This window comes from Thunnus maccoyii, chromosome 14, assembly GCF_910596095.1.
Source record: "Thunnus maccoyii chromosome 14, fThuMac1.1, whole genome shotgun sequence".
Taxonomy (NCBI): Eukaryota; Metazoa; Chordata; class Actinopteri; order Scombriformes; family Scombridae; genus Thunnus; species Thunnus maccoyii.
Genome location: NC_056546.1, coordinates 16,774,777 through 16,831,005, shown reverse-complemented (window position 1 = coordinate 16,831,005; position 56,229 = coordinate 16,774,777). Strand labels below are relative to the sequence as shown.

The following is a 56,229-nucleotide window of genomic DNA, read 5'->3' as shown; positions in this document are numbered from 1 at the left end:
ACAGCTGCCTCATGCAGTGACAAGACAGCACTCTTCCCACTACAAAGACTCGCTCCAGCTGCTTTCACATCTGGGGCCACTGTAAGAGTGAGTGAGTGAGCACCAACAATGCTAACTTTAATACTGCGGTTCTTTTTTTTTTAAGACGGTGCTAGAATTCGACAGTTTTTATTTATGGTTTCTTTCTTTAAGAGGGTATTTCTGCCTTCTCTGTGCTCCCGTGCAGGTATAAATCATATCATCTCATCTCTTTTTCTTTCTTCTCCTCACTACCATATGCCTCTGCAGATTTGCCCCATCATATCCCAAGAACTGCTGTGGAGTCTGGTTGCACCGGTCAGTTTTAATTCACATGATGGGACATACCTGTATATAGAGAAGTAGTACTTGCTTCCAAATCCTCTCTTGTACACAGCATATTTATAAAGTTTAATGTAGTTTGACCTGTTGACAAACTAAAAACCGAGTAGATGTCCATTCCTTGCTTTAGTGCAGCTTGTGGCATCAGGAATTTACTACTTAGTACTGAAGAATATACAGAACAAGTGGTATTTGAAGTGTTTATTATCAATGTAAACTTTTTTTTTTTTTTACAAAAAATAATACTATCCAATAACACACTTTACATAATAAAATAATGCTCTCCAAAAGAAATATGAACACCTCTACATTACACATTCAGAGGACAAATATTATTTATATTTAACACATTCAGGAACTGAACCTGCTCCTGCTTATCGTTACCATGTATGAGTTTAGCAATGTTATCGCTGTCTTTGTTTTTGACAGTTCAGAGCACATAATAAGCAAAGTGACCAAATATTTTCAGACAATGTTTTGCACTCACTCTGTGGTTTTTTGTTTGGAAAAGACCAAGCCCATTATAAAATAAGGTGGTCAGAATATTTTGAAATAAAACAGAAGTAAATGCAGATGTCAAACGTGGGCAGCATCTTAAAGTGATTCCTTTTTCTTGCAAACACATTTTCTGTACCTACGACATTTGCACCTTAACACAGTGACTCGGTCACACTGTCATTCAAAGAACAGAAAATTATTAAATTTTTTGCTCTACAGTTGGGGCATTTGTACCTCTAAAATAACCAAGTTTTTTATGATAGAAAATTATGACAAAGTATTTAATCATATAAATTAGCTGTATACTGTATGTAAGTAAACATATCAAGCTTGTGTCACTTATATTCATCACTCCTTTTATGTACATTACATTATCTAATAATATATGACAGTAAATCTGTACAAAATATGTAAAATATATATAATGTGTATTTAGTTTTAAAAAACTAGCAGCATAAGAAGATTATAAAAATGTGAGATCACGCTGAAGATATAGTGAGAAAGGTTAAAAAAAGATTTTAGAATTTCTGAGTGGAAAGCTAAACCCAGATTTTGTATGGATGCAGGCTATATGAAGACACATGTTATGGATGAGTTCACATTGTTCCTCAGCTCGCTGCAAACAGACCCAGCGACACATCCTGGCTGTCATATTCTGCAGTCAAACTGATTGAAACCTGCTGCAAAAAAGCAGAACATACACAGAACATACAAAAAAACAGCCTTTAAAAGAAACAGATTTTCCTTTTAAGCCACTTGTAAAGAAAATAAAAATACGTCAAACAGACTTGACAGACACATCAGTAGCTTTATCAATAAAACACATGCGCACGCACACACACACACACACACACACACACACACACACACGTACACAGCCCCCAGTCCAGACATGACCTTACACACTCCATGCTATTTTCTCTTTGCGTAGAGGATCGAGTCAAACTGAAGTTGAACTTGTGAATGCTTCAGCAACACTGCCTGTTCTGAGTTTTCTCCCATTCTTTTTTGTCTGTCGGTCAGTAAAAAATTAGAAAAAGAGATTGAAAAAAAATATTCTCTTGGTAGACACAGAAAGAACCCTTGGTTTGACGATCCATGAGGAGAAAATATAGCTTAATCAAGTCCCAGAATGTGGTTGTGAATTTGATACTGCATTTCTGTAACTACAAAACACAAATTTCACACAAAGGCACAAAACAATTACTGTCCATACAAGTCTTGGAGCATATGAGGAAAAGCTGGTGGAAGAAATTGAAAAGTGTTCAGTGCAGCCCTTGTTATGTGTGTGGGGCAAAGTCTTTCTTTGATGGACTAGAGATGAGAACAGGGGAAGAGCCGAGCTCATCTGTAATTTACTAGATCGGTGGGGATTTTGGTCAGTGTGTGTGGAGAAACAGCTTTTCGAGGTTTAAAACCCCAGAAACAGCTGAAATAATGGTTAAAGAGGCTGTTTTTAAACCAGAGGATTGTACTGTTTCAAGCCAAGTGTCCACTCTACTGAAGCACCCTTGAGCAAGACATTAAAACCCTGCTAGCATGGTACTCTGACCTCCCCCTGATAAACCCTCTTACTGGACAACGAGTCAAGCTGGCAGAGGGTTGACGGTTTGGTAGAGTTCTGAGCTTTTATTTCAGGGACGGAAGATCTGTGTTATCTTCGGCAGGCATATGCGTTAATATTTTTAATGACATAAAAGCCTATGGTCATGGGAGGCATGGCTATTGTCCGTCCAGCCCTCAACGTTTTAGGCTTCAACTCTGGGAAGGTCTCATTGTCCACCATGAGCAACTTCTCCCCGTTCAGCTGGACATGTCTGCGGAGAGAAGGAAACAGGAAATGCAGTTTGTATAAACTCAATGAGATGTGCTTCAGCAGATAAACTGAGCTGGCATGAACTTGTGCTTTTCCTTAACAATCTGTCTCTTCACCAAGAGGTATTAGTGCTACTATTTTCTTAATCTGCGATCTGACAAACTGGTAGTTGTAGAATAGAAAAGAAAGAAAGGTGAGGCTGTTTAAATTTATTTCAAGTCATCAACAGCAACAGCAAATCTGGATACTTTCATGCTACAAGGTTTATAAGTCTGTCAGTTGTACACTTGGGGGTGCCACTGCTACAAAATTGCAATTCAGAACTGCATAAAATTTGGATGTTTGAAATTGAACAACTTTGAATGGAATTTGCATAGAGAGAAACCTAAACTATCAATTTACCTTCATTTTGGAGTCATCTGCACTAAACAGATAAAATCTATGAAAAATATTTTTCTTCAGCAACCACAATCATGACTACTGGCAGTCCTGGTAACAGAACTTCAACAGCTTTTACGAATAAAAATGTTTGAAATATGTTTTCCTATGAGGAAGTTTATCCACAGTATTATTTAGAAACAATTAATACTCCATGCTATTTAATATGAGTTTTGTTCCACAGTTTGCTGCTATATCTTCTTAAGTTCTTAAGTTACGGACATAGGCTCACTAGAAATGGCACAAAACGCTTTTCTTTCATTTTCATTTTTAACTCTAGGATATATTGATATATATTGAAAACATATTGAAAAATGCTGCTGACCTAAACCTGTTAGTCAGTAAATGCTGACATGCCCTGTTACAGGAAACTCTTAACCTTTCTCTATCTCTTTGCCTGGAGAAGAGTGCTGCCTCATGTCTCACTTTCTATTTTTTTTCCGTTTTATTTCTCTCCTAGAATCAATGATTTATATTACAAGTATTATAGAAATAGAAATTTACTTGGATTATGGTTTATTGAAAGGATAATTGTCACAAAAAAGGTGGCACAATAAATAATAGAATATTAGAAACACTGCAAATATGTTTTGAAACTTCCTGCTTAAGAGTTGGCTTTAGTACTTTCATGCTTTTCTTTATTCAAAAGAGCATTGTTTCTTTTTATCTATATAGGTTATTGTTTTAACATAACTCCCTGTCATTTTTATAGTTAACATAATAAATCAAATACTCTCCTTTTACTGTGTTTATAATGTAATGTCACCTTTAATGTACATCTTTTTAAATTTAAAGTGTTGCTGTTATTGTAGAGATTAAGGCCAGCCAGGCTGGATATTTTTACGTGAACCTAAAATTCAATAAAATATCAAATAAAATTATGTTCAATAATGACATGTTATGAATCAAACTGAATTTTTCAAAGCTTTCCTCCAACATGTATGGACCTAAATACTTGGCCAGCGTTAAAAAGTCCCACTACTCAACACAAATTTATAGACATCTGGTGTTGCTAAATTCTTCATAAAAGTCTCCCGGCACTGCCTGTGGTAAAGGAAAGCACTTAAGGCCTGAAAATGGCCCATCGTTAGTTTGCTCTCCTATTAATTTCCTTGCAATCCTGTTCTAACACCTAAAACATCCTCCATCATTACACTGTTATTTAAGGATCATGCCTGAGCCTCTGTTAAGGCCTCATGTAGGTATCATATAACACACACACATACACACACACTTGAGTCTTGAGTCATTAGGCTGTTATTTCAGGATTTGAGGCTTAAATCTAAGTCAGAATAACAGACCAGGGGCTGAAAGGGGAGAGGAGAGGGAGAGGATGAAAGCATAAACTTTTTATTTTAAGGGATATGTAAGGCAGTAGGAATTATATTACCTTGTTACATAAAGTGTAATATATCATAGCTAATAAAAAATAGTGAACAGTTAAAATGGTATGAACCTAAAAGGACATAAAAATCCATTGATAAAACATTGAAACAAGGAGACACAAATACACTGGACCTCTGTGAAGCGCTCTGGGCTCACTGAATGTTTCCTTTCATAACGTTGGCAAGTTACAGTAACGCAGTACAACATATGTCTGAATTAATATCAGAACCTTAAAGGTTCTTCACTGACAAAACAAAAATTATGTTAAGAGTTTGCTGTAAGTGTTATATATATCTGGAATTTCAATCAAGACAGGGAGAAGTTAATACATGCAAGTGTATATTTTTTGTGGTGTATATAGACGCAACATGCCAACCTCAGTGAAAATTATACAGCTCAAGTCCATCATCCGGTGTTCTCTTAAAATTCTACCAAATTGATTGAGTGCAGCATTTGAAGGGACAGTGATTAACAAAATATTAAGGCTGTCAAAAAAAAATTAAGACCTAAAAAGCAGTTTATGAAACTTTTTTTTAAGCCTTGAATAAAATCATCACTATCACTATTCCTTATCTCAACACCTTTAAGACCATTTTTAATTGATTACTTTTTGAACTTCAACTATTTATTATCCACTTTTTTATTTGTTTGTTTGTTTTTTTCATATAAGCAACAACAGGACTGGAAGACTCGTGCAGCTGCGTTATGGGTCTCTCACCAGTGCATATCAAATATAGAAAAGGATACTCTATCGATGCATTTCTGTGTCTATGCATGCGTGTGTGTTTGTGTGCACTAACTTGGCTTTGAGTCCGTCAGTGCCGTAGGGTTGCAGCAGGTACTGATGGACAGTCTTGTTCCGTAACGTCCCCGCCAACTTGATTTTCTTCCGCGACCGATGCAGGTTGATGATGTAGATCGTTATGGAGCCTCTCACATAGTTATGACTGGTACAGTAAAGAAAATGATGAACAACACCACATTAATTTTCCTTTACCTTCAGAGAAGACAAAAAAAACCTTTTCTTCACATCTGCTTATGGGGATTTATTATACATTACATTGCCATGTGGAATAAAATTCTCTATAATTAAAGATGACTACAAAGAGAAGAAAGTCTTTGATATTTTTATCACATATAGTAACAGGATCAAACCACAACTCCTTGATCTAATCTGGATCAAAAGGCTCATATAAAAATAATAAAGGAAGAAATAGCATGTTCAAGAAGAGAATTCCATTAGCAGCAAGTTGTCCCTTACCACAGAGTAAAACCTATCATCTATATTTAGAAGGTAACATTTTAAACCACATTTCATCTTCCAGGCCCTTATTACCCTAATAAAGGCTATCTGAAGCACATATCTGCTTCTCTTGTACAGTATCCAATATTAAAACCTGTCGCTGTATAGTCAAGGGTCACATGAAGGGTGTGAACACAACAGGCAACACTTCTTGAGTTACACAGACAACAGTGTTTGAGTCCCTCTCCTGAGAGCAAAACACTGGGGACACAACCTGATAGCAATACTGGTCAAAGGTAAATAACTAAGCGAGACGGATAAGACAAACATGATAAAATCTAATAAGAGCCCAGAAATGAGGACAAAGACAACACAGCTGTAGTGAATACCACATGTCGGCCTTGGTGTTCAGGGTCAGGGCTCAGGGCTGGTTAAACGCTCTAGCAGACATCTCTCCCAACTCTTACCACCTCCAAAATCTCACATCTATAAAGCAATCTTGACTTTCGATTTGATGTTAATCTTTGCTCTTTTGGGCACAGGCTGAGCCACGTATTCCATCAACCCAGCAAGACTACTAATATTCCATATATTGACAAGAAAAGTATGAGTAATGTACTGCTGATAAAAACTCTGCGTGTCTGGCTCTGTGTTAAACACTTGGAGGCTTGTTTCTGGGAAACATGGACCGTGGCTCTGAGTGATAGATCACATGGTTAGATGGAGGGAGAGATAATGACCTCTCGGGCCTTTCAAATGATGAGGTTCTTAGAGATCCAAACCAGGAACATAAACATGTGTTGATGCCGTTTGATGTTGGTGCATCGCTGGAAAGTGAAAAAAATGCCATGCAAACCACTAAAAGGGGTAAAAGGGCAGTGAAAGTCAAATATCTAATCTGCAAAGACTTTTCAAACCACTGACTGCCTGAGCATATATTCTTTGCTGTCTATGCAGCACAGTCAAACCACTATAACTGCAATGGTTCGTCCACTTACGGGCTGACTGTGTAAAACCACAAAGTGGCAGAAATAATGGCAGCTGAAGTGGCTTTGGATTCAAGAGGGACTGCCTCAGTGCCTCGCTGTCTGATCATATGAGTCCAAGGCCGATTGGTATGTTGAGTGGAGCTGAGCGACACCACATGCCATGAGTATCTCTGCACAATTTCACCATACATACCAGGTGGTTGAGTGAGTACACTTGTTGAAAACTATTTCAAATATCTGTGGACATGTCATCCGGCCTTTTACAGCAGAGTGTTGGTTATGCAACTCCTCAAACCCCATTTACCATCTATCGCCTATCTACCTGTGTAACGCTTGAACATTTTTCTAAGCGATGCTCCACCTGTAAGTCTAGAGTAAGGCCGTAAGTCTAGCCTGGTGCTGACAGCCACTGGCCTGGGTTAAATGATAACCTTGAACAGGCCATGGTGGCACTCTTTATCTCCTCCCGGCACAGACCACCTTATTGTCCCTCCCCCTCCCCCTCAAATAACCCCCTCCAGCCAATCCGAGATGGGATAAAGGCCTAGCACACCTTTCAGCGGCTCTTTGACGGCAGGGAGACAGAACCCACACACCTGATAAGTGATACCCGTTAAGTTTTATAGGCTCTGAGCTGTGAATGAGCGGGTGTCTGCAGTCTGCTTATTTATGGGAAGCTGAATGGGCTGGCTGGGGATTTTGTTCTTCCCCGGCAGACACTGAGCCTCAGGTGTTTGCAGGAGGACACAAAGAGTAGAAAAAAGTAAAATCTGCAGTAGTCTGTTTTCAATCTAAATTTTCAAGGACATTCCTAAAGTATCGCTACACATCACTGAAAGGCTAAGATGATATAATATACATGCTTGCTGTGTTTAAAGGCAGGTTATAAACTAATGCTTGGTGGTTGAGCACGTACTTGTAGTAGCTGGTACAGTGCGCATAAATACGTAGCTTATCTCGTATGACTCGTCCTGGTTGTGGCTTCCTCTGCAGTCCAGCAACCCGCACAGATAAAACCCTCGGACCAACCAGACGCTTGAAGACCAGAGAGAACCAGTAATCCTGTAAGCACACAAAGACACACAAATGACTTTCATTCATTCAGCCAGTCTCACTGCAGAGAGACAGTTTCAAATTGTCTACTCTTTAAATACCAAAACAAATCCAAAGTGAGGATTTTTATTGAAAGTGACCACTAATAAGGTTAATGTTGGAATCCACTGAAAGGAAATATTCCTAAAATCTCCATTTTGTTTACTCAGCCATGAAATGGGCTAGTAATTGTAGAAACAGATTAAGTTTCACAAACTGTGAGAATTAAGAATGTGCCAGCAAAGCAATTAGTATTCAACGTAGTGAAAAGAGAGTTACATTCCACAAAAATGTCAAGTCCAAATATGTCAGCGCTTTGACACCCGACATTTTGTTGGAGCTGATTGTCCCGTGTAACATGTCACATTGTATCCAACAACCGCTGACCCGTTTAGAATTGACAGGTCTTAAATATGACATTTTTAACAAAATATTTTGCTCCATCATGAATTGCTGTTTTCTGTTATCATTGCTGAGTGGTCCACTATACTGCGTCTCACTCTATAGACTACACAGACTCAACACCTCTCCAAGAGACCCAGAGCAACATGTGTTCCTCAGGAAGTTCCCATGCAATCCTGCATATGGCAACATTTAAGGGCTTCTTTTTTCCATGCAGGCTTTAACTTAATTTGCTGCCAAGGCATCGAAGAAGCAGAGCACAGTATGGAACTGTATAGTGTTCGCCACAAGCAGAGGGATGGATGGATAAATGTACTGTATGGCCAAAGCTGTGATCTATAATTATTACATAGTGTATAAAACAAAGAACTGTTATGAGTTTGGAGTTTTATTTGTGCAAGATGGTCTGTGTGATGCTATATTCTTGCTTTGTATTTAAATTTTAAAACTCCAGTAAAAGAAACCATCAATATATTTTAAGGTACATTCAGCATCACTCTGAAATTTTTGTAGCATTAGGAAACATCAGCTGAGATCCAAAATCCGCAGTAGTTTGACTGTCTGCCTGTTTTCCTGTCTGATTGCCTGCCTGTCTCCCTGTCTCCTGTCTTTTTTGCCCTCAATTTCCCCTTTAGATGGATGGATAAACAGACAGACAACTGTCAAAATACGATCAATAAAGGTAGAGAAACAGACAGAAAGACAGCCAAGCATACATAAAAAACAGTAACATCTCAAGGACTCCAGAAAAGCAAAACCATACACCAGAGACCAATCAAACCTCAGCTGCACAGTTAAGGGAACAGAGGACGAAAACAAGGAGAATAACAATTAACCTTAAACGTTTAGCTAAATAGGGCAAATGAGAGTCAGACTGCCTGGTTGAGACCCTGTTAATGTCTGCAAACCACAAGATCAAAGTTCGAGGTTACAGTATTTCACTGCATCCAGCGGGAAGTTCAACATTAGTTTCAGTGTTTTTAATTTAACTAGACAATTATCAGCATGCTGTAATTGGGTTTCCCATGAGAAAATTAAGAAATAATAGCCATTATAAACAAAGACAGAAAAACATATTCAGGAAAAGGTAAAAATATATACAAGTGAACCCTAAATATGTTTGCAGTTATGAAAGTTTGCAAGGTGGAGGGTTCAAAATGGACAATAGACAAGCTGTAGTTTGTAAGTGCATCCTAATGCCTTATCTCCCTGCTTTGTGTCTGAGCAATAAATAATTTCTCAAATTATGAAGCAGATCAGAAGGTTAGTCTTTTCAGACATAAGAAATACTTCTCTATCAACTTCCAGGTACAGATTACTGACATTTCTGTATCTCAAAAAAGTAATCTCTGATATGAATAACTGGCACTGGGAGTTTACAACCCATCTCTGCAAATAGAAAACTATAAAAAAAAAATAGAAAAGGGTGGATGACTGGGACATAAAAGAAAAAGCAATAGGATAAGAGTGGAAAAAGGTGAAGTGGTTGAGTCATTCAGTGTGCTGGGACTGGATTCAACATCTACCAATGGAGGAGTCATCCAATAGGGGAAGGGGCCAGGTCATAAATATCTCATGCAGAGGACAGGTTGGCCCTGCAGTGAATTCTCTCAGCAGGTAGGCTGGTGCAGCCTTCAGACATCCAGCCATGTTAAAAGCATTGTGATCCTAGCGGGAGACCGTCAGCCCCAGAAAAATAATGGAGACAAAGAGGGAAGAAAAATGAAGCCATCTCGATTGTTTAATATCTTATAGTTGAAGTGAGGCTCAAAAAGGCATATCCACGCTGGAGACTACTAATGAGGGATTTAGTGAAATAATTATTGTCAGATTTGCACAAGTGATTAGTTCATGAATCTAATAACACTAGCTGTTCAATGGTATTTTGGATTGCCAAAGCAGCTATTTCTGACCAAAGCAAGAATAAAAGAATCTTGAATAGTAACAAATGTGTGATAAATGTCTTGATTCCATCATCTTTCTCCTTTGGTGTAGGAACAATGATTTACTGATTTAATGTCCTTAATGTAAGCCTCTCACCCCTGCTCTGCCACAACTTAATATACACCCTTTTTTTTATGAACTTAATAAATCTTTTTTATGAACTTGGCTCATGGTTGCATTTTATCACACTTCACACGTCTAATTTATTCTTTTCCAAGCAAAATGGAATCAGTTTAACTCTAGGATAAAATAGTTTCTCCCTTTAGAAGAAATAAATTACGACTGAACATTAAATGAACATTACGACCTCAGAAGTCTGCCTCCTACAAATCTGTGTATTTAAATTCTTTTATCTTCAGATGGACTGATGATGCACAACCAGGAAAATGAACTGAGCATTTCAGGTTGTTAATTCAGTGTTGTGGATGAAGCTTGTTGCATCTCTGTACCAGCATTATTCAGACCCAAACACAGAGCAACCTGGGACTGAGCAGTTCCATTTCACACAGTGTTGCAGGGTATTTTACTAACATGCCTGTGTATCAGCATCTCAGGTTGCAGATCTCTCACCGACCGACTGTCCCGCACAGAGAAGCACACAGTTATGATGGGGGATGAGGGGAGCAGTGACACTGTCCTGAGCTACTGACAAAGGGCTAAGGTTACATGGCATTTCGCCCCCGCGTCTAACCACTCATCACCACTAAACGCCTTTCATCTCAGCTAATAGCTCCCACGGGAAAGAGCGAGAGGTGCCATCAGGCAAGGCAAACTGGACTGGGTTTGGTATGGAGAAGGTCCAGAACCTTAACCTCAACGTTGTTGGCCTCGGAGAGCGAGGGGTGAACTTGATTCAATAGTTACGCTAAACCTTGTTGAAATACTTTTGAGACGCCAAAACTTACAGGTAAAGGGTTAAAGTGCTGGTCAACAAGGTGCGTGTATCCATAGTCAAAGAATGAGTGACGCAAGACAACATCAATTCCCTGAACAGCAGCCATTCCCAGTGTGTTAGCCCACCTGCAATATAAAACAATACACATGAGTAGTACATGTGAACACATAAACACAGATAATTACATTAGCAAAGAATCAATGGATGTATTTGATTGTGTTTGACATTCATGTTAACAATATATCTGTAATTTTGTCATCCTGATTTTCTGTATTGTAATTTTGCTATTTTGGACTATTCTGCATGCACAACATCTTTTGCATGTCCGTTTGTCCTGGAAGAGGAATCCCTCCTCCGTTGATCTTCCTGTGGTTTCTTCCATTTTTTCCCACAGTTATTCTCTGGTAGTTTTTCGTTATCTGAATCAAGGGTCTTAGTCTAGGAGGGTATCATATGCTGTACATATTGTAAAGCCCCTTGGCAAATTTGTGATTTGTGACATTGGGCTATATAAATAAAATTGAAAAACTGACATGACTTGATACAAATTTAGATAATAGAATACATAATGCTTTGGAAATGAATTCTTTTTTGACAAATACAAGAGTTAGTTTATTATTATGAAATCATTATCCACAGAGCACACCACAATGGTTTCCTAAGGAGTTGCAGTATGACAACAGTACTTACAAAAATCCGGCAGCGTATGTGTCCGAGAGATTATTAATGCCTCCTGCCCATGCTGGACCCAGTCCACCCAGCCACACCTTCTTACCAGGAGTGTGTGTGTTCACAACCTGCAATAAATGATGGAAACACAGGCATATTTACAAAATTCATGTAGGATTCAACTTTGTGAAAGCTGTTTTGGATCCATGCACAATTTCCAGTCCAATTTATTTTAAGAACCGCAACATTTATTTTGATTATAATTCTTTTTAGGAGTAATTTAGTGCTGTATATTTATTTTTGTTTTAAATGCTTTTATGATACTGACTGAATCTCAATGACTCTGCAAGCTTGTGGAAATTCATTTCAGCTACCAACAAAACATAGAATGTATGTAAACAGACACAGAAATATACAGATGCACAATGACGCAAACTTATTAAGTGCATGTACACAAACACACATGCACACACAAAACCTTGAGCTCATTGACTTTGGCTGTAGTGGTAAAGAATCCCATTCCTGTTCGATTTCATTTAATGTTTTGTTCTTGGGAACGATTGCTTCTTTTTCCCTCAGGCACGCTGGCGCTGCTCATATCACAAAACTCAGCGAGCCTGCCACAGCAGCTTGTGTTGATAGTATTACCTCATCATGGACACAGCACTCTTACCCGGAGGGCTCGCTCTTGTGGTTTGCACATGTGGCTGTATCATCACAAAACTAGCTGAAGGCTGAAACGATCCATAACTTGGCAAAGTCAAAAGAAATGCAAATTTATCCTAAGATAAAAATTAGTTATTTCTTCATATTCTCCCTCGAGGAGGTTTGCTTCACTGAAAGAAAGTCTAGATTGATAGAAATGGAAGTTGTTTAACAGGGAAAAGACCAACATATGACCTCTGAAATATATAGCAAATATTACCCCAATCGTGTATCTACAGACCTAAATATGACTTGAAACAAATCATGAAGCAGCCCCTTCAGAAACAGTTCAAGGAGATATGCAATATACAGTATCCTGTACATGCAGGTATATATAAACTGAGATTATTTAAAGTTTGAAAAAATGTAAGGATTTACCAATACCTTGGTGACTTTAGTGATCTGCTCTGTCAGTGTGTCCAACAGACGAGTTTTTAGGAAGTCCTCCACTTTGTTAACTCTGCCATCCATGTAATAACTGTATGGAAAATACAAGGGAAATACTGTGAGAGAAACACTCTATGCACTCTTTATAATGTGAGCAACATACATGGTGATGGTGTTTATTATACACGTGGTGAATAATAAACTGAAATTTACAAGCCTCAGTTGGATTCTCCATTCATACATCTATTCTCGAATATCCTGTTCAGAGTTTGATCTTATATAATCTGAATTCAAATTGGCAGAATTTGAAGTTAAAAGTGTAATTACATGTTATATATGGCTATTATATACATTTCCATGTTGGACAGTGGTGACATACTGAAAGGTGGACATTTACTGTGGTGTCTCCCCATTCTTAAGATGCTCTTCATACTGCATGCTAATGAAAAATGTTCAGTTCCTTCAGGTCAAACTTGTGCAGTTGTCAATCTCAGTGTCATCTAACTTCATCACTTTGTTAAATAATATACAATTATATACTATGATAGCATATTTCATTCCCTGGTAGGTCAGTGACATTTTCATTGCACTGTATAACAACAATGCAACGCTAGCTTAAACGCTCCGTCAGCTTGTAGTTTGAATGTAAGGCTCCTTATGGACTGCAGGTTTAAAATCCAAAACCATGAAGTATATTTTTTATATTTTTTTGGTCTCACACAATATATCATTTCACTACGACAATTATGATGAAGAGGGACTGACATATTCAACTATACTTTAGCGTACTGACAATCCAATTCTGTGTCAAAATGTGGGATTGCATAAGGGAGGAATTGGAAGCATGGGGATTTCTGCCTCAGACGGAACAATGCAGACATCCATCTGCAGTGATTCTGTCTGTGTGTGCGATAGAGACACAAAGAGAATGATGATGAAAAATGATGTTAAGAGAGCATGATGAGAGAACAATTTATTGGTACTTTGCGCCAAAGTCCTTTACGAACATCATCCTGTGGGCAGACAGAGAGCCTTTCCAAGATCCTCTGCAAGCATCCAAGAGAGGAAAACAAGGGAGCAACACAAACCTGCCCTAAAACAAACATCATGACTATACAGCTGGAGACTCAGCTGTTTCCAAAGTGCCTTGGAGAACTAGCCAACACCACACTCTTTTGTTCATGTTTCAGGTACCATAAAACACATTTACATCTTATTTGCGCTGCAGAAGAAAAAAAAAACATTTTTTGCGTGAGTCTCAAAATGACAGTCAATCAATCAGTCAGTTCAGTATGCAGCTGACTCCCCAAGCTGAAGTTACTTATGATAACTATAAAGAGAAGAATGTGTGAACACTGGAAAATGCTAGCAACGACATTTCTAAGAATACGCAACATTGTTAAAATTGTTATAGTTTATAGTTATTATATTGTCAAATAGAGTCTCAAAACCTTGAATTTCCTGTGTTGAATTTCAAAACTTCAACAGTGAGCTGGAAGGACATTTGGGAATTACAGTGTTCATTAGCCAACTCATCTTCATGGTCAGGTCATTTCAGGTCCTACAGGCTCTAACAGAGCTGCTCAAACATCTTTCAACCTTCCATTCACAGACAGAGTAATGTGCTAAACTAAAACGGATTCTGGAAATTTTAAAATCCAAACTATGGTTTTAAGTTGAAACGAAAACATACTGTCTTTTTTATCTTCTCTCAGTGGTCTGACTGCACTAAATCTATCTTGGCATAGAATAAAATGACTCAAGTTGAGGCATTATTTGGCAAAATAAATATTATACATAAATATACACTTACATCCATCAGCAATGTTGTTTTACGATATAATTAACTGTGTTGGCGTAGAATAAAATGACTCAGGTAGAGGCATTATTTGGCATTATAAGAGAAACTAATGAAACACCTGTTTATTAGAGATTTAAAAAAATCTGCGACTCATTACAGAGTCCATAAAGCAACAAATGTTACTAAGACACCAGATTAGTTCAGTTCCATTAAAGCTGCAAATGTTTTCTGCAAATTTACCTTTTTTCTTTCTTTAAACCAGAGAACACTCCAGGAAAGCTATGATATGAATTTTTTAATTGAGTCTATCAAGTTCCTTAGAGTATATTCCTCAATCAGAGGTTCAACGAATTAAATGGACATTGCCAATGATGTATTGCATTATATTGTGAATAATGAAGCCAGAAGACAAGAAGATCATACCAACTGCAGCATCAAAAGATTTCAAAACAAAAGTCAAACCACTTTTGAACCTGTTTTGGGAAAGTCTGTCGAAATGACAGATTTGTCAACAAAACTGCTGAGAACCAAGTTGAATTTTGTTCATGCAGGGTGAGGCCGTGTTGCAATCTGAGCTTAACTTCGTTGAAATTTTCGTCACAATGTTGGAGAAGTCCCAAGCTCCTGGCCTCAAACTGTAAACAACGCATGGATTAAGTCATGGCTTTAAACAAATTATTTGGTTATCATGTCATCTTTCCAGACAGCTCACAATAATTCTTCAGTCCAGATCCCAGGGTAAGAAATTCCAGTTCATATATGGAAACAGAATAAAACACAGTACAAGTTATAGCTATATAGTTATATCTTGCACAAATCAGTACTCCTGGGAATTTTAGCAACAGCCTATAAATGCACCAGGTAACAAGGCAACTTTCTTTACTAAACATCCAAGTTTTGTGGTTCATTTGAGTTGAAACCCCATAAAGATTTTGTTGTCAGCCAAAATGCTCCAATCTAAGCTCCTAAAACAGAACCAAGACCTTTTCCTTAGTTTAACAAAACTTTTACATGAAACCTTAGCTGCCAGACTGACCAGAGTTCAATAAAATGAAAAAATGCAACACTGAACGGCAATGTTCTCAGACAAAGATCCACTTGGTCATCTTGTTTTACACAGCTCTCACTGAGAGCCAGCACCACATCAAAGACTTCCCACTAACAAAACTATCTAGCACTCTATTAACAAAGAAATATAGTACAGACTAAAGTAAGAGATTTGATGAAATCTGACAGGGATTAGAGTTGGAAAAGAATGAATATCAGAATGGAAAAATACTCAACTTAAACTAAAAGTCCTGCATTTCTCCTTCAAAACTCGTACCTTGCGTTTTGGACATGGTTTAGCTTATGGTTGCTTCCCTGTAGTGTTGAACATGTCTCAGTTTTCGTCATGCTGCATACTATGTCAGTGTAAAGGGGAAAAAAAGCTGCGTCCATTGGGACGACCGATTTGTTTTCCTGGTGAGTATTATTAACATTTTCTGCATCTTATTTGCACTGCAGAAGAGAACAAAGTAAGAAAGTGTTGAATCTTGATTCTTTCTGAAACAGTCAATCACTTCATGGTTATTTAACTGGAGTGCTATATTTTTTTATTACTTTTGTTTTAAATGTTTTAAAATGTTAAAATTTATTTTTAATTCTGAGTTGTATCTGATGTGTATGTTTAAAGTACAGTTGCTGAAACTCTTAGCCAGTTAATTATGTTTAATATGAAGAATGAGAACAAAATGCTTGTAATGACACCAACATTCAATATTATGTTAATAGAATAGAAATAAATGGACAAAGAAAAAGCCATTATAATATTCTTTTTTTTGTATTACTTTACAGTCTCCTCATCCTTTAAAACCTGATTTTGTTAAATAACTAGAGCCATTGTGGAGTAAAAAAAATCTAATTAAAACTTAAGAAAAGTACAAGCTTAGTACTTAAATTAACTTATAATAATTGCACTTGAAGTGTCAAGGAATGACCATCTGCTGCAGTGAGAGATTTGGGGTGAGCGGAGGGGTAGTGAAGCAAGAAGAGGATGTGTTCCTTGATGTGGACCAGCAGGTTATCATCAGATCAATCATTTTAGAACAGCTGAAGGATATGTAGCTTCCCCCAGGAATGCCATCTGTAAATTTACAGTCCCTCTGCGATTTTAAGGCTAGAAAGGAGGCGATCACAAATCTTTAATATCTCTTTTTTCTACCCTCCGCTGTAAATAACCGACACACCACGCTCTCTGGCATGCAGTACCACTGTCGTTCTGACAAGAAACAAGAGAAATGGGTATAATGTGTCATCCTGCACGGTTTTAAATAGGACTGCATGGCTGCAAATAGCAAAACCAAAGAATGAGAATGTATCTAAAGGAAGTAAAATTCTTCCTGACTTTCTGTCTGCTGAGTAAAGGTACGCCAAATTTTCAAAAGATAAAAGTGCATCTTTTATCATTACATGATTAAAAAAAAATGTGTAGTTTTTTTGTTGTTTTTTTTTTGCTGAGCATGTGTTCTCCAGTCTCACTCTCACATGTTCACACCACTAATACCCCACTGCTAGCAATTAGGGCTCACATTAAGTGTGTTGCTCAGGGGCATCTAAACAGCAAAAAGGGGTACATTTGTCTCATTCACTTTATTACATATTTTCACAGGTACAACTGGCAGCTGTCTGGTCACTCAGCTGTGACAGGATTAATTCTCACCATGAAACAAGTCCTGTCCACTATAGTTAGGGTTAGAGGTTGTGGGTGTTAAAGTTAGGTCTGGGTCAGTTAACCCAAATCACCATACATATGTTCACTCTAGTGGCATCTCGGCATGCCAATTGGTTTGGTTTTATTTGCTTAGGTTTCAGATATCGGTCTTGCAACCACCTCAACACAATAGAGGTGAAAAGAGTTTTGTTTGTGGAGATCACAGCATTGAAAACAATTACATTAAAAAATGAAACAAATGCAGCAGCAAGTTTTCACTGGAACTACTGAAGAAATAGTCCCTATTAAAATTTTGGTGTGTTCACACTGTGGGTTCTGTGGATTATCCAGAATAATGGGGACACTGTTTCTGGAAAGACGTACTGCTGTTGAATTAAAAAAAAAAATTTTAAATGTCATGTGAGCACCACAAAAGAAAGTCCATTTACCTCCTATATATTGTGGTGGAAGCAGAAATCTCAGAGACAGACATCCTAAAACCTGAACAAATAAAAACAACTATCATGGCTTGGCTATAAAAGGTGAAAAGTGAGAAAATAGGCGTTTTTTTCTATAAAGAAATAGAAAGATGGAAAGATGGAGAAAGAAAGAGACGGAAAGACTGACCAAACATTCTGATCACGTTTTCTTGGTGAATCCAAAAATGGAGAGGCAGTAACTGAGACAAGATGCTCCAAATATGAAACTACAATATTGTGGAAAAACGTCATAACATAATGCAAACCACATATCAAAGTTTCCTGATCTGGAGGTTCACAAATATTTCACTTCATAACCAACGTGTTTCATCACTCCAAAAGAACACATCTAAGCCACAGTTGGAGATCATCTCTAACGAATAATTCACTAAACCAGTTTATAATGAACATCGCTCTGAATTGAAACAACTTGAGCCAACTGCAGTGGAATGAAACCTGTGTTGTAGACGTGTTAATGGTTGGTCTCCACTTTTATTAGTTTGGCTTCTTTTGTAGAGGTCAGAGTTTCTGTCACGCAGCCTGGTTAGACTGGAATCTGGACCTCTAGTGTAAAACGGGCTAATTGACAGAGAGAATGAACCAGCGCATATGGTTTGATTTTAACAGTGTGGGTGGTGTTTTTCTAAGCCTTACTGACAGCGCTTCCGCCTTCCGTTTCTTCTAATCAGACCTGACCTTCACCTTAATGACCACTCACTCAGGTTTGTCTGAGCTTACAGCGGGTGTGTCTTTGTACATACTTAAATGCGTGTGTAAAGACACAGATAAAACATGGGAGACAAAGATCAAACCAATGATATATTTGTATGCATTCCTACAGTATGTGCAATAGACAAATGGCAGGTGTTCCCAATTTAACGCACACACACTGTCCGGTTCTTTTTCCTGTTGTTCCATTTGCAGAATAAACACCGTTCTCCACATTATGCGTCTATCTCTCTCAGTAACAGTGTTAATAATGGTTATTTTTGGCTACTGCCTACTGCATGCACACAGTGTGGTGATAATGGTACAAAAACCCAACATGACCTTTTGGATTAATGGTTCCTTGAGTAAATAGTCAGCTATTTCAGGAGACTGCTGGTTTATTCTGGCTATTTCCAAGCACAAAGTAATAAAATAGAAAAAAGGGTAAAATACCTACTGTTGCCACGTAACTGCGTCTACAACTGAGCCAGCATTCTTCATGAACCTGAAATAGAAAAACAGAGTTATCGTGACCTTAATGGCACATTTTTTGAAAGTGAAAACTTAAAGACAAATTCAGTTTGTTTTTTTACCACCTGGATCCTATTTCCATAGTTAAGGAAATTAAAGGATATGTTCACATTTTTTCAAGTCTGTTTTGAAACTATAGTCATGTGCCCATATGAACATTGAAACAGTTTTGCTTGCTGGTATAATTCCCTCTGTTCATACTGTTCATTAATCCCCTTCCTGAAATACTTCTAATGGAAGACATGACAAAATGCGCAGACCTTATTCTGTGCAAAAGTGCATCCAGAGTTCAGCTGAAGTTAATGAGGCTTCAGCCATCTGAGTTGTTGAAATCAAGTAGGTATCTTTCATTATTACAGTCCTTTTAGAACAAGATTCCTTCTTTGTGTTTTCCCGGTTTCTATGTTCAGACAGTGTTGAACTGTGGTGGATGGATAGTAACACAAAGAGGGAATTTTGTACAAAAAAATAGAAGTGCTGTTTTATAATAGACTTGAAAAAATATGAACCTATCCTTTACTCTTATTAGTTATGATGACTTTTTACCCAACCAACATTGGCTACAATCTGAGAAGGTGGACGCTGATGGCCAGATGATAAAACAGGTTATTTACACACCCCTAGTCTAACCCCATTTATTTAAACCACATCATTTGGTGAAAAAAAAAACAAAATGTCCATCACAACAGCCCTTTTCGCTAAAATGCTGTTTATCTAAACGAGGAAGAAGCCATTTACGACCAACAGTTTGGGTGTTTACTTAATTTTCAATTCCAAATAAGTGTTTCAAATAATATGGTAAAACTAGAGATGTGTTTACATTCTGTTTAAAAGTTTATAATGTTGCATCCCCACATCTCAGCAACTAAATTCTTAAGAAGAAAGTTATCATAACTGTGAGGAACGACAATCAAAGCTACACAAAAATAACACCCAAGTTGTCAAGGAACAGCGATTTTCCCTTAAAAGCATCACAGATTTAGAAAACTCTAAACTGCACTTGAAGTGTTTTCTGGAGCTCTTGCTGCAGCCTGCAGAGTTTACTTTCAGTTGGTTAAGTACAAACTCCAAACAGCCCTTGAGGTCAAAAAGAAAAAGAAAAAAAAAATGGTGGGAACCCAGTCTACCTTTTTAATGGACTCATCCTGTACACAAACACAAACTCAACCCATACACAGTCCCTCCTGCTGTCTGCCCTCCTCCTCCTGAGCCTTTGCATCTGTGTGTGTGTGTATGTGTGTGTGTGTTTGCTTCTGCGTAGTACCTGACCCAAATCACTCCATATTTGGGGGTAACAGTGTGTCTCTAAACATCATGTCACAGAAACACAACTTTCTCCGCTCTGGTGTGTTTAGTCTGTACAGCTCTGATATTTGGACGGTGAGCAGCTCAGTGTCTAATTCATCTTATTTCCTGAGAGCAGCAGAGTAGTTGGGCTGTCAAACACAAGAGCCACCCCCTCGTAACAGTGTCAAACACACAAGAATCACCCCGTCGTTAAATGTGACACCCGTGACCCACGGATAGTCCAGCTCTCTCCTTCTTCATCCTCTCACTCCTCCTCTTCTCACCACTCATCATCTACATCCTCCCTTTCCTCTGAGTCCACTGCTCATCAATCTGAATTGCACCATACACACACACGTACGGGTGTACACAAACACACCTTTTATTTATGGGTAAATTTGGACTGTCAGTACTCGGTGAGATAAACAGCAGTTCCTAATGGTTTCATTGATGTAAGTAGCTCAAGTACATAGTGGATGGACACCCATGTCAAATTTTTTTTTCTCCTCTGTCTTCAAACTGCCGACCGAAATGTGTGTGGCTGCTGCAAAGAGGAGCTGGAGACAGATTCAGGCTGAGATATGAGATACATTAAACTGTTCCTGTGCATGTCTCTACACAGACATTTGCATAAGTGTGTGAGTAAAAGCACTGTAATTTTAGTGCGGAAGAGTTTAACTTTATGGATTCTATTTTGGTTAAAAGCAGTGCTGTTCCCTGTTTATTTATCCCCCTTCCGTCACTTCTAATTGTTTTCTTATCTGCTTATAAAAAGCCTCCTAAATCTCTGGCGACAGATTAGTAGAGAATTGATTACAGCAGCTTCCTCCAAGCCACCCAGAACAGAAAGTAAATGTTTATTGTTGATGGTTATGGTGCAGGACTGTTTGTCTACTCAAAAAAACATCAAGAGTTTTATGGAAATGTTTTTTTCTTTATTCATTCAGCTATGGCTCACAACAAAATCTGTTAGACACCAGCAGTGGCCACAAAGTGAAACTCTCTTTAGATATATCACAGACTGAACATGTGAATAAGTTATTTAATCTTGCGCTTAGTCTTGTACTGCTACATGCAGTGAGGGCATTTCATTTTTTACCAATGCAAATTAACTTGTCACATTTCTGTTATTATTGGGTGATATCTTTTATGCAGAGAAAAAGCTCCAAGCGTTTTTTACACTGTGAAACACTGACAAAGTTGTGCACATCTATCTATGTTTGATTTTCAGTCAGTGTTTATTGTACAGGGCCACTGGTGCCTCCATTTTAGCCAGATTTGTTTCCATTTCAACAGGCAGAAAAACTCAGAGAGGCTTAACTTTTTTGGAGGGGATGAATATGTTTCAAATATGTCGTCATCTGTTTGGTCAACACAGCTGAGAAAGCCTTTCTTTGTTGGAAGAAATTTCAACAAACTAAGACAGGCAGTGACACTAAAAAGCAGCCTGGGGACCCATACTGGGAGGTTAGTGTTAATATGGCCAGGGTAGGATTAGGGTTTGTGTTACCTGAGTACACAGAAATGCTGCCAATACTCTTGTATGAATGTAGCAGTGTCACTTCATATTTAATTCATCAATGTCAGACAGTCTGCATTAAACATTTGCAAAATCTCATCCCATTTTGTACAATTTGTTGATTAATTTCATATGTTTGTTTTCAATGCATGTCATCCACATTTTAGAGTAGGAGTCTGATTTCCATTAGTATGATATTTGCATTTAAAGTCCAGTATGTGATTCTGATATCTGATCAACTAAAAACTTTAAACTTTAAAGCAGAGGACAGCCAACTTTCAGACAGCCACTTGTCTATCAGGTTTCTATTGTTTGAAATTATATTTACACAGACTTTAAATATTCTTAAGATTGGTAAAGCCATTACAAAGAACAAAGAGTAATATTTTTTTGTCAAAGTTACAGATTTTCGATGTGATGCTGCACTTGTGTGAAGGAACAGTTTTTTCTTGTTAGTGCATTCATGTGCTTGTAAGAAACCATTGGCTCTGGCTGCTAAACTAAAAAGCCACAAAATTCATATTATCGTTTAATATTGCCAGTATTTGTGCTTTGTTTGTCTTCTTTGTTTCATTTTCCAAAAACGTAGCTTGTGAATGTAATTCATGTTGGGAGAAGACTTACATCTCAAATGCTTTAAAAGCATGAACAAGAAACACCCTCCTTGCAACTACATATAACTTTGTCAAAAATAAAGCTAAGTAAACGTTTACTGTGACAGTATCAGTACAGCAGGTACGTTTAATATCTCTTCAAGCTGGTTTTCATATTGACCAGAATGACTGTAACGTCTACAGACTACATATAAAACTTAAATTGTTTGCTGTGACCTTTTTGGTTGTTTGTATTTTTTGGCAGTAAAGGTATGACTTCAAAGTATGCAAGTACTATCTGATGAGAAAACAGGCTGCAGTGATGAGACGCCTGTTAGATAATCCAGCAGAGTCAAACCAAAGCTTGTGGAGCTTCTGGGTAAAGTCAGCAGGTGGGACGTTGTGCCGTCACGTTATCAATCAGGTGACACTTTATTTAGGCTGACATGGTATAACTGGAGCTGAGATCCTGAAACTTGCACAGTGGAAATCCATAAACACTGAATAAGGGTGTGTGTGTGTGTGTGTGTATTAGTGTGTGTGCGTGTGTGTGTGTGTGCGCGCGTATGCGCGTGTGCATGTGTGCGGGTGCATTAAACACAGTAAAGCTCAGTAAAAGTCCCAAACTGCTGCAGCATACTTTCCACTACCTTCCCCCCTTTTTTTCCAGCAGGATAACCTAACAAGGAGTGGAATCTTGCCCAATCAATGTTTTACTTGCTGACTCACCCATCCAGCAGCAGGATGGCGTTCTTCCTGGGTCGCCCTGCATTGGGGCCGTAGAGGTGAGCTCGATGGTAGTAGCGCACAGACTGCAGCAGGGTCCGCAGCTTGATGTAGTCCTGAGCCAATTGGGTGCTGTTCACCGCACGACCCACCATGCTGCGGTAGGCGTTAGGCTCTGGGAAGAGGAGATGCAGTACACTGAGCCAGAGAGATAAAGTTTATACAAGCAACAGTGGGGAGGTGGCAGAGAATATTGTTGTTGTTGTAGTCTGATCTTGCTCTCCTAGAGAGTATCCAACAGTCAGTAGAAAACGGGATAATTGAGCAATTCGCAGTAATACAGACAGATGGACTCAATGTCAGGGGAATGGTTGAAGCACACAGGGTGGCCTTGCAGAATCACTAAAACAAAGAGCTTGAGGGAGCTGGATTCCCCTAAAGGAGGAAAACTAAGCTTTTGCAGGCCCAATGCTGTTTAACCACTGTACTGAAGAGCATTGTGATTATATCTGTACCAGGTTGAGTTTTAAAATAAAAGTTTCAGTATGTCAGTTTTGTGTGTGTGTGTGTGTGTGTGTGTGAGTGTGTGTGTGTGTGTGTGTGTGTGTGTGTGTGTGTGTATGTGTGTGTGTGTGTGTGTGTGTGTGTGTGTGTATGTGTGTGTGTGTGTGTGTGTGTGTGTGTGTGTGTCTGTAACTGTGCTGTGTTCCTGAAAACTATAATGACAGTATTCCAAAGGACAGCCTTTTCAATCAACTTCTACAACTTTGCTCTTTACACTGTCTTTACTATGGCTCACTTTCCTCATTAAAATTTTTACTTGGTTCAATCAATAGATTTTGCATGGTACATATAGGTATAGGCTAAAATAAATGAGCTTTATTGCAGATGAATTTTGAAAATATGAAGTGATGTGCAGCATGGAAACAGGACTGTGTGTACAATGCAGTTCCACAGGAACACAGATGGTTAGGATGACATGAGGACTAGCAGTTCCTTTCATCCTTGAATGAACCTGCGCCTTGACATAATAATCTTGAAGATTTTCATTTAAATAAATGTCTGTTAAGTCACTATCTACCGCCGAATGAAGTAATACAATGGTGAATGAGTCTATGATGCACTGATGACAGCCCTTGTATTTGCAGTATTATGAACTGGGAAAAATCACAAGCGGTGCACAGTTAGTGACGCTTTTTTTCATCACCCAGCAGTGGTTGGTCCACCAGAGAGGATAGGCGGAGATAATGCAACAGACTCAATCTTCAACCCACTTGTGTATGAAGCGGTGTATCGTTTTTTACGGGTCACTGTCGTCACACAGGCGACACTGTTTGGACCTCTGGGAAGTGAGATCCAAAAACACACCTGCAATTCCCCCTAATCACCATAGGTGCCGCCAAAGAGAACGAAACGGAGATCTTCGAGATTGTTACTTTAACCCTTAAACTGCTGGACACACACTGTTTTCTATTAAAGCTGTTGTTTAACATTGAATGTTAAACAAAATATGTAACTGCATTCTTAAAGAACTGGTTTCAGTGGTGCAAAAGTATTTCTAAGGTGAGAGTACTTCTAAAATGGCAGCCAATAATTCCAGTTCTCTATCTATTCTGAATTACCGCTCAATGTTTTTGAGTGTAAATATTTCCAGTAAGCTGCAGGAATTGAGATACACCAACTCACCCCCCAAGAAAAGAAGTTTATAAGTAAAGTTGGAAATGGTTTCAGGATCAGGTTAGAGTTATTTGAGTTTAGACATTTAGTTAAAACGTTTGATGTTTGGGTAACAATTTAAGTTTGTTTAGTCTGAATCTGATGGTCTAAGACTGCAGTCGCCCTGTGTGTAGCTAGATAAGTCTCTGTTTTTCTTTGGATGAACTTATGTCTGTGTGAAAGTAGTTGTAATGTACTTGAGACAAACTGACTCATTTTCTCCCAGTTTTGTGTTTCAAACTTTGATAGCTTACATTTATAAACCCATGATTATGATTTATACGCAAAATTATACTCTGCAAATTTTCGACATTTAAGAAAGTCGCATTATGTAAAGCAAAGGTATATCAAAACTGTACATCAACAGCACTTAAGTACAGTAGCTGGGTAAAGGCATTGAAATGTACTTTCCATCTACTGCAAACTGCACCATATCATCTATTTAGTAGGCAGTGTGTGGCATGTTGGTGTACTGACCGTTGCCCAGCTCCCAGGAGATGTTGTACTTCTTGCCAGCGCTGTACTTCAGGAGGCTCAGGGTGGAGGAGGTGTTCCACGAGTTGTCTGGGTTTCTGTGCAGTGAGTTGAGCCCCAGGATCAGGTGCAGACCAGCACAGTCGGCAAAGTTGTACAGTTTGTCTAAAGACCTGGCTGGGAGAAACCCACAAAGCAGTTGTAACTTTGATTCTTCTTATGCACCTGGCATCATCACATGAACATGGCGGAGACCATTGATCTACTGATTCTCATGTCCACATATGAAGCCCCTTCAGCAGCTCAAAAACCAAACATACTTCATCTAGAATTCAGATTTTGATGCTCTCAGTACAAAATCACCTAGATTTGCAACTATCTCATTTAATCAAAAACGGGAAACTGCCGCCTTTACTTTTAGTTGTGTTGCTATCGACATTACTATTTGACTTTCTTTGAATGTATCTTCTTTCATCAAGCCGTCATACTAAAAAAAGCTGAATAATAACAAAACACGTTAAGCACTTAGTGCCATGTGGTACATCAACATCTCATCTGATCATCTGCTTACGAAAAATGACGTATTATGCATTCATTCAAATATGTGTTTAGCTTTTACATTTCTTTATCTCATTTACTTTAAGTAGGTGGTTTTTGTGTAAATCAACTGGGAATCATGAGTTAGCCTTGAGAAATGTTGTGATGGTTGACTGTATGTAATTTTATCACTTTATTTTATTCTATTTTGAACAGGTGGGGTTACAGTCACACAAATAATTTAGACGTCAAGTTCTGAGCAGCCCATTTAGAGCTAATGTACATAATGAGGTATACTTGGTTATAAAATATAAAGCACAGGTTTGTTGAATGCTGAAAAATAGTTTTAAAAAAGTTAAACAGCAAAAAAATGCCCAGTCATTGAGCAAACAATGGGTTTGTTCATTCAAACAAACAAGCACTTTCCCATGTATCTCTGACATAAAGTTGGGTTCTTCTAAATCCGTTAACCTCAGTAAATTGTAACATATACAATTAGCAAAAGAAGATTACATTTCTCAGAAGTAATTTGTATGGAAGTATTGCGTGTACTGTATATTTGGATAAACTGCAAACTCTCCCTGGGATTTGCTCTGAAATCTGTTGTCGCATGCCAGGTGTTGAACTCCATTTGTATGACAGCAGAGTTTCTGTCTTCAGCAACATTCAGTGAGAATCCGCACAGACTGATTTTCCCATCATGGACTCCTGTGGAGATGTGCTCCTCAAAGCAGCGAGCCTGTTCTTTTCTTCTGCAGCTGACTGCTCACTCACATTTATGTCTGCTGTCTCAATCAGAACACATTGTTCTCACAGTGCACTGTTATGAGCAGTGCAAGAAAGGATGAGGGTCTACCACAGATGTTGGCATATGGTGAGAGTGCAAAAAGTGTTTGTTTATATCTTAATGTGTGACTGCAGGCTGCTCCTGGATATCTCGGTCTCTTGTTTTGAAATTTAATCTGTTTGGAGTCATTCCATTAACGTAAATATTACCTTGACTTCTGACCCTCCCTTCCTAGGGGCAACAGGAAACAGATGAAGACTGTGGTGGACCAGTCTGGTTCCTGCTAGAATTTGCCCTCAACTGCGGTTTTGGCACCAGCTGAGCTTGCCAACTGATTGCGCTGTCCAATGTGGAATGAAGACAAATGCAGAGCAAATCAGGGTGCGTGTGAGATTATCCTTTTGGATACAACTGTAACAGCTTGACACTGTTATGGTTGTGTGAAACGTGTGAGGTACTCTAATATGTAATATTCAATAAATGGATGTGAGAAATACAAACTTCTGGCCTTAAATCAGAGACAGAGCCCATATAAACACCGAACAATGCTTATTAAATCATGCTTGAGCGCAAATGTGGTTTTTTTATTCAACATTTACTGTAAGCCTTTATTTCCAATAAAGCAGTGGTTTTGTATAATCCACAGAGCAAATAGAGAGAACAGAACGATTGCTTGTTGCACCTGGCATTAATTCTCTTTCCAGCATCGACGGGACAAAGCCTGAAAACAAATAAATGCTAGGAGTAACAATGGCTGTATTTGCACACAGCACTATTTGGGAGTGTATTTCTCCTGAGTAAACTGTCTGTTCTCCATCTCATTAATAACCACCAATAACGTTATTATCATAACTGCTATTATGATAACTCCTTCCCTCTGTGGTTAAATCAGACTGGTGTCTGTTTGCAGGAGCAGAGTTAAGGGCAACAGGACGGAGAAAGTAGCGCCAGATGTGGCTGTCAGGATGAGTGATTCCAGACCTTTCCTCACCTGAGATCTGAGCAGAAGGCGACCAGCCGAGACAAAGCTAGCAGCTAGCAGCCCTCTACACACATCATCAAGCATCATGAGGTGCATCAAGCTGCTAAAAATATCGTTTCTCTGCTAGCAAGCATGTGCGATCAAATAATAACAATGTGTTTATGTGTCAGTTTGGTTCTTGGGGAATTTTACTATTCATTCTTCTTAACCAGAGGCAGACAAACTCATAGATGCCTTTCTTTTCTCTCTTCCAGCAATTTAAAGGTATAATGAATGGTGAACTTAGCTCAATTTATTGCTTTAAGGGAGACAAATAAATCTCTGGCAATGCTGGAAGTTTATTAGTATGTACTTATTACCGTGTTTATTTTTTCTAATTACATGTTCTCAAATGTTCAAACAAAATCCCGAAAATAGTATTATAATTATGAATTTTTTCTAAAACGTTCATATTCATCCACTGTGGTTGTGAGTGCTTGTATACAGGAAATGGATTAGAATTTAGATCATTTCATTTATTTGTTAATATCAATTAAATGCATGACTTTATACTGTAAATACCTTAATTATGATGTGTGGTAGACCAGTGATCAAACATCTGGAGAAGTTTAATTGTGTATTTCCCAAGATTGAGAGGAGTTGATAGCTGAGCTTCCTTTAGCTTGTCTGACTCTGGGTCAATAGGACAAACAATAGTACAACTCCCTGGGAATGCTCTATCCCTTTAATGGGGTTTAATCCTTGGGTAGCCTGCCGGTGAGCAGTTACTACAGTTTCTATTTCGGTTGCACACACTAATAACAGCTACTAGCCTGAAGCGGAAGTATAGCATTACTGGCCAGCATAGCCAAGCTCTAATTTACCGCCTGACAAGAGCAAGGCATCATATGCTTTCTTCCAAAGAGAAATGGATGCTGGCTAGATCCACCCTCCTGGTGTCAGGAAATCTGCAGATCACTAAGGCCAAACATGAAACAGCTCCCATACAGACACCAGAAAGCCCTGAAGCAACAAATGTGTGATCTCACTCAGACGAAAGTAATGACATTACCAAGACGCAGTGAATCTGCGTGTGTGTGTGTGTGTATACACACGGTATGTGAGGCTCACTGCCACATCTGTGTAAAGTTGAAGAGGAGAAATGTAGCAGGACTCAATGAAATATGGAGATAAATGATGAATTCAGGCTGGAATAGAAGCATTGTTATTGGACAATCATTCTCCCAAATGGGAACAATACAAATGATCTACTGTTTTACAAACACAGACATAGGCACTCAATCAAGCCAGCATAAAATTGCCTTTACTTCTGTTAGTATCAAGCTAGTAAAAAATGGTGCTCATCTCAATGACATTGAATAATTTCTCTGAGTCAACACCATTATTCAGTTTGCTGTTTTTCTAAGAATGACCATTTCTTGTGTTGTAATATGGTTTAAAATAGGTCTGAAATTTCTCAATTATTCTTACATTCTTTTAACACAATGAAAGCCTGTCCAAGAGGTCAGGCTTTACTGTACTCACTCTGTTACAAACCTCTCTTTTATCTGACAAACAGTCCAGCCAAAAACAAGCAGAACAAACTCAGAAGGCCGTGCGTGCATGCATGTGTGTGTGTGTCTGTGTGTGTTTGTGTGTAGCGGAAAGAGTGGGGTCTGGATATTGTCAAGCTGTCTATCTGATAGAAAAGCCAGTTCTGTGAAGCACAGAGGCCGGCAGCATCAGTCAGCGCTATGCCTCATTTCTACAGCTCGGCATATTCCCTCAAACACTGAGGTACACATAGGTCTATGTACACTCACACAAACAGGCACTCACACAAACACTGCTAGTTTATATACCACCCACATGAACCAGACACCCCTCTGAAGTTTCCAATGACGTCACACTTTTCTCTGTTGCTGCACCTTTAGTGAGATACTGTCGACTGACAAGACAGGTGTAGTTTTACATTAGCTGTCTCTTTTTTATTTCTATTACTGCAGTTGTATTACTATATTTATTACTACTACTTCTATTAAATACTTTTCACTTTTCTAATTTACCGTTAAGCTACAAGAATCACTTAAACTATGTTATATATCCTCACTAAATAAGGAAATGTATAGTGCTGCTATGTATTCTTATGAGACAGATTCTCAGATTATTCTAATGAGACAGATGTTGAAAAACAGCTATTAAGTTATGAAAAGTAGATTTGGTATAGAAGGACGCATTTTAAAATTGTTCTTGCCAGAAAACTACAAAAGTAGACAAGAACAAGATGTGATACTGTAATGCTGTTATGATTATTACAGTAAAATAATTACCAAAAAAGGCTAAAGGGACTAATTTAATAAACATGGCCAAGGATGAAACCTGGCAGTTGATTGCTGACTGCATCACGCTATTAACATTTTACCAATGTAGCTAAAAAAGGGAGATGGTCCAAAAAAAAACCCTGGTGGCTTGGATTGTACTTCATTTCTACATTGCTTTGGACAAAAACATCTGTCAAATGATTAAATGTAAATGCTCGAACAAAAATGTAACAGCCTTTTCTTCAAGATTTAATTTATTACCCATTATCTAAAGTTATTTTTAGAAAGGGATTTCTTGAATTAAAGAAAATTATATTTAAAATGCATCAGTATTTTTCGATTTTTTTTTTTCTTACAGCTCTTTATTTATGAGGGTGAATAAGTTGGGCTCGGTCACCTTAAACATGCTCTTAACAGACTAACTGAAAGCACAAGCTACAATAGTAATTTAACTGGCATCCATCCAAGCTTGGAAAGTGAACACAGCCTACAGCTAAGCAGAGGAAACATTTCCTCCCTCAAATTCAAACTCTGATGATTTGTGAAAAAAAATCTGAGCTCTGAAAATGCTGATATATTCCTACATCCCCCATCATTTACGCCTCGGGAGAGTAAATAAGGAGCACAGCAAGAACTTTGTTTTCTGTCTCTGGTTTCATTCAGTCCAGAAATATAATGACTTGCTGCCACTGACGTAGCTTACTGCCACAGCAAATGTCAATTTGGATGTTTAGTCCCATCGAAGTCAGTCTTGAGCATACAAGCGTGCACACATATATACACACAACACACACAAAGAGTCTTGAGTAGAGTTCTGGCTTGCTTTAAAAGACAAATCAAAGCCGAATCCTCAAGAGGCATGTGCAGACAGGAGAGAGGACTGTTTAGAGAAATTAATTCTGAGTATTTTTTCCTGTTTATGGATACAGTGTGTTTTTCTGTATCTAAAGATGCACATGTTGCACTCAAACCTCAAGAGCCCTTAAAAATGCACTGCAAGTGTCCCCACTGTTCATGAACATCCTCTCAAAACATGACTCAAAACACGGATTTACTGGATAATGAACTTAAATTTTTGGTAATACTTTGATATTTTGTGGATGATTCTAAGGGAAAAAGACATGTGCATGAAATGACATCATGTTCATTATACTGTTCCCATATGTAAGAGCAGAGATGCTTGTAATTTTCTCAGCTGGAAAAGCCTGGTGAACTCAGTAGGGAAAGCCTAGTGGAAACGGTTATTCTCAGACAATGCATCCATCAAAATGTTCTTAACGTGGTGGGGACAATTGATGATGACAGTATTTAAGGTTTTACCAGATGGATTTAAAAGTAATTTAGCATTTATACTTAACACACACCACGTGCACACATGCAGTCGCAGACAAACAGCATGACCAGTCATGAAAGATTTGAAGGTAAACTAAAATATCCAGGAAAACCCAAGTACGGCACATTTATCATCAGCTCCTCCATCATGGCTTCAATCTCCTTTCTCCACCAGCTACAGTTATGCGTCTAGCAACTCTCTGCCTTCTGTTTCTCATTGGACCAGTTCCTCCGTTAACCAGATCCTCTGTGGCTGCAGAAAAGACAGTGTGACTGAAGCAAGGTCATCTCAATTCCCAATTTTTTAAAAAGATTTCAAAAGTTTAAGAATGGCTATTAATGCAATGCAGTTTGATCATTCATCCATATCGGTCATAGCCTGACCAGTATACTGTTACGGTCGTTATATCAAAAGCTATTGAATGCGGTGGTTTGCTATGTTCGCATGGTGTATCTGTGACTTATCCTGACGCTAACTTGACACTGCATGTTAGGGTTGCGCAAAGGGAGAAATGTGGTTCCAATAGAGTGCGAGTCTGCTGCTCCATCAGCGTGTTGCACAGAACCCAACGCCTCCATGTTTACACACACACATCCCCACATGGACTCTTCTTTCATACAGGGTGGCTCCACTCCAGAGAAACCATTCAGGTCAAACCACTTTTGTATTTTGGAAGAATGCAAGATATGTGGTGGGCACCTGTTTTCAATTCTGTTAGTAGAGGGGGACCGATGCGTGTGTGTGGACGTGTGCGTGTGTGTGTGTGTGTGTGTGTGTGTGTGTGTGGAAACAAGAGTGTGAGAGAGGGATTACCTCAATCTATGAATTTGCTGTGACTAGACTTGCGTGTGGCCCTCCTCTGTGTACCCAATGTAAGGAGATGCAGAGCAAGTCGACAGAGCTGGTGAGTAAGATGAGTGGTATGTTAACATACACTGTTCTGTTCACATGTACATCCACTCTGCTGCTGCTGTGTGTGTGTGTGTGTGTGTGCTGCAGCCTAGGCAAGTGGACAAAATAACATCAACTGTCTTCCATTGGCTTTGGGCCATGTAACTCAAACCACTTGTTGGGGGAACAGGGTGTGAGGGAAATGTGTATGGGGTGTGAGTGGTTTTCACATCTGTTTGGCAATGGTCACCGTCTATCACTCCCTAATGGGAAAAGTGCGCTTTTTAGATACTAATGACCTCACTGTGTTTGGCTTGTAAAGAAACAAGGTGTGTTGAAGTATTCATTTCCCAGGAGAGAAACATCACCATGTCTCTTTTATTGTTTGCAATATGGAGCTACCTACAAACCACAACCAAAGAGGAGGGAATGTTGCTGGCGTTTTCACGAGACATGTTTATGAATCATTGGTTATTATGAACTGACAAGTTGTTTAGTAACTCATGAATCAATCTAACCGTCTAAAGTATGTTAGGATCCTGAAAGTCTGTTAACTTGCAATATTTTTTAAGTGGCCACAAGTGCCTATCACCACTTTACTAACCAACACTTAAGATGAATCACAAAATCCTTCCTTTTTTGCATTCAAAATTTATGTTGAAGTGATTTTTAAACTTATTGTTAATATTATCTTTTTAAAAAAACGTCACTGGAGTTACATCAGAAATGCTTAAGTCTCCAACTGTCTGAGTAAGAAGGTGCTTGATTGACAGCTTACAGCTGAAATGTGACAAGCTTTTGTTAGCACTGGAACTGAAGAATAAGGACTACACCATTTAAGCTGTTCAGTGTGCCACAGCTCAGTAGCCAGTTAGCTATCTAGCCTGCAAAAAGACATTAGCAGTGCAATGTTTCCTCATGGATGTTTGTTTGATAGCTTCTTCAGCATGCCAAGGTGCAACACCAGACATGTGTCTATGCTTGTAGATAAGAAGGAGACATTAGCTAGAAAGCTACTATGAGTCATTGTTCAAAGTATTTGGCTGTTTTTCTGTCAGGCAAACATCAGCAGTCACACGCACATCCATAAATCTTTGCAGGTGCAAGCGGACAATAGTCAGTACAAAATACAATACTGCTATCTCATTCCCAATTGTTTTTTTAATCCACCACAAATTTTATTCATTTGTGGTCGGATCATTGTCATGTCCATGTAGAACAAAGGAAGAGTTGGTAACACGATAGCACTGTGCAGATATTTTTTGTGTGATGTTACACACTGCTGTCTGGCTGTCAGTCAGTGTCATTGTCAGCCATAATAAAACAGAATGTGACAATTTAATTTGTTATATACAAAGATTTCTAAAATGAAAATCTACCTGAACTGAGAAAAAATGACATTCTGACTGGTATACATACTGATAGGGGATGTTGTCATGAAACCAAAAGATATAGACTATATATTTCTCCCTTTTGGGTACAGTTTTGTTTTTTGTTTTTAAATTAAAGTAGAGTGATATGTATGCAGTATGTAATTTGTGAATCCGGCCTGTATGCAAGTAGAAAAAAACACGCAACTGAATTTCAGTTGGATTTGATGTAGAGGAGATTTCCAAAAAGCTCTCAAAAAGTAAATATATCGTGTACATTAAACAAAAACTGCCTCATGTCCAGCAGATGGGGTCAGCAGTTCTGTGTTTGCAGTTTCTTTGACAACATAAAATCTGATTACAGTATCAGACATTAATGTTATTTTTTCAAACTAGAGCTGTTCAAGATAAGGGCATCATAGCCACACCTGACATTTTTACTACCAGAGATTAGCACCACTGTCACCTCCAAAGAGGGGGGTTGTAAAGCTCCCACCTCTTATCCAGTTAACCATCTAGTCACACACCTCTGCTGATGCTGTAATTGAGCATGGATTGCTCTGTAATTGCAGAGAAACAAGACTCCTCCAGGCAGATAGAGTGAAACTAGAAGGTGAGTTGCCCTGGGCTTCACTGGCTCTGAACCATCAAAGAGTTTGGACTTAAAACAATGCCTGCAGCTCTTCTCATGAAACACCTGCTTAAGCTGCAAACACAGTACAAATCACTTATTATTCATCCACAGGAGGAATGTTTGTACGTGCTTAGCCAACACCTCTTTTACCACCTTGAAATTCATCATGATCAAAACTCATAAGACTGGCAAACCAAGGGCAAACAAAACATTTGTTTTGGGGTACTTAGCACATCTGCTACATTCCCAGCTCAAGAAGGGTATCTTTGATCCCAGGCCGTGTGATGGATGAGGGTTATGAAGACCAGATCCCAAGCAGGGCAGCAAAGCAAACACACAGTACCCCAGACATCCCTTTCACTGCTACAATAATCACCATAATCACAGCAATCATCTTCCACTCTAAAACTATATCCACACACATTACTTATGCTGCAGTTAAAATGGAGGCTCTGTCTTCAGCTGAACCAGCAGGGCCAGATTAAACAGTTACTGAATCACCATCTGGCATTTCAACTGTTTTATACATAATTATACATTTATAATATCAGATGCTGGAAAAAGTTATGAAATGTTTTTAACAATGCTACTATGTAGTGGACTAACCACACTGGATACATAAGCCATTTATTATTTAATGACAAATAATTCGCCTTATTAAATATAATTGAATGAATTATAAAATAACATTTTGTAAAACAATTGTGAAATAACCTCACAATTATTCTCAGACAAAACCAATAAAATGTGACCAAATCTTTGCCAATGAATTTAAGCCAAGTAAATAATATTCATATTCATATTCATATTATTTGTAATTCACATTTTCCTGGTACCTTTGCATGTAATAAAAGTTTCTAACACTTGAAATAAGTCATATTGCAAACTAAGTGATATTCATACTTTGCTCATGGTAAAAGAATAATTTGGCACCACAGGAAATCCTGTGAAAATCAAAAAAAAAAAAAAACATCCCTTCAAACTACTGGCAGGTGTAGGACAAACACTACAGGGGGCACCTGCTTCAGCCAGTCGCACATTCCCTCCTCTCATAACTCTTAACTTTTAAGTCCCATTTGAGTTCCTGCAGCAACCAGTTATGACAAAACTGGGACTTGTCCCAGCACTGTGATGGATATTCCTGCCAGATGTTTATAGAGAGAGAGAAAGGGACTTTTTCCAACCAAACACCTTAACAAATATCTCCCAAAGTCTCAAGCCATCTTCTTGTCAGCCTTGTGCTCCTGCTGAGTTTTCCTGAGTATGCCAAGCGCCTGAAGCTGCATTTCAGTAAGAACCTCCGCCCTTTTCCACACTAATGGACCCATTTGAAAACATCTTTTTCTCCATTTTGGCTTTGCATGCAAGTGAGATTTATATCTGTTTTATTATTATGTTTTGGTCAATTAGTCTGTTTAGATGCTTGAGGTTTGGAAATATGACATTGTGTTTTAATGCTTTAACATTTGTGGTGGGGCTTTCAACTGATGCAAAAACCATATCGTATGCTAAAAAGATTGAAATAAATCACATGCATATTTTTTCAGTTTTACAAATAACTGCCAATACATTTACACCCATTTGTGGAAAAACCTCAAACAATACACTGTTCTGTGAAATTGTTACTATAAGCTCATACATCTGAATAAACACTTTTAGTATTTATTTGTTTCATTGATTTGATTTGCACAATTTAGACACTATTGAATCCATGAGAAACCAATTAAAAAAAAAACCTCTCTTGAAAGAAAACAAGAAACAAGAATAACAATACAGTGCTTTTTAGATGAACTAGTTTTTCCAAGTCTCATAGATATGTTAATCATCACATAATAATCTACACCGAGTACATAATAACAACTGAATATCATTGAACACAAGACACAGGACAGACAAAGCAACTTCAAGAAATACTAACTAAACATCAAATTTACACAAAAAAATAGATACAAAAAAACTATTTCATGATCAATCTTCTATCACCCTGGTTTTGTATGGTAGTTTGGACTGGTCTCCACTGGAGTGATAAGATGTCTATGTCTCTGTTCAAATGTGCTACACATGGAGCATGATAAAGAACTATCTGTGTAAAATACACAGACTAAAAGCATGACGTAAACATTTTACAAGTTTGTAATAGGAATAAACAGGAACATTGCAGGTGACACCAGGAATATTTTTGTATGGACCTCTTCATAAAGAATAAGATGTATTTCAAATGGTTTTGGTTTAGTGTGGAGAAACTGCTTCGCGTCTGGTGAAAGAGAGGGATGTTTAGGTTACATCTGGAGAATTTCAGAAATGTTTCATGTTGGGAGGATCAGATCTATAACAGGAGAGGTTTTAGAAGATGACAAGACAAAGTATCCTGTAATAGCTTCAGTCTCTACTCTTGAATGAACTCAGGAGACGGCTGTTTTCCATCTGTTTACAACAAATACACAAAACATCTGAACCACCTGAAACCATGTGGATTAAAGATGATCTGTCCTGATTTCACTGTCTTTTTTAAATACATGTTTATGAAGACCATGATAAAGTTTCCAAGCCATTAACTTTTAATGCTGTTATAAAAAAGCTTTACTTGTTTTGCATTTTGATTCACTGTATATAAATCTTACTTTCCAATGGGCTACTTATAAAGTGTATTATAAAATAAATAATCAAGATGATGAACAGAAATTTGCAACCTTTGCCAGCACCTAGTCAAAACTCTCCTTATGAAACTCACATGAAAGCTGCACCAAAAGGAGTTCACAATCGATAAGGTATAGGAGGAAAAGAAGAAAATGATGGTAAATCTGGAAAAAAAAAGTAGGAGATATGACTTGTTCTACAGTACAACAGGATCACCTGCAGCATCACTTTAATATTGAGTTGGTTAATATTGAAGTGGCTGTGCAGCAGTCCTCCTTGGCTTGGCTCTTTTCCCATGTCTTTTCTGGGCCTACAGTGAGGGATTTTGAAGGCAGTGGAGTTCACCAAGGAGAAAAAGAGCGATGTTGAGCCAGACTATTAGCGATGCGAGCGGGGCATTCTAACTACATCAGACCCCGGGTTCCCTACTCTGCCAGGGGAAGGACCAGGCCAAACCAAGCCAGCCAAACATCTGCTCTTGGTTAGAGGTGTCGGCTCCTGCCATTCACAGCAGAGGTTCAAAACCTCAGGGAAAAGTTTCACTTGGCCTCTTCTTGCCTGGGCCACTGCAAGCCGTCCTGTATGCTCCCTAAGGGAATGCAAGTCTGATGAAAATACCACCGAAAATTCAATTCCACTTTTCCTTTCCGTGCTTCACTCCTCTGACCAAGGCAAATTTCATTACACACTTATGAACTCATAAATTTCCTCAATAACATAGCGCTGTATCCCGCAGACCAAAGTTCCTTCAGAATCAAACAGTTTTGGAGTAAAAGAGCTTGGAGGGCAACCAGCTTTCAGAGGTGAAGTGCCTCATCGCATGAGCCCCAGTCACAAGTCTAGCCCAGTTCTTTCTGTCTTCCTTCCATCCTGTCTTTGTTTTTTTCTTCTTACTTTATTTCTTTCACGGCACATAAACTACTTTAATATCACAGCTAAGGCATAAATTAAAAATGTTTTAATTGCGTGGTGCTGCTTAAGTGATGAAAGGCCATAAAATAGTTTACATATTTTCTCTGTCATCTTGTAACCATACATCAGCTGGCATCTAATAAAATCTCCAAATAAAAACCCAAGGCACCGATTACTGGATACTTAAGGAAATTAACAAAAACAGGAAAAAAGAGAGACATTAGCAAATGAGAAAGAAAACAATTTGGTCACACATCCAATATTAAGCTTCCATTACCTCTCTAATGATCCAATAAAGTTTTCATAGGTGACAGATCTTAAGATGTAGCCAAACCGCTATCTGTTGTTGGTCTCAGTAGGTTACCATCCTAACAGCCAAGATTAAACTGGCTTCCATATGTGTCTGTCCAAGTTTCTAGCATTTACAAACAAACAAATATCCAGGCCCTAACAGAAAATGTGTGGGTTCTGAATTTAATACTTATTCAAAGCTCAATCTGACCAAAAACACGCAGCACATCATGCTTCTCTCACTTCAGTTTACAACATTTTTTCAACTGAAAACAAGTGTAAACAAAAAACCACACTGTAATCCATTACAACCTAAAGCTGTTCAGTAATCAGCATATTTCACAACAAACTGAAATGCAAAACATTTCACAGAGACAATTCTGCTATGAAGTCAGTTTCCTTTTAAGACTCTGCCTTTCAGCTGTTTCCTGGAACTCTGGATCATGTTGTTTGGATACGGTGTTGTTTGTTATTTGGCTGTTTGTTTGACAAAAGTCTGCACTGAGTCATTGTTTTGGGCACCTGTAGGGATGCATTTTCTAAATGAAACTAGGATATCATGCACTGGCCTTGGATTTTTATACAGATTCATCAGAGGTTGATGCCTGAGTGAGCAAGGACAATTCATGAACTGAATACCTGCTGATGAAGGTTACGGGTAATTAGACTCTCTGTATCTCTTTTGCATTATTTGAGACACTTATGCAGCTCTTGGCGATGTGCTTCCTCTCCCGCTGTGCATGATCTTGCATATTCACAAAGAACTGATGAACAGGAATTTGAGAGAATATCGTATCAATTCGGTTCAATTTTCCAAAAGGTAATTTTGTCAGATTGAAGAATGCATGTTAATCATGATATATTTCAATTCAGAAGCACTTCATTATGAGCAGCTGTACAGTGACACAGCAGACACAAGAGGAGAGAAAAGTTTCTTGGTAAGTAACACGTTTCATGCCCAATGAAAATCATTTTACCATTTTTCACTTTCATTTGTTTTTAACAAGTAACAGACTTATTTTCTGAGCTTTTAAGACACAATCTTACACACAGAATAATTCGGGAAGTACCCTCTTCACATATCCCTCTGAGGCATATACATGTCCTCGTTTCATGTGAGGGTCAGAGGTCAGTCACGGCCAGGAGCGATGCCTCTGGAGCAGGTAGAGCTTTAGTCTCTTGCTCAACAAGGATGGACATGTTTTCTCAGTTACTGTGGGTTTTTTTTTTCTTTCTTGATTTTCTCATTGAGAACAATGTGACAGATGTTAAATACAAAGGATCACACTTTTATAGACAAAGTCACATTGTAGAATTGATGTAATCGCAACTGAGGGGAAAAAAATGTATTAATTAAAATATAAATAGACCAGAAACAATGAAAATATGGTCTGTTACATTTAGAAATGTGCACTTTATTATCCAAGGGAAATAATATGAAACATGCACAGCTCTGTTTTCCATCTGTAAGTGTCAGAGGTAACCAGAAATTGACGCAAATTTTGAGGATTGCGGCTTGTGAAAGGTTTTTGGAAACGCCTGTTTTATTAAGGATGTTTTCTTAAGAGAGCTCTGAAGATGTTATTTGTGCTCTGAGACTGTTGGGAAGTCTAACAAGTGTGAAGCTACTGAACCCTGAGCACTTACAGGTTTGCTCAACCTTGAAGGCACAGTTTTACACCACAGGTGTCAGCAGGACCTTTGTCTGGGAAGAGTTTTAAATTGCCAGATTTGGCTGTGGATGGTAAACAGCGTGGTTCAGAGAAGAGCTGAAAACACTCTTTGTTGGTCTCATAAGAAGAAAAATGTTTTATTCATCTTTATATTTTCTTCTTTCTTTGTCCTTTTTACCCCTCCTTCTCTTTTTTCCTCATCTGTCTGTTGCTGTTATTCCATTTCTCGTTTTCTTCCATCCCCCTTTTCCTTCCCTCTGTCTCCTCTCTCTTAATCTAGCTTTGTTCCCTCTCGCTCTTGTTTTCTCATTTTGAGGGCTGAGAGCTACGCTGTGAATCTCCAACTCAGCAGGACACCATGGAGTGATAGATGGTCTCTGACAAGGTCCAACACAATCCAACCAGCCATATGCTCCAAGTGAAGAAAAAAAAAGAGCAGAATTAAAGAGGATTCACAAGTGGCCAGACGAGCAACGTGCCAGACTCTTATGCAAGCAACATTTTCTGGAGTTTACAGTAATATATGGGCTTTGACCTGGTGAGATAAACGTCCCCTGAGTGTGAACACTGGCTGGTATTTCCTCAGTTAAGTAGGCAAACTTCCACATTCTGTGAAATGATTTAAAAGATATTAAAGACACAATCTATTTTTATCTTGGTATGAATCAAAATGCATCATTCAAAGTATGATAGAAAACTTAGGGGAAGCCTGTCAGAGATTATGGTGAAGAAAAAAGGAATTATGATGTTTACATCTAGATGATGTTGAACTCAGATACATTCAGCTACTTTGCAGACTTTGCACATTCATTTAAAATGTTTCCTCATTTTGTTGATTTTTTTTAAAAGTAATCCAGGCAGTATTATACTCCTCTAAAAAATGCATTTGCTTTTGCAAAACAGCAGTATAAAAACTTAATTTCTAGGAGCCACGGTTCAGAGGAAATAGCCCTGTGTATCTAACACTTATAGTAGTTGAATGAGGAAAAAAGAAGTGAAAGTATTGAAGTTCTAAAAATAAACATAATATCAAATAATTTTGTTATTCTGTTCATTTTCTGAACTCTGCTTCTCAGTTATAATGACTAAACTATATTCTCTTATTACAAGAAAAAGGAGATGCTTTCCTTGAACACCAACACACACACACACATACAGAAATGCCAGTACAATTCTTAAAGACCCGGTCAAATCACCTCCTGAAACAGTGGTTACAGTTTCATAGCCCCTTACTAGCCCCTACTTCCAGTCCAAATTTAACACAATGCAAACACATGGACAGGGACACACACACACACACACCACATAGCGCAATCTCATAAATGACGGATGACAGCCTTAGACTCAAATTAAGAAAATAAAATGTGTCTAGCTGGTAATGAAGGAGGCATGTTTCCCCTCAGGATAACAACTTCATCTGGAGCCATACGGAGCAGACACACACACACACACACACACACACACACACCCACACACACACACGGTATGTGCACAGACATACTCAAGAGGTACCAGCATTTCTCCTATCCCATTGGTACAAACTGGCTCAGAGCACTCAAGAGCACAGTGCCATGATTTGAAATTTGACACAAAACGTATGTTTTCTAGAGTTCTGAGGAAAAATGTGGAGGTTGGATGTCATGCCAAACAATCATAAGAGAGGAAGGACTGCTTTCAAACATTTCCCATGCATCAGGCTATTAAAATGACATTCGTTTGCAGGTTGCTGGCACTTGTCTCGGGGCATATTGCAAACACATGGAATTACATGTTATGTCCATCCATGATTTAAACACTAGGTATTCTTTCGATCAAGGAAAAACAGACAATGGATCTGTGCAGGCCATGTGGAAAGAGTAAAGAAAAAAAGCAGGCAATATGGCAATCAAGAGCTTGTCACGCTGAGCTTACTTCACTTCTGACAATTGTAAACTGACAGGTAAGGCTGAAAAAACAGCCGACAGATTCAGCCAAACACATAATATACAAAAGTTAAGACATTCTAGATGTATTCATTTTCTGACAGAGCTTCTTGATTTGAAGATACCTTTTTGTGTTACACAAGAGCCTCCATGTGTGAAGCTCTAGTGGTTAGGGCTTAATGCCTAATGCACCTTTTTGTTTTGTGTGTGAACTTGAGAAAATGTTTTTATTAGACATACACTTATAAACAAACACGACTTTAAACACACAAACAACAACTCTAAAAAGATATACATGGTGGCCAAGCGGACAAATGCAGTGAACTAAATCCTTGCAAACCACAATGTGTATAACAATAAAACTTTACTGCAGGGAAATTTTGTTTGCAGAGATTTCTTCGAATAAAAACCCCAAATCAACTCGTCTTGTCTCGCACAGACAGACACCAGTAGATGAGACACAATTTCAGTTTAAGCTGGTTGAAATAGCGCAGAAAATCCCCTCAGCTGTGCAAATAACGAAGCTTTTCATGATTTAATGCTCAGATTTACTAACTTTAGTGGTGATATTAGAATCCCATTTCTTTTACTCAAGTGTCAGCGCTGTTCAGTAGCTGCCAGATAGGTTTGGCTATAACCGCCAGACTCAGACAGCCATTGGCTTTAGTGTTCCATGCAACCACCTCATGCCAAGATTTCAATTTGTTGTGCCTGGTTCATGCCAGCAGAATTGTTGGAAATTTTCACTGCACTCCCAAGTCTGCTTTTAATAGATCATCATGAGTGTGTTGATTGTTGGCATAATTTAAACTAGTGCCACAGATAACTTGCCATGAAACTGTAAAACCAAACAGAGCATTATTCAAATTCAGTTTGGAACAGGAAGCCTATCTCATGTAAAGGTCAGAGATTTTTTATTATTAGGCTTGTCTTAGCTCAGTTTGCTAAGATGCCTTTTGTACCAGCAATCTCTCCGTTCATATCTGACCACAGACCACCAGCATGTGTCTGTCCCATTTTCCCTTTCTGTCTTTGCTGTCAGTTATGAAATATGTAAAATAAAATGGAAAAAAATAGTGGTAAAAATGTGTCAAGCATCTACATGACTCTTGCATAACAAATACAAAAAGCAGAAGAGAATTGAAAAAGATTTAACTAGTAATGTGTGAGGTGAGAGTTTAATACAAAACTTTTCACCTCAAAACAAATATTTAAAATTATTTAATATATAATGATCGATTTTTAAAGGAGAATGATATTAATGTAATTTTACTTTTTTGTGTAGACAAGTCAAGGACATGAGGATCTCTGTTCAATAGCTCACTGTTTACTCACTGTTTAGATTACCGTAATGTATTTAATGATGGTGCAGAGATCATTATATTTGCATAAAACATTCTGCACAGCAGATATATGAGTTTCGACTCCCCTCATTTTTTGGCAGCACAGTACAGAAAAGGTCCGGGTCCTTTTTGTTTAATAGCACAGTAAAGCAAACTGCACCATCCGTAATGTGTAAAAACATACACACAAACTTTAATGTTCTTTCCTTTACCCTTGGTCTTTCCAAGATCCACAACAGCTGCTCATATCCAATAATATCATTATGGATATCAACAAATCAAAGCGGATTATATTCATTCTCCCGCTGTCACGGCAACTGGCTGTACTGCAGTGTTACAGTGTGAAACTTGGCAGGAGAAACTCTTATAAATCTGCATTCAGCAGTGAGCTGGAGACGGAGCGGGTACTGAAATAACTGGCTGCATCACAGTTGCCGGGTGTGTGCGCATATTCATATTGAGGGAATTTTTAACAAAAAGATGGGGATGTTGGAGAAACGATTCTACTTCTTCTTTACAACAGAGGTTTAAACGACATGGGATTAAGGAAAGAGTGGATAAAAGGCTTGGATGAGTCGTATAGCAGAACTAATAGGAAGGATAGAGCATGTTTCCCACTGTTGCAAGAAAATATGTTTTGATTTTCAAATGAGTAAAAACAGAAAGTTATAACTAGAGGCCCTCTGACTATAGACAGCTGTGCCAGTTTGTTTTGATGAAAACATTGTCTTTTATCTTACAAGGCATGTGCAATATTTTACCTATCTTTTTTATTTTGTTGTAATTTATTATTGTGTCTTTGGTGTACCACTGTACTGTTTTGTTGGCTATCTATTGTATCTAAGTTGATTGCAGCTGTGTGTGACACTATTGTCCAAGTCAAATTTCCCCTGAGGGACAATAAAGTATACCTTATCTTATCTTATTTTATCTTATCTTATCTTAAGCCATTCCCACATGTTCAGCGAATTCCCCTCGCTATGCCTGCTCCTAACATTTGTCTCTCCAGATTTTTTACCTCCTTCCTTTCTGTCCCGTTTAGTGACTCATAATGTCTTTTGTCAGGGACATGAATTTCACTTCAGTCTTTTTTGTTATTGAATTACTAAACGGGTTTTGGACATTGAAATTCTGATGTCATAGCTGAGCCAAAGTAATTGTAAACGTATTGTGCCTAAGTTGATTGCAGCTGTGTGTAGCACTATTGTCCAAGTCAAATTTCCCCTCAGAGACAATAAAGAATATCTTATCTTATCTTTATCTTTTATCTTTTATCTTATATCTTATCTTTTATACAGGAGTTTCACACCAAGCGCATGAGTGTAGAGTGTAGTTCTGTATGAAGTGGAGTGCAAAAGCCCATTACCCATCCTACAAAGCATCTAAATAGGATGCTACAAACTGCACCATCCTATACTTTCTGTCATGTTTAGTTAGGTTCTGATGGGATTGGAGAGTATAGGTTTACAAAATGCACTTTTCATCCTTTCTTTTTTAAAGTTGCATTTGTGCACCATTATTTCCTTTCCATCCTATCAATGCCAGAACAGGCATAGTGGTGGTCAGAGCATTCATATACAAAGTTTAATTTAGTTGAATTTTGGCCACAAAATCTGGTGGAAAAACATGGTAGGGCACACTAGTATGACTCATCAACTGCTCAGGAGAGTGCAGTCGCTATCTCCATTGAAAATAATGGCCTTGCTCTATGCAACGCTGCACTTGCACAGTATTTCTTAACACTTTCTATATTGTCATTCTTCTCTAATGTTACCTTTCAATGGAGCCCTGCAGCTCTCACTGAGAGGCTTCTGGCTGTGACGGCTTCACCTCAGTTCAAAGAGAGGGGCTCAGGTATTAGTGTCTGATGCACTCTCAGCAATGTTTACTTTAACCTAACAACTGATTAGACACTGTAAACATTCATGTCACTTGATACTACGCACGTGAGATCAGACTAAGAAAGAGAGAGAGAGAGAGAGAGAGAGAGAGAGACTACATTATGATGTCAGGCTGCATCTGCCTGCTACAAGGCCAACATTTGACTCACCTAACATTTAAAAAAAAATGCTCTTTCATGGGATGCCTCTAACTTAAACTTAGAAAATCAATGAAAGTATAACCTCATGGATCCTGTGGCATGGTGTCAAATCAGCCTCCTGCCCCTCCCCTTTGTTAGCTCTGTTCCATTTCCCTCTATTAACACTGACGAGTCTGCTTGCTCTCCTCAGTTGCACAGTTCTGTGCTTTAGTTAATTACAAGGAAATCTGCTGATTTACTGCTACATTTACATTTACACTCATATGCATTATTACTTTGGTGTATAAGACAACCATGACAACCAAGCTTATTGTTCCTGGACCCCAGTAATGTACAGATTTATTTACATTTGTGCTTCACAAAAAGTGTTTCTTTCTGCATGATCTCGGCTCTGTTCCATGTGAAAATCTCCCAACTAGTTACTGCAGCTCCCTTCTGAGGGTATGTTCTACTTAGCCCCTCCATCTCATCCAGATGGCTCCTCTTCCCAACCTCCCCTTAATATCCCATGATGTCCAGTAGCTGCCTGTGTCCAAAAACATAAAAAGAACTAGCCCAACCTCATTTTGATTCAACCTCCAATTAAAAATCCCAAATAATGCCTCACTGCTAGAGAGCACCTAGGACTGTATTCATAATATATAGTGCTAGTCAAACTTTTGGATACACTTTCCCATTCACTTGAATGTGTCCAAACTTTGACTGGTACTGTAAATTATTGCCATTTTTTAATATATTATGAGGCTGTTTGTACTAATACATAGTACAGAGAGTATGAGTTTTCTTTCCTAACTGTACATCTGTGAAGGAGCTTTAAATGTTAATTGTGATATATAAATGCAAACATATTGGTTTTATACCATATAACATTGAGTCGGCACAATGACAGCGCTTTTGTGTGAGTATTGCCTTTTTAAACAAGTTACAGACTCAAAATCACTCCAATTGATTAGCTCATGTTTATTTTTTTCAGTTATGCATAATGTTTGCTAGATACCAAAAGAAAGAAAACATTCAAAGACAAATACTTGATAGGTCCAACAGAAAATAAAACAAGTTTCCTATTCAGGCTGTCATGAGCAGCTGCAGACCTCCTAACTGATAACATCCTATGTTTTACTCTTGGTTCACCAGTTTCTCTGTTTTGGGAGGATTTTCCTTTAGTCCGTGTTCGCAAATATTGATCTGCCTGCCTTAGACGACAAGGATAACACAGTATAGGAATTCCTAAATTGAGTTGTGTTTATCTTTTGGGCCTTAAACACACGGACAAGGCTTTGAGGTCACAAGTTGAACGGATTGACTGCCTCATTCTCTGAAGTGTCAAATAAACATAGGACTTTCACATGAAGTCACAATATACACAGCTAAGCTAACAGTAAACATGAGAGAGAAAATGAGGGAGAGGTGTGAAGTGGTGGAGAAGAAGGAGGCAGAGGAAGAAAAAAGAGAAATGAAAAAGTGATCCTTGATGGAGGGATGCACTCTTGTAGAGAGACAGAGATGATGCTGACCATGACCTTGTCTGAGCTCGGGGGAATTTTCTCAACATAAACTCCTGTTGCATGTGTGTGTGTCTTAGCTTGGAGTGGCCCCATTATTGATAGCTCTAACAAGCCTGGGTCAAAGGTCAGACAGTGGTGAGTGGAAAAGGATGGAGCAGGACTATTAAAGGACCTTTAAACACCACCTGCCTTCACACACATATACATACGCATACACTCACTCACACACACACACACACACACTAACACACACACAGTGAATCTCGGCTGATTGTTACCAGACCATATTTAAACACCTCCCTTGTGCCTCTGTATCCCTGTTACTCTCTCCACCACAGAGATGTGAGGTCTCAGATTCTAGTTTACACAACATAGTTGGAGTTCATTTGAGTGTAGTAATGTGGCCATTATGCAAACATATTCACACTGATCTTTCATTACTTTTTCAGCGCCATCAGTTCGTATCCTGTTGATTTATTTCACCACTACAACAGTCACTGTATGACAAATTCTGCTCAAAACTACTTTTTGCACCACAGAAAGAAAACAGCAGCTCCACCTTTACAAACAAGCTTTGAAGAATACCCTTCAGACGTTTGAACAACATTTCCCAGGGGCAGACCTGCAGCTTGTGTCTGTGCTCGGAGGAATGAGGGTTTCTGTGAGAACACTTCACAGTAAATCGGCTTTGGGTAAATAAAGTCCTTCTGCTTGGCTTCGCCCCCGCCTCCCTGCTATCCAGTCTGATAACAACTATGGCACCTGCTCAAAAACAGCACGGCGCCGCTCTCGTTCTCAAAACTCCACCTCTTAGCCCTTAATAAGAACCATCATACCGGGACTTCACATTTAAGAAGACAAAATCCTCCATAGGGCCCTAATCAATCAGTCAAATGATGCAAAAATATCCAGCACGTGGGAAAATAACACGGAGTGGTGATTCATTGTCATCATAAGTTTAACTGTATCAATATTTTCAAATTATATGTCATCATTATTCCCCACTTGCAAAATCAGTTTTAATATTTACATTCAAATTTTAGGCATGCAACCAAAGTAATTACAGTCTGCATAACAGCAGAATGAGCTTTGAAGGAACTATGCATTTTCGTATCATCAGTAAATCATCAGCATGTTTATTTTTACTTGACCATCACCAAGAACACTGACATGCTCTACTGGCCTCTATTCTGCCACTGAGCTAAGTGAGAAAGTGGTAACATCATAGACTGTGTATAAAGTATATACATTATATACAGTCTATGGGTAACATCATCTTTGTGACAGGAAGCAGCAGGGTTTATGGGAAATGTGGTCTTCATTTTGAGAAACATTAGCACTGTGCCGCATGTGAGACAGAGGCTGGTTGTCTCGACCATGGCTTTATTAGTTTACAATTATTTTTTAGCAGGATATAACACTACAGATTATGATGGTATAATTGTGTAGAGCTGGGAAATGTATCAATACAACATCAATATTAATAATAATATGAGACGAGACATTGTCTGGTTATTGTGACAAGGCTTGAATCTTGTCTCTTGCTAAAGGTGACATCATAGCCACCTGATATAATCTTCTGACTTTTCTACCTGCCTATATTCATATTACTAACAATTCTTCCTCTTGTTTGTACTGAAAACTGATTGTCAAAACAAAAAAAAAGCCTGTTTGATCAAAAATATCTATTTGAATCATCGTCTTATTTTGGTGTCTAAAAAACGGACCTGTATGGAACATCTTCACACTCCTCTGGCACCAACATTAAAGACTGTAAAGGCCATATAGAGTACTTCTACACAGTTGCAGTACTACAAAATTAATGATAGGGTGCTACACGAGGTAACTCCTGACCTGAACTTGTGAAATGACTCCTCACGCAAGCAGGTCCAAATTCTTCTTCTATATATTTGCCTACTTTGATAAATGCAACAAGGCCGTGTTTTCACTGTTGCACATGAGACTATCTGAAAATACGCGGCTGATACATATTGTTCATATCCGCCTCATCACTCATACAGCAACACACAGAGGGTCACTTTGCTCCAGGGGAGTGTGAGATCTTCGGAAAACATGAAAAACACATTGAGAGCCACTCATGCGAGTCCTCCGGTTTTGTGCGTAATGACCAAACATAATAGTGACACATTCAACTGAGTTCACTTGAGGTGGAATTGGATCGTTTGTTTTATGTGATTAATCAATGTCTTTTAAAAAACAAACTGCTATATTTCATATTTTTCTGGATCTACAGTGAACATGCAATTTGGTTTATTACCTAATCTGAACTTTTCACCATTTTAAGGATTTGTAAGTCCTGTCAAGGCAGACGGCCGCCCACCTAGAGCCCGGTTCTGCTTGAGGTTTATTCCTGTTAAAAGGGGCATTTTTACTGCCGCTGTCGCCAAGTATTTGCTCATGGGGGGATTGCTGGGTCTCTGTAAATTAAAGAGTACAGTCTAGGCCTGCTCTATGTGAAAAGTGCCCTGAGATAACTTTTGTTAAGATTTGGCGCTATATAAATAAATTGAATTGAAAAATTTAATTAAGTACGATTTTCACTCACACAAAGCACAGAATTTATATATTTTCTTTCATTGTATCGCTGATCAATTCCTGGAGTCCGCTTTTTTTTCCAGGTGCTCTTTGGTTTTCAAAAATCACTTTCTAAGTTGTACTGTTTTGGGATAAAGATCCTGCCCACGCAAAAAACACAAACAAAGGGGATGGTAAGTTTGTGTGTGTGTGTGTGTGTGTGTGTGTGTGGGCAGAAAAGGAGCAGATACTTGGAATAGTTGGGGTTTGTTATTATATATCCATGTTGCTCAATTTTTTGGCTTAGAGGACAGTGAAAAGCCGCAGATGAGTTGATGCTAAATACAATTTTTTGCATTTTTCCTTTACTTTTAACCATAAGTGTTAGTTGTTTTAACTATAGTGGAGACATTTTAGTTTAATCCTCTAGATTACAATAACAAAGTAACTAACTTTTCATTTCCCAGCTCTGTAAAGACACAAAGACTGTGTTAACTGATAATTCTGACAATGACTCGGTCCTTTAACGCAACTCACAGCCATGCGCAGATTTTTGCATGATTCCATAAACTGCAGTAATTTCAACAGACAAATTCCTTATTTAGTTTTCTCCTCCAGTTCCTAGTTTCCTTCCCAGTCAATCCTGGAAACAGATAAGAAATGTAGCCCACCCAAAGTTCTTTCTGCGGTCAGGTTGAGTTAGTAACCAGTTAAAATGTCAGTGCTCTGCTCACTAGCCTCTTCTGCTGCAACTCTCTATGCATCCCCACATTCCTCCTTTACAAATTACATTTGTCATTCTGAAAGCTGATGGTTTACATTGGCATGCTTTGAACCTTGTGTGTGTACATATGTGTGTGTGTTCTGTGTGCATGACCCACAAAATCCACACTATGTTATGTCAGCAAGGGCAATATATTTTTTGGGCTATGAGCACATGACAAAAACTACCTTTTTTCATGTGTGTGTGTGTGTGTGTGTGTGTGTGTGTGATCTCCTACCTGTTATTGTAATGTTGCTATAGATGTTGGACAGCTGCTCTTTCAGCAGGACGAGCTGTGTGGTGGCAGCCTTCTCTCTCTGCAGCTCCAGCATTATGTCCGGGTGGTTGGCCAGTTTGCAGCCCTTCTGCTTGTCCAATGCAATGTCGCTGCGCACTATATCTGCAAGATGGCATAAATAGTGAACATTAATGCCTCTTTAATGTTTTTGTTGTCATGGATTTGGTCAATATCATATTCATGTTGCTATTTTCATCAAAGTACTATGAATCAGAAATCTAAACCTCATATTCCTCTTTGGTTCCTCTATTTTCTTTTCAGATTTGATTTTCAAGTCATGCTTGGACCACCTGTTGAAACCTAAAAGGTTGTGTCACTTTTAACACACATTTGTTACTTTTCTCATAGAATGTGTCAGTAGTAATTGTAAAAACATAGTTTTTAAATATATGCTGTTGGAAAGTAATACAAATGTGTATTATACCAAGCTATATATACTATGTTACAAAAACAACACCTCCTCGGTTTTCAACGCAGCTGCCAGTTTATTAGGTACGCTTAACTGATGCAGCCTAATACAATAATCCTGCAATAATTCAACTGTCATGAAGTTATTATGTTCAGTTTAACTGTTTCAGAGTGGTTCAACTGAATGGTAATTTTAGATGTTGTAGTTTTTGGTGCTGTTTAATTGAACGGCATTATACTAAGATGCGTTTCCCATATTTTGCATTTATTTCAATGCAGTGGACTAAATTTTAAAAATAATACATAGGAACACCTCTCAGTAGGCTATAACCCACAATTCAACAGCACCACAAACTCCAGTATGACCTTTAATCAACCTTACTAAAACAGTTTCAACAAAAACTGGACATTATACTCCTCATTATAAAGTATTGCAGGGCTGTTGTAGCTATAGATTGTATTGACGGGTCTATCTAATAAACTTGCATCGTGTTTTACAAGGAAATGGACGCTGTGGAAAATAAATAACGTCACTCAATAGCCTTCGCAGTTAAATTTAGTTTACGCGAGAGTCAAAAAATACTGTGAAGGAGAAAAACACAGCGGCCGCCTTCACCTCCTGTCAAACTGCGTCAAAAAATACACATTGAGACAAGAATAACTGTCGTGTGTGGTCACCGTCTTCGTAGTTCTTCAGATAGTAGTCTGGTCCCGGCCCTCTGAATTTGGCGAGGTTCTTCTGATTGTTGAACTGCAGGAAGTCGGTTCGTTTTCCGCCAAAACGCAAATAAGCAGGCGACAGGCCGCGCGCCAGGGTCACGAGCCGCTTGGAGCTGAGGAAAGAAAGAAACCACACAGGTAAGGATTTACTACACAAACACGTGCCTTGGTTATTGAAATGTCTGTTTGTGTTTTACAATCACGGACTTGTTTGGGCGGAGCAGAAACTGTTTAGAAAAGCGTGAAAACGAATCGTCCCTCTTTCATAACTGTCCTTCTCCAATCTTAATTTATTCCGTTCAGTTTACTTTATTTCAAACCTATAGTCCAAATATAAGAAAAGATGAAAGGGATTAAAACAAAGAGGACAATTTAAGTTCGCACCGGCTGTTGAAACATACAAAACTTCTGTCCTTGTTTTTCTCCTTTCCAAGAAGCAGGCAGCGACTACAACATCTGTCATCCAATGGAACAAAAACATTAGACAGCAGCTACTGTAGGATACAGTATACAGTGAAGAATGAAGGATTAATACATCACACATCTGTAACTTTTAAAAGATGAAGTAGAAGGTTTCTACTTTAAATTCAAACCATTTATGAAGACCAAAAGATAGGAAATGAAGTTTTCCCTGTAAGTTCTAGCCTAGTTTTATTTTCCGTAGCCTACTAAAACAGTTATTTTTTATTCTTTCTGCAAATTAAAGCATACACTATAATTAATTGTTATTGATAGCCCATTTGATAGGGACATATATAATATAATAGGATGAAAATATTATCTTACTAGGCTGTTATATTTACTTATAAGACTAACTGAAACACCGTGAACGTATGAATAGGAATCTATAGCTGTAGGACACATCAAAAAAGTCGATATGAAGTGCATTGAAAGATTTAATGATTTAAAACTAGACGAGAGACTTTTATCATGTTAAAAATCACTACATTTTTATTACATCCTGCGTCTCATTCGTCTGCAGCTTCATACGATAAAATAAAAAGTCCGGAAGGTGCATAAAGTTACGGCCGACGGGCCTGCAGATTACAGAGCAGATCACTTGCTGTTTTCATTATTTCAGCCTAATCAACCCTCACCTAAATTACAGCTGATGAAGGTAAATCTACATATTGGGAAATTATGATGTTAAACAGCTGACTAATCCAGAACAAAGTTGCATAGGGAGGTTAGGGAGAAATTGGTGAATATAGCAAATATAAGCTATGTGATGTGATGGAATTAAAAATGGAAAAAAATCTTCATACTGCATTTATGTTGTTTCGTTGTAAAATAATAAAAATAGTTTTGCTTAAGCTTTATTTTATAATGAGAAGAAGAAGGAGGCACACATGTAAAACTCAACTCATATTTTTGTCAGTAAATGATTTCCAGTTTATGACCTGTAGGCTACATACCTTAAACAAAATGATTTATTTGAAAAAGACATGTCCAGGGGGAGGTATGTGTGTGTGTTGGGGGGCAGAATACAGAAACTTAATCAAAGGGAAGCTTTTTGGATCCATCGCCTGGATGCGTTAAAGCAATCTGGTCTCAATGAGGATACAGACTTCACATGTTTTCTTAATTTTTCTCTGTATAGGCTTTCCTTTTTTCTCATAGCTATGTAGAACCTATATATGGGTACATATTTTCCAATCATAATGTACAGGTAAATATTTCTGTGTAATCTCATCTCATGTCTTTTCATTATTTTCATTTTTTTCACCTGTCATGTTATTATCTGGGTCATATGATTGCCTCCTATTTGATGTTGCTACTATGTAGGTGAGGTCACACCTGTGTTGTCTGTTTTTAAAGCCCTGACGAAGACCTGCAGTGGTCGAAACATGTCGACTTTTTAATGATTTAGCCCCTACAATTAAGGCTTTTTAAATATTCCCCTCAACGTTGTTGCATTTTCATTTATTTAGAGTGCCTGTATTACCTTCTTGTTTGAAGCAAAATTATTTATTTACCAATCTCTGACCATGATACAATATTATTTAGAAGCTGAAATTAACAACGTGACTGAAAAACATTTTCTCTTCCTATAGAATGCAATTATTGATTAGGCCACATGGCTGTACTACAATGTGAAGCTCAACAAGTTTAGCTAAACTGCAACATTTTAATCTCTTGATACGTTTTTTTGTCATGTTTTGAATTTAAAAATCTCATGTTACATAATCCATTGTCAAACCATGTGGCTCCGGCTCTATAAAGTCTCAAAGACTGTACGTCTTTAGTGAAATTTCGACTGCTCTGAGAAATGCACCGAAGTGAAGACAGTCTGTTTACACTGCAGAAGTTCACTCTGCATTTTAAAAAAATATCGAAAAAATGCTGGTATTAGATCCTAGTGAAATTGGATTTTTATATTTTTTAGTTTAAACCTCAAAACTAGAGTTAATAATAGACATTTTGGCTTGAGCCTGTAGGTAAGGGTCACACATTTTTTCTAATGTTATTCGGCACACTTTAAAACTGCAGTATGATTGTCTGTGCTTTTAAACAGTCGTTCACTCTCAGCGTTGTCTTATTAAATTATAATCTATATATTAACAGATTTTGCCATTCTCGAAGAAAACCTTTTACTGTTGTGGACCATCAGACCATTCAGTGCTCTGAGTGAGGAAGCAACATACTGGCTCTCCCCATGTCAATTCAGACAACGTGGCTGCGTGCGTAATTAGTAAAAGAACCACCGAAAATACTAGAGGTAAAGATCGATGTTGTTGGTAAGCGGAAAAGCTCTTTGGTACCTCAAAAAGTCCAACCACCCGTCTTTGATGATCGAGGGGTCTAGCTGCAAAGAGAGGAAGTTGTCGTTGAGGACTCTGATCGGACTGCGGGTGTTGACGTCCAGGAGAATCAGCGTCCTCTCCATGAAGCCCGGTCGCTTCCCACCGGCTGCAGGTCTCTGGTATGCAGAGGAGGAAGAAGAGGAGTAGGAGGAAGAGAGCACCGACTGCACAACCAAAGTAGCCAAAGATGCCAACCACAAGGAGGACCACGGGAATACGCGCGCTGAGGTTTTGGGCATCTTCTTGGTTTGGAGAGCAGGAGGATCAGTGCGCGTAACGAGGCTTAAAGGTGAGAAAAAATAATAAAAACAACAACAACTAAAACTCTGCTGCGGCGGAGTTCGATGGTGGTTCTTTACCTCGGTCTCATCGATCTGGATCTGCCTTCCTGTCTAGTTGTCTCACCCCTCGGCCCCCCGCCCCTCTGAGTATTTTGGGGAGCTGCACACAAGAGCGCACGCCCCGAGCCAGCCTTCCCGGTTGTGAGAGCCAGAAGCTTGGAGGAGGGGAGGATGCAGCACCGCCCCTCTAAGGTTCTCTGAGGTATGAGTACAAACTGCTCAGAAGTAGTTATCTCAGCATATGGCGAACAGTTTAGTCTTAAGAGGTGAGTGCTTCTAAATATTGATGGTGATGCCCTCTGATTAAATTAACATTTTTCCTTTAATCACTGTGAAATATGCAATAATCGAAATATGATTTTTTTATAGAAAGCCAAGCTCGAACCTCAAAGAGTGCTCATGATCAACAAGTATATGTTATTAGGTTGTTATGACGATGAAGAGGCTTTTCTTTCTTGAGTAATGACTAAGTCATGCTGGCTGACTCAGCGACGACTCCCTTTGTAAATATAATTTATGGAGATATTATTATTCAGTAGAATATAAACAGGATTGTCTGTAAAATGTATACGATACTGTCATATGAGAAAAACAAAAAATACTCTGTAACTCGTCTAATGGCGCAATCAAAGACTGCGCAGAGTTAAGTTCAACTCATCTAAACTCTGACTTACCCAGCATGTATTTATCTTGATGGAACAAACTGAAATGCACATCATACTAAGACGTTACAACTGAGTGATGATCGTCAGTTGCCAATTTTTAAGACTTCATCGCTGCTCAAGTTGTAAATTAAATGTTCTAATAGAAAATGGATGTTGCCAGGCCTGCAACAGTCTTCAGGCTACACAGCTCAAGAGAACAAAAGAAGGCCTGCTTCTCTGACAAAAGATAAGATCTTCTCAACATGATTTTTCTGGATACTGTACAGGCTCAAGTTGTTTTGACAAATAACTGATTGATTGCACATTTTAGACAAATAACTGATTGATTGCACATTTTATAAGAGCAATGACATTTGGAGATGGCAACATTAACATTTTGGCCCCTTTTCAGAACTATTCAAACCCAATTTGGGATTTAAGTTCCTACATATGGAGCTCACCTATAAAGTCTTTATATGACTTTTCTGTCCAGATGTTCTCGGGGCACTGGCGAACTAGATACACAGTCTATTGTGATTTCGCCAGAGTCTCCTCAGGCGGTCAGTTCAGCGAGAAGTGGTCGTTTAAGGTCACTGCTGTCTCACAGATGAGCAGCAAACTACATGAGGAAAAAATGAAGAGTAAAGCCCAGTTTAATCTTTTTTATTCCGGCCTATCACCTCATCAAGAATGCATTAATACGCAACTCAATATTATCGGAGGTGTCTGCGTTTCAAGTTTTACGCACGAAAGTTTCATACACACATTTTTTTTTTAAAAATCAAAGAGGCTGTGTTTGGTAAAGACGCATCTGTGCAAAATCTTCTGTTAAGTCTTCAACTTGACGTGAAAAGGCAAATGTAGAGCCACTCCTCAATGCCAGATAAACTTTCTCTCCTTGTATTATAGAAAGACTTTTCCTTTTAGTTTAATCCAACTCTATCTCTGAGATGTTTTCTTCTTTATCCGTATAGGCAGAAATCCATTAAGCAGCTCAGAAAAAGAGTTGACTGCTTCATGTTGTCATTTTGGCTCAGCTAGACATCATAGTTAACATGTGGTTTCAATGTAACCAGAGGTTTTGTTTTCAATAGAAATATTTATATATTATTTATATATATTTTAAACATATTATAACGAGTTCTTGAATGAGCTCTTAGATATTAAACTTTGCTTTGGGACATCGAGCATGTCACTTATAGGTTTGG

At 38.4% G+C, this 56,229-nt stretch overlaps 1 protein-coding gene across 1 annotated transcript; it reads right to left on the bottom strand.

Moving 5' to 3' along the window:
* Positions 1 to 660: 660 nt before the first annotated feature.
* On the bottom strand, positions 661 to 54,429 carry hpse2 (heparanase 2). Its single transcript, XM_042432835.1, has 13 exons — positions 54,396 to 54,429; positions 53,995 to 54,318; positions 51,191 to 51,345; positions 50,045 to 50,206; positions 25,354 to 25,527; positions 23,164 to 23,335; positions 18,962 to 19,009; positions 12,822 to 12,915; positions 11,754 to 11,860; positions 11,074 to 11,188; positions 7,647 to 7,792; positions 5,299 to 5,445; positions 661 to 2,675 (listed from the first exon to the last, which is right to left on the bottom strand). The coding sequence occupies exons 1-13, from the start codon at positions 54,404 to 54,406 to the stop codon at positions 2,513 to 2,515; spliced, it is 1,818 nt and encodes a 605-aa protein (XP_042288769.1). The 5' UTR covers positions 54,407 to 54,429; the 3' UTR covers positions 661 to 2,512.
* Positions 54,430 to 56,229: the final 1,800 nt, after the last annotated feature.

Excerpts from the sequence above, each read along its gene's own strand:
- hpse2 (XM_042432835.1), bottom strand. Across the intron at positions 51,346-53,994 it reads GGGTGGTTGGACTTTTTGAG|CTCCAAGCGGCTCGTGACCC; the intron begins GTACCAAAGAGC and ends TTCTTTCCTCAG. Across the intron at positions 11,861-12,821 it reads AGATCACTAAAGTCACCAAG|GTTGTGAACACACACACTCC; the intron begins GTATTGGTAAAT and ends CATTTATTGCAG.